The 68,904-nt window shown below is 42.5% G+C and overlaps 4 protein-coding genes across 6 annotated transcripts; 2 read left to right on the forward strand and 2 right to left on the reverse strand.

Annotated features, from left to right (window-relative positions):
* Positions 1–12,400: 12,400 nt before the first annotated feature.
* On the reverse strand, positions 12,401–19,469 carry acsl5 (acyl-CoA synthetase long chain family member 5; the record flags this gene model as incomplete). The annotated part of the gene is made up of 20 exons (XM_079292683.1): positions 12,401–12,535; positions 13,544–13,615; positions 13,922–14,023; positions 14,113–14,256; positions 14,441–14,557; positions 15,130–15,218; positions 15,569–15,641; positions 16,157–16,252; positions 16,344–16,478; positions 16,714–16,848; positions 16,932–17,009; positions 17,094–17,167; positions 17,460–17,511; positions 17,599–17,631; positions 17,735–17,913; positions 18,247–18,346; positions 18,426–18,527; positions 18,623–18,687; positions 19,101–19,212; positions 19,314–19,469. 20 exons carry the CDS (start codon positions 19,467–19,469, stop codon positions 12,401–12,403), a joined length of 2,049 nt encoding a protein of 682 aa, XP_079148809.1.
* Positions 19,470–23,526: 4,057 nt separating this feature from the next.
* Positions 23,527–31,626, forward strand: gucy2g (guanylate cyclase 2g; the record flags this gene model as incomplete). The annotated part of the gene is made up of 22 exons (XM_079292684.1): positions 23,527–23,880; positions 24,729–25,077; positions 25,198–25,322; positions 25,496–25,678; positions 25,758–25,902; positions 26,151–26,286; positions 26,397–26,500; positions 26,650–26,816; positions 26,918–27,052; positions 27,147–27,230; positions 27,781–27,885; positions 28,223–28,291; positions 28,396–28,564; positions 28,658–28,813; positions 29,012–29,189; positions 29,613–29,753; positions 29,851–30,043; positions 30,364–30,538; positions 30,843–30,941; positions 31,128–31,219; positions 31,303–31,407; positions 31,546–31,626. The coding sequence occupies 22 exons, from the start codon at positions 23,527–23,529 to the stop codon at positions 31,624–31,626; spliced, it is 3,345 nt and encodes a 1,114-aa protein (XP_079148810.1).
* Positions 31,627–32,279: 653 nt separating this feature from the next.
* Positions 32,280–36,111, reverse strand: tectb (tectorin beta; the record flags this gene model as incomplete). The annotated part of the gene is made up of 10 exons (XM_079292761.1): positions 32,280–32,344; positions 32,664–32,696; positions 32,964–33,042; positions 33,950–34,112; positions 34,217–34,300; positions 34,417–34,520; positions 34,690–34,792; positions 34,871–35,022; positions 35,386–35,576; positions 36,045–36,111. 10 exons carry the CDS (start codon positions 36,109–36,111, stop codon positions 32,280–32,282), a joined length of 1,041 nt encoding a protein of 346 aa, XP_079148887.1.
* A 10,821-nt stretch (positions 36,112–46,932) lies between these two features.
* LOC306794629 (plexin domain-containing protein 1-like) lies at positions 46,933–60,417 on the forward strand. Of its 3 annotated transcripts, none has more exons than XM_079292755.1 (13): positions 46,933–47,488; positions 53,512–53,672; positions 56,104–56,238; positions 56,334–56,403; positions 56,721–56,843; positions 56,934–57,052; positions 57,140–57,230; positions 57,313–57,408; positions 57,499–57,580; positions 57,662–57,722; positions 57,810–57,933; positions 59,247–59,407; positions 59,624–60,417. In XM_079292755.1, exons 1-13 carry the CDS (start codon positions 47,413–47,415, stop codon positions 59,747–59,749), a joined length of 1,425 nt encoding a protein of 474 aa, XP_079148881.1. In that variant the 5' UTR covers positions 46,933–47,412; the 3' UTR covers positions 59,750–60,417. The 3 variants fall into 3 exon arrangements, with proteins under 3 accessions (XP_079148881.1, XP_079148882.1, XP_079148883.1); XM_079292756.1 differs by having other exon boundaries at positions 57,316–57,408; XM_079292757.1 differs by lacking the exon at positions 57,313–57,408.
* The last annotated feature ends 8,487 nt before the right edge of the window (positions 60,418–68,904 follow it).

The raw sequence follows: 68,904 nt of genomic DNA on the forward strand, positions 1-68,904 counted from the left end.
TGCTTTTCTTTTTTGCAAATTTGCATCTCGACATGTTGTAAGACAGAAAAATACTATAAAATATATTGTAATAATAATGGTATAAAATAGTGTAAAATAGCATATTAACACTTTGGGTAGATTCCAGTTGGAATATTATTAGAGTATATGGACCTACTATAGAAGATACAACAGCCCAGGTATAATGATACAACAATATAACCACAACTGACAGTATAACAAGCTTAAAGAAATAGTAAATAAAGAGGAATAAGTAGAAAGAGATTGCTGGAATTGCCAATATATGAATATGGGGAGCACTGGCACTTTTTCTTCCACTTCAGACACCGGGTATCCGAATCGGTATCGGGAAGGAAAAAATAAAATAGGAACATCTCTAATTACTTCACATAACAGTCCATTGTCAGTGTATGTGCACTGTAAGCTTCAGGTTTCCACATCATTGCTGCATACCGGACCACAGCTGGGTTACAAACGGAAGATCCTGCTCGTCTTTAGTTTCGTAATTTAACTTAGTTAATTCAAGTTGAGCACAAAGAGCTGACACAACAATAAGACAAATACATTTTAAACTTGTTAGTTTATCATGTTCACAACCATCTGGCTTTACAATAAATCAATCATCTTATTTACCACGAGGTTTCTTTCGTGTTCAATCCAACGTGTTCAATCCAACGTGTTTGACGGGCCCAACATGACTCTACAGTTAGCGGCTTGTGTCTGCTTGTCTGAGGGGGTGTTATCAGCGCCAAACACTCCATTATCACCGCTCGTAGAAGGCAAACTCTGATAGAGGATAAACGTCCTGTTTCCAAATCTCAAGATAACATCTTAATTTGAGTTGATTGTATTCGTGTGAAAGTGTTTGTTTTCTCCGTTTCGGTTTGTGTCCACTATCTTGACACACGCCACTGACCTGCAGTACTTACTGATTGTGTTCATTCTGGAGGGTTGATTGTGTGTGTGTGTGTGTGTGTGTGTGTGTGTGTATGTGTGTGTGTGTGTGTGAGAGAGAGGTGTGGCTCTGCACTGAAGCCTGTGATTTGTGCGTGAGTGTTTCTGGGAGAGAACGCTAGCCGCGGGTTTGCAGTGACATAGATGCTGATGTGAGCTAATGAGCCGCTTGCTGCGATATGACGGAAGACGACCAAACTTGTTCTCTTGTTATCCTTTAATCACCGTTCTGTGACGTCCTTTAGATTCCTGTAATGACTACTTTGTCACGCTGCGATCAGATGTACAGCGGGGCCTGCTTCAGTGTCTAATCGTTCCTCAAAATGCTAAACCCCAAATGTACAGGTGTGAACTTGTTGTGCATGTAGATCTTGAAATCCACAGCTATAAAATTTGACAAAGAAGCAGAGTAAGAGCAAATACTGTGGCAGTTTTAAGGTTAGATTTATAGTTTGTAAAAGACAAGATGGAGAAGCAACAATTTGTGTTTTTCTGTCAGCAACTTCTCTGGTTTCCTGACGTCTAGGAATGTCAATCCAGCCTCCTGATAAGATCAGTGTGTCACGTCAACGATGCCAAGAAAAACAAACTCCATTCTTTTCCTTTATCGAGTGTATGTCCTTCCTGTAATCTGCGTTTCTTTTCTTCCCTATATCAAATTCGATCCTGTCGTCTTGCCACTTCTCCTCCCTCCTTCTCCTTCTTGTCCTCCTCCTCTCCCTCCTTCCTCCACCTCTCCCTCCCTCCCCTCCTCTTCTCTCAAAGAAAACAGCAGCTACAATTCAGACAAACTCGAATGTCCAAATATGTAACCCAACTGTAACCAAATCAAACTACATCAGTGGTGCTCTCTGCATATTAATGATACCTTTGGATTTAAATCTTGACGACGACCAGCCAGGAGGAAATGAGTCCGAGTGGAAATCGATGTATCCCCATGGAAACAAACAAAATGTGACTTTTGCCATGACAACCACGTGAGAATTCTGTTTGGAGAACCAATCAGAGCATTGGAAAGTAAGCATTATGTCACAATCAATCAGTACATTTACTGAAGTCCTGAACATGTTTGAGGTATTTTTACTTTACTTGAGTATTTACACTACAATTCAGAGGGAAATACTGTACTTTTTACTTCACTACATTTATTTGACAATTCAGTTAAAGTTGCTGTGAGGAACTTTTAAGCGGTTATGAAACGGTCTCAATGTAACGCTGATCCTCTATGATCTTCATAAGTAGAGGAGACCATCAGAGAGAAGATGGTCTTTTTCTATACATGCAGTTCTTCTTAAAGCTCGTCATCGGTGCCACCGGGTCGGATTCTGGTGAAACCGACACCACGCTGCTGGAGACCCAGGACGTATTGCTGGACCCGCTGGAGGGAAGGAAGGCACGGAAGAACCAGAACCAGGACTGAGCGGGGCAGACTGTCAGAACCCTGCTGCAGTAGAATGAGAGGTTTCCTAAAGGGAGGCTGGTGCTCAGAAACACTACCGCCTTTCTCCACAGGAACCGCCAAAAACAACACAAAATGAAAGTTCCTCGCAGTAAGTTTAACGTCTTAAGTTACTTCCCAGATTCAGATCAAATATACAAAAAGACAGGTTGAAATTGAGGTTTTGACATTAAGCTCTAACAAATACTGCAACATATCCTAACACTAACTATAAGGGATGGCATGAACCTCCATCTGCAGTGCATGTAGATATATTAAGCTGTCAAATGTGGGAGGAATCCTTTAAAAAATAAAGAAGAAGGACAAACATATTCATCCTTTATATCTAACGTTTCCACCTGAGTGGAGTTTTATCCTTTTTAACTGACCAATCAGACGAGTGTTTTTCTGCAACACCCCAGATGAACACAAGTTAAGTGTCAGATGAAAAAGTTTAACTCACCCTCATAAAGTTAAAGAGGCTCATTTACAAAGAAGAGAATGAATCATTCACACACACACACACACACACACACACACACACACACGACTATTGAGAAAGAGCAGACACACAAACACCAGTCACAAAGAGATGGACTTTCCAACCTCCCTTGATTTACAATCCGTCTTTGTCTCTCAGGACACTCACACAATGCTAATGGCAGCAAAAAGGCCACGGTTCCACGCCTAAAATGGTCTCATCGCCAACCGCAGTGACAGCAGCAGAGCTGGAAAGTTGGATCCAGACTCACTTTCTATACCAGCGAGCCGCTTTCACAGCTGCAACATCGAGACCACTACGAGACAAATACAGGATGATTGAACCGTCTTTATGGCCGGATAACGTCACTTTATTCAACGGGGCCTTTATGATTTCAGTGTTATTAATGCTGTTGGTCTTGATGAACTGATGTTTGATTTCAAATCATTAGTTAAACATGAAATGTTGTCTAATCTGTTAATGGTGGCGGGCAACAAAGATGTTTTACGTCAGATATTAACCTTATTATCCTATTGAGAACGCGTCATATAACACTAACACTAGTTAATAGCATTGCCATTTAAATCATTTTAAACAATAAACACAAATAAAATCACATTAACAAAACTATTAAAACTGTAACTGGCAATGTCTGTCAGTTATTAAAACAATTATGCAAATAAAAACTTTAATAAATAAAAAAAATTTAATATCAGCTCGTATCGACCAGCTGATGCAGCAGATATGAACAGTTCCTGCATCTCTTTGCATCAAAATAAAACTAAAGAAAATGTGAACTGTAAAAGGTGGATGAACCCATTCATGGGAACGTTGACTCGGTGTTCCTGCTGACCCATTCATAAAGATGTGACAGAAGCACATAATACACCTCCTCATACTGTAAGACACCCTGGTGTCAGTCAGCGCTACGACCCCATGATTCCCAGTGGTTACTGCTCACACACTGGCTCTTTTTCATTCATTCATCCTTCTGTCAATGTGCAGACGCTCTTTTGTCAGTCATGGTGCTGCAAACCCACCGTGTCATTTCCCTCTAGTGTACGATTCAATGCAGACCAAGAAGCCTCCTTCTTTCAACAATATCTCCAATACAGCGTTGGATTCCTGAGATGCTGCTGCAGCATCATTTTATACTTTCATGCATAAAAGATATTCCTTCAAACCTTCACAATTAAAGCACCTTTTTAGCATCTAAATTGCGCCATCATATCCAAACCATATCAGCTGACCCACCTGGAGCTTTGCCTACACAAACATGATTGCTGTTGCTACATCTCATTGTCTTTCTGACCTTTGGCATCATAAATTCAAAATACAGTTGAGAGGTTTCGACACACTTCAAGGTTTGGATATCTGTTTTAGGCTCACATTAGGCCATCACAGCATGTTAATAGTTATTAATGCAGAATGCAGATGTGTACTTTTTTTAAACATTTGTTTGAAACCTTCCTCATGTTTTCAATGTTTAACAGCTAAAGTCGGGTTTTGTGCAGCCAACAAATGGAATAAACTGGGTTAATCATTACCGTCTGGTTTTTATCAGCACGTTCATAACTAATCCACATTTTTATTAGTGCCTGTAGAGTTAAAATGTTTGTGTTATGGTGACAGTTTGTTATTTATGTGAAATTAGTCATCAAATGTCTAAACTTCACGATTTATTTGAATGTGAATAGTGAAAGGATTTGTTTAAGCTTCTTGGTTTAAGTTTGCGAGTAACAACGCAGAACAATAAAACCAATATATTTCCTCCTGTCACCATCAAAAAACAAATGTGTAAATGTGTTTCAGCTGCTACTTATTAAGACGTGTAAATGAGAGTGTTTGTTTCGATGTCTGGTCACACTTTGCACGGGAGGGTGTTAAAATCAAGCGTCTCCAGGAAGTTACGTTCATGGACAAAACAAATATGTTTTTGGGGGAAAGGTATTGTGGACCTGACTACATATTTCATGAAGAGGTTATGTTGTAAATTAACGAAGATTGTTGAGACAGAAAGTATCAGGAAATGATTTCAGTTATATCTGATCTTGCAATAGAGCATCTGCTCATATAGAATTATTAAACCTTGTTTGACTTGCAGTGACTTATTCAAGGTGCTAAATTCTAAATTCAGAGCATGTGATTGAGGGATTGCCTCCATACGGCTCTCAACATGGCGACCAGCGCTCACATGCACTAACATGCAATAAAGCAAGGGTTTACAACACACATGGTGACTTCATTCTCAGGAAGACGTTACTCCACTATATCTTCACATAGCTAATATTTGTTTGCTGCTATATTAATGCTCTGAATATCAGAGTCAGCGGCTTTAACATGAAAGCGAAACCAGGATCTTTCCATAACTTCAACCAAAGGGCTTTTGCTGCCGAAGCCGAACCTCAGACGAGACTCAGGATGCGAAAACCTCGGCCTCTGGTGTCAAAAATCCATCACTTTGAATCTTCCAACAAGACTTTCTGAGCATAATCCAAGCAGCGATTACACTCGTCATGGCAGCGTAAACGGGAAAACTATTTGATGATGAATAACAGTCATTTCTAGGAGAGAGGGTGCATGAGTCCAAACACTCAATATATAGCTGTGCTGCTAATCTTTCAGCAATTTCACAGTCCCCCCCCAAAAAAAGGCTGCAGATGGAGAGATTAGTAAATAGAGACTTTATATACTGGCATCTTTCCTTGTATCTTGTCAATAGCTGCCATTCAGTCATCACAGGCGCTGGTCTGTCTCACCACGGCCGACTGTGTATCTGGCTCAGCTAGTCACAGGCCAGCACACACACACACACACACACACACACACACATACGAATACATGCTAATGCTACTAACCCAACATATCTCCAAGCCACCACAGTATGTGAAATACCTAGAAGCGATTCTGCACTCGCACCTTTCGACGTGTGTTTACCAAACAGCAGCTTCATCCTCTCCACAAACAAACACTGTGACTTGACATTACCTCACCACAACTGAGGTCATGTTTGCTCATCCCATTACAATGCTCTTCACTGAGCGCCCGTGTGGGTGAATCAGTAAGCTCACTGCCCTCCATGCAGCGTGCTGACTCAGCTGAACCGGACTGTTCCCCATTACAATGAGAGAGACTATGAAAAGGCTCATGTCGTATGAATTAATACACCGACTAGGCTAAACCTTTTGGTGTTCTCGTGACCTTTCGTGGTTGTTATTCATCGTTATTGTACAGGATTGACTATGAGCACAGTTTGGTGTACAGTAGAGATGCACATCACCGACAGAAGCAGATCAGGAGTAGGACTGACATTAAAGTGTTTGACGAGTGCAAAAGAAAATGGCGATTATTGTTAGTTGTTGGGATGACAATACTCGTCAATGGGGCTGTAAACAATGTGAGAAACACGGGTACTTGATTGACGCCTGAGAACCTCTGAAAGCTTCAATTACGAAAATTTTGGGGGGTCTCTAAAATCAAAGGGTAATAATTTGTCACTTGCAATTCTCATTAAAAATGTCTTTTAAAAGCGTACTAATGTCCAGTATTCACCAATGAAAATTCCCTTCATTATTCCTTCCAAACTCTTTGGAAAACACTTTGCCTCTTTATATCACCTGCAGGCTCCAGGTGGAGTGACCTTGTGTTTGAAACAGGACATAGGTGGAGCCTCCACGTGTTTGCCCTGCCACAATAAACCTGCTGCACACTCACGGCGTCCTGACAACAGCCACTTATTACTACCAGCACTGAGAAACCTCCCATTTCCCACTACAATCTGTGGTCAAACATTAATGGACAGATGGAAAGAAACCACAGACAGACATGCTGAAAAACACGCAGATCAACAGACAGTATTGGCTCAAATAAACACTTTTAAACAACATTGATCCGTGCAGTAAGTATTTAAATATATTTTATGAACGTAAAACCTGAATTTTCCCTGAAAAAGTGCCCCCCTCATCAACAAAAGGCTCACAAAGAATTGGAAGCAGAGCGCGTTAAGCCCTCCATGATGCTGGTAACAGGTCATTGTTGGAACCCTTCCAAGCATTTCCCGGTTTCATTTCACCACTCAGCTCCAAGAAGATTCCCCTCATGAAGTCTTCTCCCAACACATTAAATCAACATTAAATTCACTACATTGACACTGGAGAGATGACAAAACAAACTACTCATGTTCAGATCTGAATATTGGCAACAATCTTCTGTGGTTGCTCCTTAATTTATGTCTGTCGGTTCACAAGTTATATTCTCTTGTGAACTAACTGCCAGTAAGTCGTGTATCAACACCAGAATATTGTTTATGCTTTATTTTAAATGGTGTGGAAATGAAGCAGTGCAAAATCAGGATGCAGAACTTTTTTTTTCTTCTCAATCTTCCTGTTTTTGTGCAGAAGGCCAACATGGTTCAAGGTTTAATTTATTCCCCATGAAGCAATGCAGAGTACAAAGAACAAGATATCAATTCTCGGGAAGATGCAGCCAACTGTGACTTTAACTGGACAGGGTTATGTTTTAAGAGTGATGATTAGACAAAACCCCAAGTGGTTCTGCTGACGCTGACGGCAAAAACTGCAAGCTAACAAATATTTTGGGTAATTATTTAAGTTCTGGGAAAGGTAAGACATACAGTGGACCTGAGAAAAGACAAGAAAAGGCGTCCATATCACTCATTACAAGCGATATCACACAAATATGAAGTAATTAAACCACCATATCAATGGTTCTGCATGTTTTAGCCCCTTTATTACAAATCACATACTTTAAATCTAAACTAATGTTTGTGGAAGCTATGCCTACTGTTTTGAAAATGTTGACGTATTTTACAGGTTCAGGAAGCCATCGTTTTCCATTCATGTCTGTACAATATGAAAATTACAGTGTAGACTAAATAATAAATAATTGAATGCAGATGTTTTAAAGTGCAACTTATGGTGATTTTTATTAATTTATTTATTTGAATGTGAAATAATTTATAATAATGTTAAAAATCATTGTTTGGACTTTCAAATTTACAATAATCGAACACCAAGAAAACCACATTTGCGAAGGTGGAATCAGTAATATTGGGCATTTCTTTTATTAAAAATGACTTCAAGGATTAATCAAATTTTCTAATTTGTTGCCTGCATTGACTTATCAATTAATCAACTGATCATCTCTGAATGCCAGTCAATGGTCAATGTACCACACATCTGAGGCAACTTTCAGTCTGCTTTTTGATTGTAATACCATACAGCAAAGAATGGAAACCAACCGATGGAAGCCTGAAATAAATGAATTAGTTTGTGTCAAAAAGCTCATCTTCAACCTCTGAATATCAGGCTCCAATTATGTAACTTTAATGCAGACTTGATGAATCATGCAACTCAAGTTTCAACATTTCATAGAATAGAAAAGACAGAAATTAAATCATAAAAAAATGAAATGCTGTTCAAAAATTGTGCACGTGAATTATAAACACATGACATGTAGTTAAGGGGCTATAACGAGGTCAATGACATATCGTCTATCTTTACTATAGTATAGACTCTATACACACTCGCATGAATATAATATGTGTGTGTGTGTGCGTGTGTGTGTGTGTGTATATAGATATATTGAATGGATCAAGTCAAAACACAGGCAGCCTTCCGTAACAGATAGAGGATGGCACTATTGTCAAAGTAAACGGCTCATATTTGCTACTGTTCAGTTACAATGAAATACTTTGCTAGATTTTTGACTGTTTCTCCGCTTTTACTCCGCAGAGGAAAATAAAACTTAAAGTCAGGAACTTGGAGGAAACAAACGTTTGAGTTACACAAACCAAACAAACGACAACAAACCAAACCGGGACATTAATCCTGACATCAACATGGAGAACTGTCATTTTCAGCAGCACGCACGAGTCAAAGACCCGCTTACCTGCTCCTCGCGGTCACCTGTGGCGGAAGAAGCCATGTTGAAGAAGCTGCTCCGGTTTCACAGGTAAGTTAGTTTGGGATCACAGGAGTTGAGGAGGGACCTGCCAAATCCTCCCACCGATTGTAAAACGATTTAAACGCATAAGAGGAGGAGGTGACGTTCGCGTGCAAGCTCCTCTCTCTCTCGTGGGCTCGTGCCCTTCAGGGTTTCCCGGAAGAAGCCCGTGCAGAGACCGCGCGGAGGCTCGGCTTGTCCCGGTGTAAACTCCAGGTGAAGCGGTTCAGAATCCAGCTGCAGCCCGGAGAGACTCTCTGGGACACCCGTGAGAGAAGTTAACACAAGGGGGCAGCGTTGATCACATGAGCGTCACACAGATATAGTTGGTACAGTGGTGGTGTTACTAACAACATTTACATTAGACTTAGACAATTGTTACAATTACACCACTACTGACCCGTTGTTAAGCCCCGCCCCTCCCGCTGCATGGAGCACACACTGTCACCAACTGCACTCCTGCATAAATATACATTTTTTGGGAAAAGCAAAAAAAGCGATTGCTCGGAGAATCAGACAGGGTCTGTGATATATATTTGAAGGATATATCAGGATGTCAAAGTGATTCAGCAGCAGAAACAGGTTATATTATATGTCTGAAATAATTTGTGTAATTTAAAACAAAATATAAACTTTTTTAAGAAAAAAATGATTTAACAATTTTATTTTTTCACAATTATATTTTCACAAGCAGGAAATATCTGTCCAGTAGTTATGTTTCATGGTTAGATGTGCCCGGGCGTCGGCCATGTCTCTGTCAGTCGAGGGTCTGTGGACCATCATTGCTCCATTTGGACCATCGGGAATGAGAGTTCAAGTCTTTCCTCGTCGTCGTCTGTTATTGGTCCACGTCCACTTCTGGTGTCACATGAGTGGTTGTAGGAACCTCTCACTGCGTCTCCAGTTGTTCCCAGGTCCTCATGTGACTTGTCTGGGCTGCCTAGTTGGGACATGGCGTGTGCGGCCTGCTGCATGAAGTTGGTCGACGGAGGAGATCGTGCTCGTGAGGTTGCTGGCAGGAGTGCTGGTTAGAGATGGGTCGAAGTCAGGCTGTCTTGGTGTGGGTGGGCCCTGCTGTGCTGCTGGACCGGGTGCTGGACCGGGGCCACATATAAGCGTGCTGCTTATCAGGCTGGGATCATCTGGGGCCAGACAACTATCTCCAGGCCAGACATCGGCAGTCCTACTGATTGGGGGTGGACACAGAAAGGAGAGAAATGGCAGGTTTGTTGGTCGACGTTCCCCCCCTGTAAGAAAAGTTGCCATGGGAGGTGCAAGTGCTTTCAGTTGGGACTTCCATGTACTGCAGCTGCATATGTGAGCAGTAGCAGTTGGAAGATGAATGTGCCCGATGACCGTACCTTTGTGCGGAGTTACTGCAGACATTCAGATCGAAATGATACCCCCTGAACAGTGACATTGACATGAATGCACCTAAATGTGGCGGTACATATTAGTTTGAGGCTAAGTCCTCAAACTACGTATGGATTTTGTTCATATTACGGTGTATTTCCGTTACCAGTACAATGTTTAGTACATTTAACAGTGACAAACTGATTTTTTTACGAATAATAAATTCAAAACATACGAGGTTGCCTGTTAAATGTATAATGCATTATATCTCCATTGGCAGCACAGTGGTCCGTACATTTAACAGTAACCAAATGTATTTTTTAAAAGAAATAAATGCAAAAATTACGGTATGGATTCTTTTTCATATCACGGTGTATTTCCGTTATCAGTACAATGTGTAGTACATTTAACAGTGACAAAATGTATTTTATACAAGAAATACATGCATAAATTATTGTTTTGGCTGATATATATATATATACGGTGTTTCACTGTCAGATAAACTGAATAACCGATTTACAATTTACGGTCTCTTACTGTTGTGATTTAACAATTTTTCACCGTAAAATTCACTGACCTTTCTTACAGTGTATACATACATGAAGTACAAGTGTGTTTACAGGGGTGTTAGGTGTGAGAACAATGTTTATCTTTTAGCCATGATTTAATACCTATTAAAAACATTACAATTATGTTGCATTTTCAACTCAGTTGGTAGACAGTTCCATAGTTTTTCTCCTTTTAACAGAGAAGACTGATTGTCCAAATGAGGTTTTGCGTAATGCAATGCGACAGTTCCCGTTTACTGAGACCCGTGTGTTCACTCTGGTGTGTTCACACTGTGCTGCTGTCGTGTAACAAATGCATTAAGCAGGGAAGGAGCATGACCATGTAAGCATTTAAAAATAAGCATTAGGTTGGAATAACCTATGAAACCTTCAAAGCTGAACACATTGTTTTTCTAAGATCTGACAATGGTGCCACCTCATTGGAGTAGTAGTGCTCGTGCTCACCTGTATTGACTTCTCCTGACGAGAACACGCAGCTAGGGGGGGGGGGGGAACAATCTTTTTGGCCCCACACTGAATCTATTTGAGGGCGCTGATTGGCTAAATTGTATGTCACTCATTTATATCTTTAATGAGCAATTAAACTGCTTCATAGACCCGCCGCTTTTGGGCAAAAACGATTTGGCCCCCCCAGCTGAGACATGTCGTGCGGAGAGGACGAGGCGGAGAGGACTGAGGGGATTTTTTTTTGTGGCTCAAGATGGGGCCAGGCCCCATGGCCCTCTATTGGCCAGCCGCCACTGCATGGTTCTAGTCATCTCTTTCGACAACAAACAGCTGAATACTGCAGCATCAGCACCTGTTGTGTGTGTTACATGAGGGCAGCGATTCATTTAGTTTATTAGGATCCCCGTTGGCTACATGATTGCAGAAGGGGGTTCTTCCTCGGGTCCACAAAACTCTCAAGACTTAAGTGACAACACAACCACTACAATTCACACATTTATATTATAGAATAAACTGATCCACACTGACAGATGCTCCACAGCCGTAAGAACCAACATACAACACATTTGTATTGGGTTTGAAACTTAGACGAGTCTTTTAAACTCCTCAATTTTTTTTTATTAACATTTTAAATCAAATGTTAGTTTTGTACACAAAAAAGCAGAAACTGTTTCATAATATTTCCATAGATGCTCAGCTCAAAGTAAGCCTGCTTACATGAGACCCAGAATAGCTGCAATAACATTTCGTCGCCATGTCTAGTGTATGGTCCATTTTATTTGTGTTATTTTAACCTTCCTTATAGCCCTGAAATGTTTATCCTGGTTCAATCATTCACAAACACTTTGTAACTTTGTTTTGAAGAGAGCTGTATGAATAAAGTTAATTATTTTTATTATAATAAATAAACAACTCGCCAACTGGAGGAAGAGAGCGTCCAGCCAACAACTAAGAAAGGATTCACTCTGGCTGCAGCCAACGAGTCTGTCCAGCTAAACCCCCAGAATGCACTGCAACATTTGTTCTGCACAAAGATGTGTTTTACAGAATCTTTGTTTTAGATGACTAAAGCAAACACACACAGCAGAACTAAACTGTTGTTGTGGGTGTTTAGAAAGGCTGATGCACAAGCGGTGAATTGTTTCAATCAAAGACTGAAAAAACAAAGAAGATGGTGTGATTTCATTCCATTTATTAGACGTTAGCGTACAGTGTGTCGATCTGTGGCTGGAAGAGAGTTTTGAGCTCGGCCCTCTTGGCCTTCAGAGTTGGAGTCAACAGGCCGTTCTCGACGGTGAACTGCTCCGGGTGGAGGTACAGGTCTTTCACCTGCATCAGGGAGGAAGAGGAGGAAAGTGCAGATGCTTAAAAAGTTTGATTGATTCATCCCTAGAATCATTGAGTGAAAGTGCTTTTTAAGTTTTTGGGGAACTGAATGCATCCATTTTGACACAGAATGACAATTCTCTGGTTTGTGTTAAGTCTGCCGTCCCTTTTATACGACATATTTTATGTTGTTTCACCTTTTATGTGACGCTTGTGCGAAACATTTACGCTGCCATCTTGTATAAGGGATTCAAAATCTCAATGGGATTGTCTTTGCTAAATAAAGGTTAAATTAAAAAAATAAAAATAAATGTAAAAGGAGGGAGGCAGAGAGTGAGAGAGGGAGGGAGGCAAGCAAGCCTGCCTCCCTCCCTCCCTCAGCTTGATTGCATGCCTGCCTCCCTCCCTGCCTTCCGCCATCCCTGCCTTGCAGAGAGGGGGGAGGCAAGCAAGCCGAGAGGGAGACAAGCAAGCACCGAGTGAGGGAGGCATGCAAGCAAGCAGGGAGGCAAGCAAGCAAAGAGGGAGGCAAAGAGGGAGGGAGGCAAGCAAAGAGGGAGGGAGGGAGGCAGGCAAGGAAAGAGGAAGGCAGGCAGGCAAAGAGGGAGGGAGGCAGGCAGGGAGGGAAGGAGGGAGGCAAGCAAGCAAAGAGGGAGGCAGGCAGGCAAGGAAAGAGGTCTGACTTTATTTAGAAGTTGTTGCACCCAGTTTAAACTACTGGAGAGAGAGCGTAGAGAGGAAATGAGCAGAGCGTCTGACGTCTGCATGGTCTTGATGCAACTTCAGGACATTTCTTTGAACAGAACCTGCTCATTTTGACCACCAGAGGGTGAACACGAGTCAGGTTTAGTGAAACGTGAAGCAGCAGAGATGTTGATAAATCTCCCACATTTTCAGTTAAGTGTTGAGTTACGACTTATTTCTACGAATTACTCTGACTTGATGAATTTATTAAATTGGAATAAGAAGTTTGCATACACATCATTTGGGGAAATCACAAGGAGTGTTTACCTGCTCAAATGACTTGAGTCCTGCTTCTCTGCCCAGTTTGGTCATGTCTGAAAGAATGGCGCTCTTCATTTCCTGTGAACAAAATAGGTCAGTTATTAAAACATGAAATATAAATATACATTCACAAACTACCCAGACATTTTTGTATTTAAAGTGCATTAATTCTATTTAGACGTTTATTTTGTTCTTCTACATTTTGAATGAAAGACTTTCTCTGGTATTTAGACACTAATATTCTTACTGAATAAAAGAGCCAAGTACTTCTTCCACCGCTGCACACTGAACTATATTAAATAGACTCCAGATTATCTGTCTACAGTTGGTTTGTTTTCTACATGTCCTGCAGACAGGTGTGAGGCGACCAGACAGAAACCGTACTTTGTTTTTGCAGAGTTCTTCAATCGAGCCTTGGCACCCAAGACTTTTTGCTAAACCCGGCAGGACTTCTGGGTCCGGGACCACGATGGCGATCAGGCAGGACTGCAAACAGAGGTAAGCAGTTTGGTTATCAGAGGGTGTGTGTGTGTGTGTGTGTGCGCTGACTGTATATGCACAGACGCTGGTTTTACCTGCAGACTGTCTCCGTGCACGAATACTTGGGCCACAGGTCCACTGCGTATATATACATTCTCAATCTTCTCCGGGGCTATGTACTCCCCCTGAGCCAGCTTGAAGATATTCTTCTTCCGGTCGATAATCTTCAAGACTCCATTCTAGTCACAAAACAGTCGGATATGAGAAATCAGTTTCTCAAAAGGTTTATAAGTTATGGAACTCTTTCATGCCACCAGAATGCCCTTTCTTAAAAAAAATATACAATCTGCAAAACCCAAACACTATACATCTGGTTCTTGATGGCTTGTGGTTCTACTTATTCATTATCAGGGTTGTTCGTACCGGAAGCCATTTTCCGATATCCCCAGTGTGGAGCCAACCGCCTTCATCCAAGGTCTCTGCAGTTCTCTTTGGGTCTTTCAAGTACCCCTTGAACACATTTCTGCCCTGGATACAGACCTGGAAAAGAGCGAGAAACGATAGAACTAAAAATACGTTTTATTTAAAAGTCTTAACATTACATATTCCTGAAGCTTTTATAAGTGGGCAAGTACAATCTACGAGTCTGATCCGTCATAAACAATAAACTGAACAGTAAATATGACAGTTTAGATTAAATCCTTTAGGTTCATTCCAGAACAGGTTTAATGTGCGATAAGTGGCTTCGCTGTTCACTAAACGCAGCAATACACAATGTTAAAATTAAAAAAACAATTTTTAAAAAATAAAATAAATAAATAAAAACTTCAGAACTTGCCTGAGAATCACATTCGAAGATATTTGTCTGAACATAAACTGCTGCATTGCAGACACACTGCTAATTGGCGATTCGGCACACTTGAATGGTGCCATTTTGCCAAAATGTAAACAATAATAGGTTAAAAAATAAAAACATGGCTCAAGTTATAGCCCACAGCATGAACTGAATCCATGTTAACGGTATACTTCCCGTTTACTAATTATGGGAATGGTAGTTCTAATGTTAACTTCAAGCAGAAAATCCCGGTCATCAACCTCTTCCATCATCTTACCTCTCCTTCTCCGTTTGAAGCAAAGTAGTTCATGTCTTCAACATCCACCAACTTCACGACATTACAAGGCAGCGGCACCCCAACGTGTCCTGATGGTAGAAGATCACGTCAATGAATTCTTGCTTATTAATACACCAAAATGAATTTGATCACATACATAGTTTGTGAAAAGCCGACATTAAAACTAATATGAAGGTAATGTGATTTATATGCAGTGAAAGAGGAAGAATTTTAATCTCCTAAAATACCACTCTACAAGTACTCTATTACAAGTAGAAGTTCTGCATTTAAAATGTTACTGTTGGGTTGTTGAAAAGTATATTTTGTATGCAAGATCTTAATTTGTAAAGCAACTATTCTGTTGTGGAGTAAAAAGTAGAAATACTTCTACTCCATATTAAAGTAGTAAACGTGGGACAGGTGAGGTTGAGCTGTGTACCTGAGGCGGCGTCTCCTGGCATTGTGAAGGTGCAGCCGGCTGTGCACTCTGTCTGACCGTACGCCTCAAAGATCTAAGAGTCAGAGCACTCAACTGTGAAATCATTTACAATAAAGCCAACTTACACCCCAGAACATATGGCATTGAATTTAGTTATTTTATAGAGGTCATTTTAAAGAGATGTCCATGTTTCAAGGAGAAAAAAAAAAAAAAAAAAGTCTTAAACTGACATCTTTAAACAGATTTCCTGAAATATAATAATCTGATAAAATAACTATCCCCAGAAGGGAAATGTTGCAGCAGCACAAGGACATAAATACAGATAAGTAGAGAAAAGTCGAAAGAAAACTAGAAGTAAAAATAGAAACTTTACAAGAGCAAATAAAAGCCAAAACTACAGGGCAAGAGTGATGCTAGTTAAGGTACAGATAGATATCTCTCTCATTCATTCATGATAGATAGATAGATATATAAAGTAAATGATGTAATAAAATCAGTCCCAGACGTGACTGGAGGTCCAGTAAAATTGATCCTCTAATAACATCTGTATGTTAAATCTTTACCTAATTACCTGGATAGTTTTATTACCTGGCAGCCCAGAGTAGCCCGGAGGAAGTTGAGCACGGAGGGAGATATGGGAGCTGCTCCCGTCACCATCACCCTCACTCGTCCTCCCAGAGACTCCTGCAGTCAACGTTACCATTGAAGCAACGGTTACACTGGCTTTGTTTCTACGCCACATAATCTGTTTGTATGAGCAGAGGCGGCGCTGTACCTGCACTTTGTGGAAGATGAGTGTGTCCCATATGCTGTCTTTCCTGATGACGCCCTCCTTCACCTCAGCAAACTTCCTGGCCACGGCAAAGTTCAGCAGCCACTTCTTGAAAGACGACTTGGCTCCACTCTGAACCTGGTGACGGAAGTTTGATTACAGCATTTAAAATGAGAAACTAGAAATGTTTAAAAGCAGAATGAGAGGAAAGCGGGCTGCTGTATCCGACACAAATCACCAGCAATGACATGTAGTGAAGTGAGTAAAAAGTACAATATTATCCTCTGAAATGTAGTGGAGTAAAAGTAAGGTGGCATGAGAAGAAAATACTCGAGTACATGTTGGTTTCATTCCACCACTGTGAATCACTGACTTTGTCGTAGACGCGGTTGAGAAGTCGAGGCACGACGGGGAAAATGGTGGGCTGCAGGGTTTTCATGTCGTCCGGCAGCAGTCGGATGTCTCCCTGGAAGAATCCCACTTTAGCGCCAACACCGTACATCACCGTCTACAAAAAACAGACAGGCGGTCATCACGTCTTAAGTCTCATCTACAGACACTGTAAACGGGCTTAAGTGGTCAGAGTCTCACCTGTACGACCCTCTCGAACATGTGTGCTAAAGGCAGGAATGAAATGCTGACATCCTGGGTGGATGGAGAAACGGACGCCTGAGGGACGGAGAGGCTCCGTTAGCAACATGTGCTGTCAAAAATATTTCACTTAAAATGACATCTAATGGTTCTTAAACTCACCTCAAAGGTTCTGATGACGCCTGCAGCGTTTGAAACGACGTTCTCGTGAGTCAACATCACTCCCTTGGGATTTCCTGACAAGGAAGTGAAATATTTTACCCTTTGAGACATTTTATTTCAGGCAACACTATTGGAACCACACAAGTAGTCGTTTGTAACAATGGCGTAGATTTTGGAGTTTTAACATTTTCCCGGCTCAGTCAGGCATCAGCTTAGCGTGGCTCAAAATGAACTCAACCGTAGCCGTTCTTGCTCATTCTGCGTCGTCTCATGTAAGATTCAAACATCATGGAGGGACACGATCGGTCTCCCTTTTCTTTACGATTCATTAGATCAAACCCTGCTGTTGGAACAGAAAATGATCACCTGTTGTGCCGCTGGTGAAGCAAATAATACTGAGGTCCTCTGGCTTTGGTGGCTGTTGAGGACATGAAATCAGCACATCAGAGCCGCTTATTTAATCTCATAGAAATGGATTTCATGAATATATCAGAAGGAAACTTACAATTGGCTGTTCCAGGTTACTCTGCCCCAGAGCCTGGAGAACAAAAAACATGTTTTTAATCATGTCTGCTTCTTCTGACCATGTCACATGTGCAGACGCTAAAACAATTGAAGCCAAGATAAAAAGCATGAGTTACCTCCACGTCCCGCATCAATACAACGTCCACCCCACACTTGGTACCCCGCTCCACCAGCTCAGAGTCGAAAGGGTCCATGATGACGATGGTTTTGAGGACCGGTGTCTGGCCCGTCTCCCGGGTCTGCAGCAGTGTTTCTGCTTTTCTTTGATTGTCACAAAGCACCGTGGAGATATCCGCTGAAAGAAAAGAAAACTTTAAAAACTGTATTGACAGTATAATAATAATAATAATAATAATAATAATAATAATAGCAAAAGTTCACACAAGTGCTGGTATGAGGCAAGCACTCGATCACATTGAATTTGTTAATACTAATGATGTAGTTTTAGTAAGACAGAGTACAAAACGCTCTTTGTCTCGTGATACATTATCCAGAGGTGGTCACATAAGCAAAAAGAAGCGCCGCAGACTGAAGGAGCCGTTGTGGTAAATCAGTGAGAAGAGATTAAGAGGAAACTCAACACAGACCCCTGGGGATCATTAAGAGTGCAGGAAAAAGCTCCAATTACCTTGGTCGATAATGAACACGAGAGCTTCAGGTCCCAGGGTGTCGTACAGGGGGACGGCTACCATGGAGTAGGTGTAGCAGGCCAGTTCACCAATAATCCACTGCCAGGAGGAGAGAACGAGAGTTTACGGTTTGTTGTTCAAACTTAAGACACCCTGTTATCCCTTCAGCCACACTCACCTCAGGTCTATTCTGAGCAAAGATGCCGATAAAAGTGTCCGAGTTCGGCTTCAAACCCTTGTGAAGAAGCCCTGAACCCAGGTGCTCCGCTCTGTCAGAAACCTACAGGAAGTGAATTTAAAAAAAGGTCAGCTGGAGTGCACAGAAGTTCATCTTTACCGTGTTTCTTTTCCCCCCTATTAATCTTGACGTTTCACCTGCTGGTACTTCAGCCACCGGTACGGCATTCCTGGTTTTCTGTAGCCCAAGCATGGTCCGTTTCCTGCAAGTGACAACATTAAACTAAATGTTTTTTTTCTAAATCAAATGGTGAAACTCCAGCTTTCTTTTTATATACCAATCTCATGTCTGTGCATTGGATATGAAGCTACAGCCAGGAGACAGTTAGCTGATCTTCTCATCTAACTCGCAGCAAGAAAGTGAATAAACAAACGAGTTGAACTTATTTGACGACACCGGTTAACCAATTTGTGTTTCACATAAAGGAAGGGGACTTCAGTCGTTTAACACTGCGAGTGGAGTCAGCAATTCTGGATAAAATTGGTGATGGGACTAGAATTGCAGACTGCACCTTTCATGTCTTATTCGTGACCTCAATAAAGGACTAAAACGCACCATTAACAATCATAAGTTTCGGTGGAGTCATCGATAACAGCCAGTAAAGAAAGTAATCACCTGAAACTCTCAGACCCCTCTGGAAGACCTCATAGATGGTCGTGGCGTCATCGTAGTAATACGACATCAGGTTGTTGTTGTCCTCGAGCAACGCGGTCTTCCTCGCTCCATCCTGTGGACATCAAGCAGAATCAACATGAGAACTATTGTTCAGTACCTCTGTGGTATACAACGACTGATGAATATGTAACCGGACAGCTCGGCACTCTTCACCTTGATGCCCAGAGTTTGACTGTTGAGGTCGACGGCGGTGCGGAGGGGATTGGGCCGCGTGTTCAGGTACAACAAGGTGGCAGCTGCCACTGCAAACAGGGTGAAGATGGCCGGGAGAGGAAGAGGAGAGAACAGAAACTCGAGGAGGGCGTCCATGGTGCAAGGTCTGCTGGGATGCAGACAACCGCCGTGTTAAAATATTTAGCCATCTTGCACTTTGACATTTAAACAAAGTTCACTCCAAACCGTGGCCATATTTTAGATATAAGGTCCTTTGATTCAATTCTGAGCTTTGACGCCGCTCTTGGTTTAAGCTGCATTCCAAATCATACTTATATATTTCTACTTTTAGTACATGAGCAGGTCTTACAAGGTGCATAGCGTTGCATGCAGATTGGAACACAGTCTGTCATCTTAACATGGCACCTTGCACTTTCTTGCTCATATCTGCTACGCTAAAAGGATTGTGGTTCAGAAAAGGCAGTGAAGCATGCTGGCTTGCAAACTGCAAAAGTCAACTGGATGCATTCGATTAGAACATCCGGTATTTGACATACTGTGTATTCGGACATACTAAATCTTTCCTTGGCGACCTTAAGAGTATAGTAGTATGGTATTGGAATGCAAAGTGTCTCAACTCGAGGTCAAAGTCAATATGACTTGTGCAACAGTTATTGATGATCACTCCAGATAGAGTCCAACCCATAAACACTCAAGACACACACACAACACAAAAGACTGATGACTCACAGTGAGGTACGCAGCGCATCAATTAAAACACCTGTATCGACATTCCTCGTATCTACACACTGTTAAACTGATGCCGCATGAGATTAGAAACGTGTCACAAATGCAGCTTTCTTTAAATCTTCTTAAGCATATTCAGTTGTCTTGACCTTTGAGACCGATTGTCTCATGTGTCATAATTGTTAACGACACTGAGGTAAGGGCTAATTATTTTATGAGAACATATCAAAAGTCTAATTAGGAACAAGCACATTTTATGGCATTTGAGTAACAGCATTTAAAGGCAACGCAATAAGCTTATCTCAGTGTGAAAAATGGATGACCCTCACATTTTAGTATCGGTTTATTTTTGTTTCCATTGCCGAGCAACATTAGATTTGGCTTATTTCATCTCTTGTTGTATCTATAATAATAAATAAATTATTAATTGTTGCTTTTACTGTTCTTGAGGAAGACTTTGTGGAAGCTAATTTGGGATCCAAAAAAAAACCTTTAACCAGGTAGTCCCATTGGGATTAAAAATCTGTTTTGCAAGATGTAAGTAACAATACTACACAACATTAAGGAGCAGTTTTTGTTTTTTATGCTTATGTGTTGCTAAGAAGACACCCCAGAAGATGGGTCACTCAGGTATAGTTCCATCATTGTTCAAAGTCAAGGAATAACTTTATGATGTTAGTTGTAATGAATAAATATATTTTAAAATCAAGTACATTTCTCTGCATTTATAGTTTTCTATCGTACCGAACCCAACCGTGAATTTTGTGAACCGTTACACCCCTACTCATTTGATAAATCCATTATCTGTGATTTCAATGGCCGATGCCACAGCTCTCCTACCTGCTGTCGGTCCTCTGAAGTGTTCCAGTCTGCTCCTAGTTGACGGGCGTTTGTGCGCAGCTGATCTACTTCCTCTCGTCTGAAAGGCGATTCACAAGAGTGAGAACTCAAAAACAACCTTTGCTCTTCACTCCCACTGATAAAGAAACATGAGCACAGACTTCTACACTCTTCCAATGTTCAACGCCGTGATATTACTGTTGTGTATTTTGCAATTTATTATGCTGGTTATTTCAAAAACAATCACCTCTACCAACAAATACAATTTCAGTCCAGATAGAGAACCACTTCTATCCGAGACATTGTTTAGAGGCCAAGATGCTGCAGTAGATTAAAGGTCAACACTCTTCTCTGCAGTTTGTGTTCAAAGTTCTCACATTTCAACAACAAGACATCAAACCTGACAAATTCATTTTGAAATAAGAAACTTTTACAGTAAGTTAACCAACACGTGGAGTGTCATACAATGCGTTTCAGGTCAAGTTGTATCTAGATTCCTCAAATGCTACAGAAATGAATTTAGCCTCATTCATATATAAACGTGTTGGACAAACCAATAGAAAAGGTGAACGAGCGTGGATGTGGATTTTTCAGATAAGTTTGAGGAGCGACTGTGGTTTGCATGTTCCACATTTGATCATAAGTGAGTCATGCAGTGTGGGACTCGCACTGGTCTGGGTCATTACTCGGTCTGGGTTTAGGCGGTCTTGACTAAAACACTGCCACAAACTGCAGCCTCCAAAATGACCAAAAGTCATTTAAACAACACCTCTCTTAAACACTTACACCAAAAAACTGAACATTACAAACATAATGATCACAATGATTACAAACCTTGATGAATAATCAGTCTCTACTTTTCCTGAAAAGTTACATGAGACTGATAGAAGAGCAGAAGACTGGCCTCTAACAGACCAGTTTAACATCTTTCAGAAAGCAAAGTTCTGTAGACTTAACACTGAACATTAATTAACTTGAATAAAAACACCAGGTCAGAAACATATCAGTTATGAGTTACTTGATGCGTCACACTGAAGTAGACAGATAAGCTGGAATTGCACCTCGCATTCGATCACACCGATTAAAGTGAGACAATGCATGCAACATTTACTCGACAGCAGCCACAGTGAAGACGTTACAAAATAATGGTAATTGCTAAAATCATAAAGAAGTTCAAAAAGACAAATATATCTAGTTTGTATGCTGCATTCAGCTGCTCATGAATTTAACTTTTCATTTGCAAGAGGAGGATTTAATCCTTTAAAAACCTGAGTTGTTGAAATCTAATTATCCAAACAGACATTTAACGTAATGTCAAGATGCATAAATTACTTTTCTGCACTTCAAGCTTTCTGTATTCACTTAGCAAACACACGTCTAACACGACCTCTTGAGAGAGTTACTTGATTAATTTCTGTTGGCCAGTGAGCTGACGGTAAAGGTTCATTAGGAGAAGCTTTGAGAGGTTACCTGGTGGGATTAGCAGAGGTGGTTTGAGGCAGAGCTGAGCAGGGATCTCCTCCGGGGAAGGGAGAGGGGAAATAAAGAAAGAAGCTGAACTCAGCAACACCATTAATGCACACACAATCTGCCCACCTGTGATCATTAGCACCTTAAACTGCACACAGGTGTGTGAACTTCTCTCCGCCACCAAGCAAGGCTCAACCTGCCTCATCTGGTTTCTGCAGAAAACACTCCCAGGAGGTGTGCAACTCAGTTCTCACTTTGGATTTAGCTGTCTTTTGAGTTGTCCTAAATCAAATGAGTCCATTCTCAGAATAAAATCTGTTCTACACGTGCATGCAGTGGACATGTGTCCCTGTTAGAGAAAGAAAGAAATCATGATGAACTTTGACACTGGATTTATGAGCGATAACTAAAGGCAAACTTGTTGTGGTACCTTTGGAGTTTACTGATTTATGATTGATCAAACCATTTAGAATTTTTTTTTTATTGTACTTTTTATTGTAAGCACTTAACAAGACTAATCTAATCATCAAGTCCTCCATGATCGCTTAAAAGAAGCCGAATTAATTCAAAGGGCATGATCTTCCCAATGTTGGGGGCATTGTGTTTCTCTAGATATGAACTAACATTGTAAGTGATCGCTAAGGGCTATCTTTGAGGTTCATAATGCAAAAGAACGAAGAGAGGACATCTGAAATGCTGAGTTTTGGAGGTATCAGCCGTAGATGTCTGCCTCTTCTCCAATATAACAGGCTTGGCTTAAAGGCACATTTGAAAAACTGAACAGCGATGTCTCTTTCCAGACATCATGACTGAAGATAATCCACAGACCTTGTTGTGAGCAGGTTTATATAACACGACGGGGCGACTCACACCAAAATAATCTAAAAATATGTGTTTTTGATTTGGCGGGTGAACTTTCCCTTTAAGAGGATATTGAGCTGGGATCATATGCTCAAGCATGGGGCCTTTTATGTGACAGAAGAACACACTCTAATGAAGAGAACAAAATAAATAATGATGGACTTAATGCCTCTTTGTACCTCCCACTTTCCTCCACATATTTACATGTTCTCCTCCCTAACCAACTCGTCCAGCATCACCAGGGAAGTCGGGTATTTAAACCCTGTGACATGAAGCAACTAATAAGACGAGAGTGATGTGGAGGGCGGCGTATTCTCCTGTCATGAGGCTCACGTTGGTGCTTCATTTCACACTGTCTGCTGCAGCTGTCACCGGTAACGACACCAATGGGTCTTTCAAGCTGATCATCGGCTTCCAGGCTCCCTGGAATATGTCCCTGCCCTTCAGCGCCCCACGGCTGGGCTCGGCCATCCAGATAGCAGTGGAGAAGGTGAACACCAATCCCTCCTTCCTGGGGAACTACAGTCTGGAGTTTGTGTACCTGGATACTGACTGTAACCCCAAAATTTCCCTGGGAGGATTCATTCACCAGGTGTGGAAAGAAAATGTGTCCGCGCTGTTTGGTCCAGCATGTCCTGAAGAAGCCGAGGTATGATTCATGTGACGTGGAAATTGATAGTTCCTGCATCAGATTTGTGTGACTAAGTAGCCTACATTTACTCAAGTACTGTACTGAAGTACAATTTTGATATACTTGAACCCGGTAGTCTGAAAGGTTTAGCCAATGCTGAAGTGCTTTAAACTTGCATTCTCTCTAATGGACATCAGGGGGCGACTCGTTGCAAAAAGAAGTCTGATTGTATAGAAGTCTTCTCACTTGATTTATTCCCTCAGTAAACATTGTGAACATGAGTTTATGGTCTCAATCGCTAGTTTCAAGTCTTCTTCAATACAGCATGATGTTCATTTAGTAAATGATGGTCCATTTAGAGTCAAATAGACCATAAAGAGTTTTATGCTTTAGGGCGGGGCTACACGGTGATTGACAGGTCGCTACCACGGCATTGTCCGTGTTTACGTCTTTACCTTTAACTTGAACCCTTTCACAGTGTGTTTTCAGTTCATTTTAACATTTTTGGTCGTCTAAAAAATGTCTCATTCAATGTTCGGTTGTACTGAGCTTTAGCGGTCTGCCTCCGAATATGGAATATGTAAGGCGGCACATTTTCATCATTCTAACTCTGTGAAGGATCATTTTGACCAAACCAGAGTTGGTGATTGTGGGAACAGTGGGAAGACAAGAGAGTTCTGGTTTTGGAGTTTTATTTTGTGTCTGTCGAGTTTAAATGAAGTGTGTTTTACGATGAGTTAACAAGATAATAACGCCCGTCTTATTTCAGTGAACGAAAGGAACCTGAAATAAAATTTCGTGATCAAATAGTTCCCTTTGAATATCGATCGGTATTTTTCCGATTTTACATTATTTCTGCCTTCAAGGTCACCGGTCTCATTGCGTCAACGTGGAACATCCCCATGTTCGGCTTCGTGGGACAATCCTCCAAAATGGACAACAAGGCCGTCTACGATTCACACATCAATGTTGTGCCCCCTCTTAAAAGAAGCTCGGAGGTCCTGGTGAAGACCCTGGAGTTCTTCGGATGGAGTCACGTAGGGATGATCGGAGGCGGATTGGATTCAAACACTTGGGACAAAGTTGACGCTCTGTGGAAAACCATTGAGAATCCGCTGAGAGACAACTTTAAACTGGCTGCCGCGCTGAAGTTTGACACCAGCGATCCTCAGCTGGTTTATCGAAATGTAAAGTTCATCGCGACAGTCGCCAGAGGTGAGCGGGAACGTTGTTTCTGGCTCTTTAAAACCACACATAACCACATGTTTACCTGTGATCTGGTTACTAAATGTGTCCGGTTGACCCTCCGCCCCAACCCCCCCCCCCCCCCCCCAGTGATTGTGGTGCTGACAAACTCCATGGACTCCATGGCTCTGTTGCTGGAGGCTGAGCGACAGGGTCTGATGAATGGCGACTATGTGTTCTTCCTGGTGCAGCATTTTGAGGTCAGTGGAAGTGTGGTAAGTAAAACTTTACATACAACAGTAACATCCATTTTCCGTTTAGGTAAGTTGTAGCTGCACCATTACGTAGAATCCAAACTCTATGGACTAAGAAATGAACTAATGATCTTCCATACCTCTTCACTAAGGTGTTTCTCATGTGTATCGTATCAATCTTTTCCCCGGCGCAGGATAATATGTGGAAATATGCCCTGAACAGCAGGAGTAACAAAGATGCCATAAGAGCTTTTGAAATGGCCTTCATCATCGGCCAGAAAACCTACGAAGGCTACGAGTATTATGACTTCTTTGAGCAAGTTTTTGAAAAACTAAAAGAACACCCGTTTAAGAGCAACATGACATCTGAAAGAGAGGTAAGCATCCAACGCTTTCCCTTTTATTCTGCGAAGAAGTAGAATCACAGATACAATGGTTTTATTTCTGTTGTTTCAGGTTAGCCCGTACTCTGCTTACCTGCACGACGCCGTGCTTCTTTATGCGATGGCACTGAAGGAAGTCCTCAAGGAAGGCAAAGACCCTCACGATGGACGGCAGCTGCTGCAGAGACTAAGAAATAGAAACAACATTCGATTTAATGGTTGGTAGCTGTTTTAATAAATATATCCTGCAACGCCAAGTATGCAAAATACCCAGGTTTTGTACTCTTAAACAGTGGCGGAAGAAGAATTCACACCTTTTACTTAAATCTACTGCGAGGAACTTTCACTTTGTGTTGATTATGGCGGTCCCTGTGAACAAAAGCGTTCGTGTTTCCGAGCACCAGAGTCCCTTTAGAAAACCTCTCATTTTAATCTTCCATCCATCCGTCTATGATTATCATTGCAGGTGCCTCCGGACTAGTCCACTTTGACAAAACAGGGGAGAGAAACTTGGACTATTCCATTTATGACCTGCAGCATGAAGGACAGGTCACCAAGTTTGAAGCCATCCTCCATTTTGACAGTCACACCAACTCTGTCCGGTAAAATATGTATTTATACATATATAAATATACTATCAAACAATCGATCTTTGTTTTTGTTTTTCTAACAAACACATTTTGGGAAATTACACCAAAAAATGTCGTTTCAGACCAACGTCTATGTTTGCTTCTGTGGTTTGGCCGAGAGGAAGACCTCCGTCTGATAAACCAGAATGTGGCTTCAACAATGAACTCTGTGATTGGTTCCTTAATGGTAAAAGTAACACTTGCAAAATAGCCCTAAAGAAACCACCAATTAAACCGTTTACCTCAGTTTTTTATGTTTCCTTTTCGACCACTCATAAAGTAAACCGTACACCCAGGCTGGGCTAACCACGTTCATGGTTTACTGTCTTGACGCAGACATCGCCCTGCTGGCTCTGCTCGTGACCTTGCCCGTCATCGGCATGCTGGCTGTTCTGTGCATCGGGGTCCTCATCCTGCAGAAGTTCAGACTCCAGACGAGGCTCGACGACTCCAACTGGTGGCTGATCAGCTACAGCGACATCACCATCATCAGGGAGCACCCAGTACGAGCACTTCAACACAGACGAAGAACAAACATGTACGAGTGCGTTTGCTTGCCTGGTTTAGTGTTCTCAGGGTTGTTCATTGTGTGTTTCCCCTTCAGGGGTTTCAGGGTGTGTCTCTGAGCAACACAGCCAGTCGGACCAGCGGCTCACAGTCGAACTCCTCCACTGCCAGCTATGGCCTGAAGGACAAGACGGGCCGAGAACGCTTCTACACCACCATAGGTCTCTACCAGGTACCGGTTTAACGTGAGCCGTTAACGCAGCAATTACAGATGCATATGCCAAAATATGTGCTTTTTCTCTAACATATGATGTGATTCCTTAAAGGGAAATAAAGTGGCCATCAATTACCTCAAGGACCACATTGGCAGTAATTACCAGAAACCTTCAATCATCGCAGAGTTCAGTGTGGTAAAGTTCTTCACGTTGTTCTACATCAAACATACTTTTTTCTCTCCAATTGTGTTTATTCATTTCCAGTTTTCAAAGCACATAACCTTTTTGTGTTTTACAAAGAAAAGAGCGATAAGGACAAAACATGGATACATGAAAACAAACACACAAAATAAAATAAAGAAGTTAGTTGGATGATTTAGGACAGAGTATATGGCATCGCAATATTTTACATGGCAATATTATATTGACACACGGACGGCAAGTATTGATCTTATTTTATATAAACTATTAATATTACACATAAAAATGAAGTTTTTCCGGTGTGGTCATGGGGAAATCAAAAGGATTGGACTAGACTGTAATACAGTAAACAGTTCAGTATGTCAGATGCAAAAACACATGAATGTTTTCACCAGTCTGTGTGCTTCTTCGACAAAAAACATTTTGCTGCAATAAAAATAACTGAAGTGAGATGAACTGTGCCTTTAAGACATATCGGTGACTAACTGAAGCGCTCGTTGAATTTCCTTTTGCGTGACTAACCATCTTAAACTCTTTAAGACAGATGAAAGAGATGAAACATGAGAACTTGGTGCAATTCTTTGGTGTTTGCATCCAGCCACCCAATGTCTGTCTGGTGATCCAGTACTGCACCAAAGGCAGTCTGAAGGTTAGTGTACTGCCTCTACTACATACACAGACAATCACCTTGTTTTTTAATACTCCAGCTCTTTATGTGTGTATTGTGTTACATGTATCCTTTATAGTTTGGAGTATTATACACAAATCCTTTCCTACAATTAACAATTCATGTCTGGCAGTTTTAGTGTGAAACGGAAGCTCGTTGTGTGTAACATTGGGTTTAAAATAACCATATTTCATGTTGAGTAAATAATCGGACAGTAATGTAACAAAGTAACACCAGTGGGTCAAACACCTTTGGTTCTGTGTAACTCACACTCACCCCAGTGTGTATTAGATGTTTAACTTGAAGATATTTTCTGCAGGATGTTCTGAAGTCAGATATTGACCTGGACTCCATGTTTAAGCTGTCCTTTGCGTATGATATAGTGAATGTGAGTCAATTCATTTAAACAGCATGTTATTGTTAAAACAATTTTTTTTGACATGACATTTACAGGACAATCCATGTTTCGAACCTGTGTCTTCTGTGTTTTAGGGAATGGAGTTCATCCACAAAAGTAACCTGAGATTTCACGGGACCCTGAAGCCCAGTACGTGTCTGGTGGACAGCCGGCTCCAGATTAAACTCTCTGGCTTCGGCCTGTGGGAGTTTAAATATGGGAGCAGTAACAAGATGGTCCCACTGGAGAACCCTATTCATTCAGGTCAGTGGATGCACTCGAATGCTGAGTTATGACATTTTGAATATATTTATTACAGCATGAAGGAGAAATAACACGAGGGGTGACTTGTTGTAGGGATGTACTGGACGGCCCCCGAGCTCCTGAGACAAGTCGGTCTCCAGGTCTACGGGACGCCAAAAGCGGACGTCTACAGCTTCGCCATCATCATGTGGGAACTCATGTACAACGCAAAGTCTGGCCCGTACCATGAGATCAACCTGGGGCCCAAAGGTTCACACGCCTATTTTCTTTAGCCACAAATTAATTTACATACTGGCAAAGGCTGAACATGTTAAAGAAAACCCAAAGCAATCAATAGAATAGTTTTCAAGACATTTCAATTTAGTCGGTGGACGTCGGCTTAAAGGACCTCAGACCCAAATTCCAACACTACGATGATTCCCGCTTCTTGCTTCATGTTTTCTCCAGAGATTATCATCCGGTTGCAGACGCCTTTCCAACGGGAGCCGCTCCGACCGGCGCTGTCGGAGGAGCTCTGTGATGGAAACATCAACTCACTGATGAAGGCCTGCTGGAATGAAACCCCAGACCACCGACCGCCGTTTGCAGCCATACTGAGACAGCTGAAGAACACCACCCCAGAAAGGTAAGGCCTCTGACGTTTTTCTGTTTCTTTACCCACATTGCTGTGAGAAAATAAATTGTCCTTCCTGACTCTAATTCGGGCCTGCAGGCTTAGAGAGCGCATACTTTCGCCTGGGCTAAAAATCCTCAAAAATGTGTTATATGCAATAAAATAAATGTAGTGACTGGATACATGTGCCACATTTTCAATCAATTTACTGCAGTAGTTGAGGAAGTAATAGCTAAAATGGTCAAAAATGCTCATATTCTTATGCTAAGTTAGTTTTTTGGATTCTGGATCGGCGCCGAAAACTATTCACTTGTTGGTTCCGCCACAAAATACTTTTTCGAGTGAAAATTTGGGACATCCTGTTGTCTAACAAACAAACTACCTCAAACAGAAAACTCCTTAATAAGCTAGTGATCATGATTTTCTGTACTGTAGTCATACAAATATACTGGATAATATGGTGGCAAAGCTGGAGAAATATGCAAACCACTTGGAGGAGGTGGTGGAGGAGCGGACCAACCAGCTCACAGCGGAGAAGACCCGCGCAGACAAGCTTCTCTCCAGCATGTTACCAAGGTACTAGATGGAACCGCATCCAAAAGTGATGAAACCGTTCAAATCGTCCATGACCGCGTCCCTCACCTTGTCGGTGCCGGTGCTTCATTGGCCGCAGGTACATCGCGGATCAGCTGATGGCGGGGGCGTCCGTGGAGCCTCAGAGTCACGAAGCGGTGACCATCTTCTTCTCCGACATCGTGGGCTTCACGTCCATGTGCTCCGTCAGCTCGGCGATGGAGGTGGTGACGTTCCTCAACGAGCTCTACAGCCTCTTCGACGACATTGTCAAGATGTACGATGTCTATAAAGTGAGTCACACACACACACACACACACGAGTTTAGGGTGCGTTCAATAAAACAAAATGTTCGTGAATTGTATTGTAAATAATCAGTAATCACTCTCATATACAGTATGTGCAGTAAATATGAGGGTATAGCCAGCAGCTGGTTAGCTTAGCTTAGCACAACGACTGGAAACGGGGGGAAACAGCTAGCTTAGCTTAGCATAAAGACTGGAAATGGATCAGAAAATCTGCTATTGCTTGCAAACTGATTCTTTCGCAGAGAAAAAACATTGTTACTTTAAAATGTGTCAGTAAAACTGAATCATCTTTGCATCTTCACTAGGTGGAAACAATCGGTGATGCGTACATGGTAGCCAGTGGTCTTCCCATCAGCAACGGCTTCCAGCACGCTCTGGAGATATGTACAATGGCTCTGCATTTTCTAAGTGCCATCAAGGTCTTCAGAATACACCACATGCCTACTGAGAGTCTTGCAATCCGCATCGGGATACACTCTGGTTTGCTTTTTCATTATACTTTGTTTTTGCTGCCTTTTTATTCTTTTGAATGTGTCCACATTTGTTCATATTCTTGCACATTAAATATTCAGAAGAAACCAGAAACATATTAAATATTATATAAAGGGAGTACAAGCTGCCCACAGTATGCAGGATTTATATCTCTATTCATGGTTTCTTATAGAGTTTCTGGTCCTTTGCATCATTAAGACTTCATGGTGTGCAACTTTGTTGAAGTTTGCACATGAAACAATTTGACTTTTGATAAGCGTGAATCCAAAACAGTTTGTTGTGGGTTTTGTAGGTCCAGTGGTTGCTGGAGTGGTTGGCACCACGATGCCTCGCTACTGTCTCTTTGGTGACACGGTGAACACGGCCTCTCGCATGGAGAGCAACAGCTCACGTGAGTAAACTGAAGAGAACGGTCACGCCTTTGCAGAGGCTGATCATTCGAGACCATCAGTATTGCAACCTACTGGATAAGAAGATAGATATAGTTTTCTTTTTTTTTGTGTCATGCAATAACATTGGATGGATTCTCGTGAAATTTTGTGCAGACATTGATGTGGAATCCTCTGACTTCTAACAGCTTTGAAGATTCACATATCTCAGAGCACTGCTGACATTCTGGTCCAGGCTGGTTCGTTTGAGATGGAGGAAAGAGGGGAAGTCGAAATTAAGGTGACTTTAAGAGTCTGTTTTAGCTTTTCTCCAATAAGATGTACAACCTTTGTTTCTCACATGTGTGTGTGTGTCCATGACAGGGAAAAGGGTCTCTGAAGACCTACTGGCTGCTGAGCAAACAGGGATTTAGTCCTCTTATTGCTCGCAGCCCTCCACCATCTGAGAGTCGCAAACTACAAAAAGGGGTACAGTTAACACACATCGCAGTCCTTCTGCTTGAGAAACACAGCAAGCATCGACAAGTCTAGACCAGTCAGTAAATGTAGTATTTTATGTAAAGCAGTTTTGTATTTTCACCTGTGTTTGTGATATCTCTGCTCAAGAAACTGAGGATGCCCAGAGCTGCTGAGAAAAGCGCCCAGACGACCCTGAACAAAGCTATGATGACTGCAGTGCACATTTAAAGAGCCACTGGATATCCTGATGACGATTTTGGATGAAGGGATATCTGGCAAGGACAATTCGGAAGGTCTCAAAGAATGCAAAGGGACTTGTAAAGAGGATAATAATATTAGCCTTTATTTATAGAGCACTTTTTATACAAGAGATGTTGCTAAAAATAATGTCTCACTTCAAACAAGCAAAAATAGACTCAAAAACATCTGAAACTGAGAGTTAAAAAAACAACAACATACAAGCAAACGCTTAAAGTCTTCTTATAAGATATAATTCAATCAGATGAAACAGTGTTGGATTCAATCAACATCATTTTGTAACCATTACGATTTATCAATTGGCTCTATTGTTACACATTCACAATTAGTTCTGGGTAGTATTATTGGAAGATATTAAATATTAAAGTGTGTGTTTATTGTGTTGCTTTCATGTTGAGAGTCTGAGTTTTATTTCTGGATTAAATAAAAACTGTTTATTTCTGTTTGTGCATAATTAAAAACAGGGGCAAAAATGTCAACTCATCTTTATTGGAGAAAGCAGTAACGTGACATTTGAAAAGATTATCCAAAGCGTCAATAAATGTCCTAATTACATATAATATCTGTGAGAAAGGTATAAATTCTTTTGATTGTGGGGTGACATGAAGTTTTTACGACATTCTTCATCCATTTACTAAATCACAGCATGTGTTTATGAGCACGACCAGCAGGATGAATAGTGACGTGCCTGTGGTGAAAAAGGAAAAGAAAACACAGATCAGATCAAAGAAAAGAAAAGCAACAGGATTAGCTGAGCCGTAGCTTTCACTTTTTTCAGTCCAAATTTAGAAATGTTTTGATTTTAGACCAACAAATAAATAAATCAAGTGTTTTCCCACCAGAATTAGACTCCTGGAAGTGAAGTAAACGCTTAAAACAGCATTAATTTCATAAAAATATACAGTGATTGACTGAATAAATGAAATATCTGTATTTTTTAAATCCTGCCACGGCTCTGAACATTAAACACTTCAATCACAGATATCAGTGCATCTCATTTTGTTTACCTGTCATGTGTCCATTATTGGAGGAATCAAAACCTGTCCAGAGATAAAGACATCATAATACAAAATAAAAGCGTATACAGCAAAGACAAATAACAACAAACTAAAACAAAATGTTTGAATTCAACAGCCAGCTATTGGAGGCTTTTAATTTGAAAGAGGGGGAATAACAAAGCTTCCTTCAAAACTTCTCATGTATCGTCTGATGTATGTGCAGCATTTTATAATTTATTAAAGCACGTCTAGAGAGGATGTTTAATATTGTGAGACGTTCAAAACCCGTCGGCATTTATAGAACTGTACCTTTAATGTGAAACTCAGCAGTGAGGATCCCCCCACTTGGTTCTACCTCTGATGACATACTTCTGAAGGAACAGGGGCCCTTAAGGAAAGAGACACGGAGGAAACATGAGTCTCTTTTCGTCAAATAAAACGAAAGAATAACTATTCATGAAAATATATTCATTAATTTCCAGCTCCGACTTCTGATGTCCGAGGGTAATGGAACGAAGCATAACACCAAAACATGTGAAAATACACCACTATGAGTAAAAGTCCTGCATTAAAAATTCTACTTAAAAAAAAAAGTATTCCTCAAACGGTCACTATATCCTGACAGAGGTACTTGAGGCCGATAATCTGTGAAAAAAATCAGGTGATGTAGGTGCACAATATCGGGGTTGGGTCCCTCCAAAGGGTCACTAGATAAATCAGAGGGGTCGTGAGATGATTAATGGGAGAGAAAATAATTCAAAATACATACAAAGCTACATAAATCTATATATTCATTCTCATTCTTGTAAAATATTGCGTAATTGTACCTTTTCTTAAGCTTAAAAATCTTAAATGTGGATGGGAAATCACGAGGTCACTTTCTAAAAACTCATGAGACAAAAACGTTTTGGACCACTGGTTTAACCTTTGACGATTAACTTGATTTTTAAAAGTTATCATATGTTTTTTATGGAAAACATTTAGCAAGCACAGTTAATATTGTCATGGATTATGTCTCATTTGTACGTTGCTGTGGACGAAATTGTTGTAGTAAAAAGTACAATATTTTCCTCTGAAATGAGTAAAAGTATTAAGTAACAGAAAATGGAAATACTCAAGTAAAGTACCTTAAACTTGTACTTAAGTACAGTACTTGACTAAATGTACTTTTCTCTGGACACTGCTCATAACAACACATACTGTACGTTGTATTTCTAAAGGGCAGAAGTTGGATTGTAATTGGAATAGATCAATAAAGTTTCACAGTGCTTTAACGTTTGAAGTGTTGTACTCACTGGCTGACAGTTGAGTCTCTCTCCGTCACAGACCTGGACCTCACAGTGAAGCCAGACAGTTGAAACCTTCTCCAGCCACTGGAAGCGGAAAGAGTTGAACTTGAAGGTGGAGTGGCTGTCTTTGGCGTTCTCAAAAATAGTCACAGTCTTGTCGGAGGAGCAGCTGTTGGAAGAAAAAGACTGTTTTACCTCCTGTAGCGTTATCCATTCAAACATAGTGAAGTATTATTAAGTACAAAACGATGCCTCTGTTGTTTTACTTTGTACCTCTTAATGATGAGACTCCACCTCTTCTTGTCTGTTGAGTACGGAGTAGGAGTGGCCCAGCAGTTGTTTATTACAACTTTAAATCTGAGAGGTGACAACAAAAAGGCGGGTTAGAAATCGAGCGGCATCTACTCTGTATGGGAATGTGCTTAACATACCAACATAATCTTTAAGCGTTTAAGGGAAAAGTGTTGATAAACCTGTTACTTAGGCCTTTTGCCTCGATGCCGATGAAAACTTCAGCGCCGATCTCAGAAGTGTCGATCACATACGGGGAGTCCTTGGCGTTCAGGTACTTTGAATTCTACAAAATACATTTATACTTTTATCTGTAACAAGACGGACTAAAAATAACTTCTACCATTGTTTTTCCAGACAGCTATTCTGCACAGGATTCATTAAACTACACAACTAAACAAACACGACATTAAACACGTTGCCTCCAGACACTGAATCTGTGAGCGGCTACTCACCGTGAACACATTCATAGACAACTGTGATCTAAAAGTGCCTAAACTCCCGTTGTTGACATAAACTGTAGCCACTCTGGAAAAAGCAGAGGGTTTAGTAAAAACGCTGCAAGTCATTGGGTCAGAATGCACTTATCTTCCACGCGGTAGCTGCGGTCGCCTCGCGTCTCACGTCGATGCTTACCTTTGGCTGAACACGGCGTTGTTGAGCAGGTACGCTGCTCGGTACACGCAGCTGAAGGTGTAGTTGACCGGCTGGTTTCTGACTGTGAGCGACGTGTCGTTGGACACGATGGAGTTGGAGAAGATGTACTTGGGGTCTTTGCCGGCCACGTACTGTCAGAAGGAATATGAATAAAATGAGACGTTTGCTTTCCGTAATTGTTTAATTGACTCGATCTGAGACAGACACTTAAGTGCATTGAAATGGCTAAATGTCTTAAAGGGCCGGGACACCCAAAATAACTTGCATTTATATCCACACAGTTTTGGGTTTGGAGATATCGACCTTGTGATCAATTTTCCTCGTAACTACATTTACCAATGAAACAGTCTACACACGTCTATATTCGGTTTTTTTTTATTGTTTGTTTTAGTTTCTTGTAATTGTCATTTTTCTCCTCTTCCATATATTGAAAACAAATGAAACAAAACCTCCTCCTCTCCACGGCTGCATACTGTGGTTATTGTGTCCCTCACCTCAGACTGGGTGCCGCAGTACGAGTGGTTTTTGGGTGTCAGGTCCGGGATGCTGAAGCGGTAGAAGCCTGGGCTGTGGATTCCAGAGTAACAGACTCCGCCCAGCGACAGCTGCTCGATCTCCCAGCCGTAAGGACACTCTGGGACGTTGGCAATGATGGCGTTGGGGAAACATGACACCATAACGTAGTCTGAAATAAGGCACAATCAGAGAAACAAACTTCTTCACTCCAAACACTTCTACATTGACGCTTGTTTTGGATTAAGGAGACATTTTGTACATGCACGCTTGAAACTCCTGGATGCTGTTTATCTCTTCACACTAACATTTATTACTGGAGACAATTATAATACTCATCAATGTGAACTGTATGTTAAGGTTAGGTGGCTTTTTCTCTCTGTAAGGGGTGATAGACACAAGGTTTCATTGATTTATAAGTCTCTTAATGTTTTCTATTTACTCCCTTACATTGCTGCGTTGTTGTCTTTTAACATGGGCCCATATTGAACACGCTCTAATTTTTCTAATACTAATAGAGGGTCTACAGATAGAAGGTGCCGTACTCTAACGTCCTCAAAGACAAATTTGTGGATATTTTGTGAGGGTAACATGACACAAGCACATAAGTACCAACTGATCTGTACCACAGTGGTGTTACCTGCTTTTTGGGGAGAGCATGTCCATGCAACAGGCAAAAACATTAATAAGGCACCGACAGAAGCCATACTGTGATGCTGCAGAGAGATTAAAGAAGTTAGCAATGAGAGAATATTCAACATATAAAGATATAAATCTGTAATTGGAAAAACAAAGACTCACCTGTAGAGCAAAAGAAGCACTTAAATAGTCTGATGTCAGAGGATCATCATGGCTCTACAACACGCTACCAGCACGAGTGACTGTAACTAACATCTTGACAACTTGAGGCGGCATTTTATACCGTTACAGGTGAAGCTAACCATCTTCCCTCCCCCACCTTTTCTCCCCCGTCTCCACTTCTCCCCCATGGCAGGTTTAAGAGCTCTATTGTGTCTCTGCGCACAAAAAGCTCTCTGTGCTGCTCGGACATTCACTTTCAAATGACCAGCGTCTCACGGGTTTACCGCTCAGAAAGGTGCTCAAAGTCACCTTTTCCGGAGACTGGAAATTTCTCAATTTTATCCAGTTATTACCAAACAGTTATCACTTGTAGGAGGACAATTTATGTATTCCATATTTACCAAGCATCATCATGACGGCAGAGGAAGAAAACTTCACAACTGTAAGCTCAATATCGAGCTCACATTGTGTAAGACTAGCTAAAGACTGTTCCAATAGATTTGGAGCCTCTTTTCATCGTTTCATCGCTTGTTTCATTCCCACAGTGTCAAAATGCTGAAGGAACTAATATGGACATAATGTGTAAGATATGGAGCCATCTAGTGGTGAGGTTGCAGATTGCAACTAACTGAAACTGCCGTGTGCCAAGCTCGTAGAGAACTACGGTGGCCGACACAAAAACACACACACAAAACAAAAAAGAGAAAACAGAGCCGGTGTTTGGTTTGTCCGTTCTGGGCTACTGTAGAAACACGGCTGACACCGCGTGGAGGACCCGCTGCTAATGTAGATATAAACGGCTCAGTCGAAGGTACCAGAAGTACAATGATTCTTATTTTCTGGTGATTACACTTAATAATATTATATTCCATTTCTGGCAAATATCGCCACTAAATGCTACACACTGTCCCTTTAAAGCAGAAGTTTTGGGGAATAACGTTATTCACTTTCTGGCGGAGAGTTAAATGGATAAAACTCTCATCTCTGTACTTTAAATGTGAAGCTACAGCTGGTTAGCTTAGCAAAATACAGAGGGAAATAGCTATCCTTATAAGAGCACTGCGTCACATAATATATGTTATTTGTTTAAAACAAGACAAAAAAACGAAAGTGTAAAGAGTTTGCTATTTTATGGGATTTATTTCTTGGCTTTTTTTACACTTCAGTTTTCGTAAGATCGTAACAACGAGACATTTTGTGTTTATTACTGAGCTTTAAAGGCCCTGGTCGGTGGATTTTGTTACTTTTTGACAGAGCCAGGCAAGCTCTTTACATGTGTCTTACATTTGATAATGTATAGATGTTTTTTGAGGTAGACGGAGAACCAGACGGCACTGTTCCTTCTTTTTTACCTCTTGGCCGAAGAGGAAGAAACGAAACAGAATACCATTTAAGAAGCTAAATAGTGCAAACAGACATGCATGGGTACCTTGAAAAAGTGATGGCAGCTCAGATAAGAGCGGGCATTCACCAGTAACTAGTGTTCTGGAGATGATAAGCCTTTGTTTTGCAGCATTCAGTAATATAAGGTTTCTCACAGTCTCATGCGATTAGATATCGTCTTTGTCTCGCCAGTCTTTCGTATGTGTGTGAAACGTGTGTTGTCGTTGGCCTGTTTACATCATTTTTATTGGTTGATATCATGCTGCCTAAAGCATTTTAAACTGACAGCTTCACATGTTTTATTATCTGTTCAAAATCAACTTTTTTAAAGAACATAAAATGGTCAATGCTCAAAAGGAAAGGAAAAGCTAGATGTGCCTTCACTGCACCAATAAATCCAGAAATCTTAGTTTTTAACATGCACTTCCATTCAAACACCGCCTTTGCAAAGACTTAATGATGAGAGCTGTAAAACGATAGCAAAGAGGTGAGACACTAACGTCCTTCACGGAACAATTCAAGTCAACCAGCAATTGAAGAGGGCAAACTGCAGACGATTAGCATTTGAATGGAGCGACGGGGGAATTTGTGAGGAAGATACCGATCTGAGAACGGGTCAGGAGACAGCTAGCGTTACAACATCTGGTGATGCTAACAATCGGGAGCCGCAAAACTCCACAATGTTATGCAACCGCATCCGGCGATCCAAGAAACGTGCTCAGTGTGTCCACTTTAAGCTTTAAAATCTTCTGAGTGTGAACCATTAACTTACATTTAAACCTGAAAGGTGTCTGTAACTGGTTTGTTGTTGCTTCTTCATTCAAAACATTATTGATGAGGAGCTTTAAAATGAAGTGAGAGCAGTAACATTATCTTTTTTGAAATGACACAAATCGTTGCATTTGGAAAATGTTTATTTCTATTCTATGAATTGAAAGGGAGCACACATGTATAGATATAATCAAAGATCACTGAATGCATGAGGAAGACACTGGATGACGTTGTTGAGCGACATACAGTAGTGCTTTTGTCCAAATGTACAAAACGAAATAATAAAGTAAAATCATCCTTGCTGTGAGACTCTAATAATAACATGTAGCATTACAACATATTTGAAAATAAGTACAAATTATACAATCATATCCAAAATATGCACAGAATAAATAGCTTGAATGTGGAGGCTGGCATCAAGATTTGGGCGCCTGGCAGCTCCAACTTGTTCGTTCTGGCTGGTAAATAAAATCTCTCCTGAAAGACAAACAAACTGAGGTAAGAACATGTAGACGCTGTTTATTATCCACAAATTAACACAATACATTAAACATTGTAAAACATTAAAACGATGTTACTGAGATGCTACAGAGGGTTTGAGGAGTTATTTAAAGTTTAGTTTGATGAAACAGGAGAGTGACCTGGTCCTCTGAATATCCCTCATCACATCAGGTTCATTCGCATAAATATGTACACAAATAAATCAACACAGTTATATATATATAGCGGTATATGATACATGTGCCAATGCCCGTCAAATAAAATGTTGGAAAGTCACTGCTCATTAAAATTCACAAAACAATGTTTCTCCACAGATTTAACAGCATCTTGTTTTTTTTGGCTTTCTGAGCTGTTCCTGGAGCTGTTTTACCGACATGCCTAATTGGTTTTAATGTGTTCCAACTGTGAGTAGCTCCTCTGTTTTCTTTGTGCAATGCAATGTGGGACAACAGTGCACACCAAGAGCAGACACACACAAAGATAAAGGGTTTTAAAGTGTGCGTATGAATACATATATCAGTATATTGTGGTTCATTTCTGCTGTATTTGATATACAGACAGGACAGGCAGGGTAAAGCGAGAGGGGACAACATGCAGCAAAGGGTCCTGGGCCGGACACGGACCACCTTGTGAGCCACTTGGACGCCACAGCTGGTGGTATTTTTAGATAAAAACTTAATTCGCTTGACTTACTCTCTCCGGTGTGATGCACCGTTTTCTCGACACAGTAGCCCCTCATCACACGGACAAATCTGGTTTATGCTGAATGCCAGGCCACCATCAGGAACGTAGCAGCTCTCGCCGCGGATCAGACGCCTCTTGCACACCTGCTCACCGTGGTGCCGCGCGCAGCACATGGATGCCCCACAGTCCCTGTCCACCTTACATCTGGCACCTGGATGGAGAAAAACAACGGTTATTTAAGGGTCCAGTTGTATTTAAACTCCAAACTGACGAACGCACACGCTCTTTAATGTTTTAGACGAACAGGGTTTCAATGTGCCCTCTTACCCTCTTGTCCGTTGGGGATGCTGCGGTGGCACTTCCCAAACATGCAGCTGAGTCCGCGGACACACTGAGAGTCCCTCCGACAGTAGTGGCCCTCCCCTCGCAGAGGAACACACAGGCCGAAGTGTCGATCACAGGAGAAGCCTCGTCCACAGGCCCTGTCATGGTCGCAGGCAGCCTGGGGAGAAAAAAACGGGGGATGTTAAAAGGCTTTCCTTAAAACTTGTAAAAAAATCAAGAACATGAATTCACGTATGTGAAGACTAAAGTCTTGTGCAAAAGCATTAACAGCATGTTTTTGCATATAAGTAGCAAGAAGTGGCACTGATTCTTCTTTTTCGCTGACCTTACAGAATAAATATTCCATGACACAAACACAGAACTGCCTTTTATCGGTATGATTGAATACAAGAGAAGCTGTATAACCACGCACATATCCAGTATCTTACCGTGGTTGCTTTGGCTGCAGGGGCGCCTTCTCTAAGTGCCTTGGCTCCTTCTTTGGGAGGGCTGTGAGGCAGGTTGAGCATCCAGGCCCATATACGAGCTTCAGTCAAGTCGAAGCAGAGACAAAGGCAGAGCATCCAGAGATTGACGAACATTTCCACCAACCAATCAATGAATACAAAAAATACAAAAACTAAGAGCAAGAGAGACTGGCAATGTTTAACTGGAGACAGGCTGACTCAAAAGTAAAAGAATAGATGAGTCACTTGTTTTCGACTCCACGCCAAATAAAAATCCAAAGCTGAAAGTCCTAGTACATGTGAGGAGAATCAGGGGTTCATGCAGTGACAGTGGCTGCCTCCTCTTCCAGCGAGACTTTATAGGTCACCAAGTCTCACTCCCCCTCTGCCGGGCTGTTTGTCCAAGCAACAGGGCAGGAGGAGACAATTAGTGGTTCATGGATTAACTAAATTGCCTTCAGCCAGAAAATAGTGGCGAAATGACCAGTCGTAGGAGAAAGGGAGAGAGGGGAGATGGGGGGGGGGTGGATGGACGTGATGGGCTGACAGCAGCTTCACACAATGGAGCCAAGAAGAGCACCTCTGTGTGGTTATCTCTGCCAGACAAACAAACGACGAGGACAAAGGCAGTCACAAATGCGCGACATGTTTCACTACTCACTGAGTGACAGGTAAAGCCACTGTGGGCCTCGCCCCCCCCCCCCCCCCCCCCCCCCCCCCACAAAACACTGGGCAAACACTCGTGGCCCCGACCTCCACTGCCCCGTTGGCCTCTACCCTATCCCACTTCAGACCCCACGCTGAGAGCAATTTGCAGACGACCCCATGATCTCATTAAATGTAATTACCATCAGCCATTAGTTCTGGGGCGGGAGAGGGGGAGTGAGTGGAGGGGAGACAAGTCGCTTGAGGGAAACAAACAGATTCATTTTTGCACTTTTTGTTTTCTTTTTACTCGTCAAAAAGAATTCATACCAACTATAAACCACTGCAGGATAAAAAGAATGTTCCTGGTGATGTCTTGAAGTGAAAGCTTGGAAGAATTCTGTACATCTTGAAAATAAAGGAGAACATAAAGAACATATACCGTTCCAGTGAAATGCTTCAGACACATCATCATGGAGTGAAAGTTGTTTCTCTACGTGCAAACAACGTGTTCGTCTTCCACTCACGATGGGTTTCTTTCAAACTGTGAATGACCTTCTTCCTGCCTGAAATCCATCTGCTATACACATTTCTCTCACAACAAGTGGGTGTAATTTATGACATCCTTCACAGCTGTGCGTATACCTGACAAGAGAGAAGAATGAAAATAAATCAGGACTGCCTGGCCGGGTTGTGTTTGAAGGCTTATGAGACACAAAGACGCAGAAAGACTACGAGACAATGAGCATTGAGGCTAATGTTGGTCCGAACACCACCTGTCCGTCTACCTAACAGCCATGTTTGTTTCCCCAAAACAATTAAAAAATATATATACTTAAACTGCCTTTTCTCTGCAGCTCTGTCCCAACAGCAGCTTCTTACTGCTATAATAATATCTTATGTGACAGATTTCACCCTCATTTCTCACATTTGCCGCCACAAAAATGATTCAGCTTTAGTTGAAATGGCTTCTTTTAATAAGCTCATCTTCATCAACTGTTTCCAAAACATCTCTTTAACCAGAACAGAACAGAACAGAACAGAACGATCTTCCAGCAGATCAGGACTCCTCTTGAGCTCCATCAGCAGAAATAGGATATATACAATGTTTTTACTCAGGAGGGCTAAAAGAATGACCAAGAATAACGGGACATTAATTATTGTCCAGCTAGGACCGATTACCAACTCTGAGACACTCGATAAAGACAGGCACAGGTCTATGAGTCTGTTTTAAGTATTTAGAAAAGAAAACATTGAGAACCTGCATATCGTCTGTCTGGTTCTACAGAAGGACTTTTATGTTTCAGCTTTTCCCCCAAGCGCTGCTATCTGAGAATGTTTTAAAAACTATATTATGCATGCATTGATTCATGCAGGTACTTATAATACACACCGTGTTGGACAAAAAGTTCCAGAACACACTTCAGATGGAGTTTGGATAAACCAGACAAAGAATCTACAATATGTCATGGAGCTGAAAACATCTGTAGAAAACATCAGCCTGTAGAAATCAATACCGAAGCTTTCATTGACCGTGAGTGTTGACAAGAAGTCTGTTCAAAACCTATTTGGCCAAACATTAACCACGAGAACCCGATTACTGAACTTGAATTGAGAAGTACCAACACAGTTAAAGAGGAAGTGATATGACTAGTTTTTATATTTTGGTGACGTGACCTGCCGTTGAGCGAGGCAGAAATCACACATTACACCGTCTCTGTGAAAATGCATTTTTGTTGACTACAAGGGATTTTTGCTGTTTGGAGCGGAAACTTCTGGCTGAAAACTAAGCTGGTGTGCAGCATTTGAGTTCCAAAGTAATCTACCAGGACTGTAGGTTTGCACAAAAACTGGATGATTATTCAGTACATCTCGTTCAGGTGGGACCACACGCCTCCAGGCCACCAGTAGACCCAGTACCTGGCTGAATGGTCTTCCTCAAGTAACGGTGATCACACTGGAGGTGTTCATTCGCTTTGGGAAAAGTCAGAGGTGACGAGTAGGCTGTAGGATGTAGAAGGACTGCATTGTCTGTAATCATAACTTCTGTTTGACTTTTACTTAGCATTAGCATTCATTGTTTCATTAGCATTCAGTATTCTGGCTCAGACTTACAGTGGATGCCTGGATAATTGCAAGTCATTTACACCGCAGATTGGTTACGTAGATACCGCAGAGTCTGCACTTATCTCAGCTCCAGGTAGTTGAGTCCTTATCAGAACAAGCTAACACAGACTAATGATGTAATTGGCGGTCAATCAGTAGGCACAATAGCGGCAACTGGGTCAATTAGCAATATGTAAATCGGTTTTGGATTGTGATTATGTGAACGACGGATTCTGGTTCATGTGTGTTGAGCTCTTAGTGGTGCTGTAAGGGATGTATAAATATAAGAATTAAAAAATATTGGGGGGGAAATGCATTTATGTCAACTTCATCGTGTCCGAGTCACAGAGAGTTTCAATGTTTGCAGATTAATCGTCAGTCAGACTGAAAATACTTTGCAACTTTTCCTGTGTTTTGCAACTTATGAGCTGAAAATGTTAAGTCATTCACTTATAAATAAATTCACCTCCCTAACTAAGGAGTAACAGGAGTTTTGGATCTTTTTTTTTTCCTGAGATTCCCAGCACAACTCCCTCTCCTTATCACGCTCCTCCAAACACGTATTCTTGTTCTACATTGGTACTTACAGAAAGATATCCCTTCTGTTATTTACCCAATGCCCAAAGCAGATAACTGTCTCCAAAAACTCCTTAACATGCCCCTCCCCCCCCTCCGTGTTAATGACTCTGCTAATGACGTTCGTAATGAATGCCACAATCAACATTGCCGTGGCTCTTGCAATTAGAGGCTAACAAAAACAACGGGCAGGGTGATGTTTGTCCATTGTAATGGACCTCGACCCCCCCACCGGGAGCTCTGAATGGTGGAGGGCACGAGGACTCTGCCTTCCCACCGCAAAGAAAACACATTCAGTGCAGGACTGGATGGACGACTGTCAATCAGTGAGAGTGTATTCAGAGTACGAGAGAACAATGAGGTCAATGTTTTGTTTCTTCAAGATTCAAAATTTCAGAATTACTCGAGGTGTGCAACTGGGAAGAAAACTGACACGAATTGCAATTTTATTCAAAAGGAGATTGAAAAGATGTGTGTCATAGATTGCAGGCTGGTCTCAACCAGTATTAGAAACTATAACTACAAAACAATCATGCTTTGTAATTCGTAGATATCCAACAAAATAATTTTGCAAACTTATCCACGGTCGGATGAGTCCAACAAACACGGATCTCTCATCCAGGAGAACGCTGCTCGTTCCCCGCGTGAAAGAAGAAGTCAACGTGGATTTATTCGTCACGTAACTTGTGTACTTCAGTATCGGCCCTTTTAGTAGTTTCCTCTGAAGACGGAAGTTTGTTTTGTGTGACGAGCAGAAATTGACACATGTTGCTGGACTTTTGTAGGAAAACAAACAAAAATTGATCAATAACTTTTTGTAAGCTATCATGCGATCATGCAAGGATTCATTGTAGGGGGAGGGGAGACGCGATATTTTGGCACATTTTTTGACAGCTTGGGTAATCAGCTTGCTGTTGTTTTCAAAAAACTCTTTATCAGAGGCCTGTTCAATTACACACGAGTGACAAATTGAAATAGTCTTCAACTGGTTTTAGTTTAAGATTAGAGTGAATGTGCACGATGCAACACAATTTCATAATCGGTTGTTTCTGGCTCCTTTGTCAGCATGCAGGAGGTGTGAATGTTGGATCGTCGGTTTCGGAAAGTTACAGAAATGGTCAAAAAAACACCTGTAATCCGACGTCAGGAAGGTGTGCGGAGGCAGTTCAGCTGTTCGACCAGCCGCCAAGCAGTCCTGATGGAGTTTACTGTTAATGTCCTAGTGCAAGCACCCAGTGTTCTGACATGCACTTCCACTTCCTTAAATCTAAATTGAAGTCACATTTTAAACGAGGTGATAAATGCCTCTCGCTGTTACTGGGCAGACATTCCACACCGTCCACATTCAGGTCACAAGTTCGCTCCTCGTGAAGTGAGGGTGAAAATGCAGTAAATGTTACACAAACAAAACATTTCAAACTTGTATCTTACAGAAAACTGGATTACTGTCTTTGTTACTTTATTCACATTGACGGTGATGAAAGAGTTAAGCTCCCATACTCTTAAAATACTCATCTTAAAAGTGAGTTATCTTTATTGTTGGTGAGACGGATGTTAACTCAGGTAAAGTTATGGTCTTTGTAAGTTGGTCTTTGCTGCTTTAGGAAAGATCTGTCATGAAAACAAGATGGTAAAACAGTTTTAGGAAGAAAACAGTGGGTAAAAGTAAAGGGATGACTTACAACAAAGGTCTTGAATCTGATGTATTTTAAATTGGACGAGTACACTGTGTGCCCAGCCCAAACATTCACCGGGAACCCACTGTACTGGCTTGTCAGCTCCCAATAGTGCCAGTGGGCCTGCCTCGCTGATTCCTAACCGACCCCACATCTGTCCTTCATTAGAATTTAAACACGGTGACAGTAATCCTTTTAAGACGCATTTTGACATAGGAGAAAAATGAATGGCGATATAAAATGTGATCATTGTTTTGGGTCCATAGGCAACATAGATACACTTACCTCATCATTACATACAACCGCAAATAAAGCCAACCCGTCGCCAGATGTTTGAGCCTCATTTCTGGTAAGGTTTAAATAATGGTCCCGAAAAGCTGTTTTCAATTGGAACAAGACAGAAGAGTGAGTCTGCCTCTCTAATGGGAAACAGCCCTCTGTCCTCTTTGTGCCAGGTTTAAAAAAAAAAATAGAACAAATAAGGGCAGGATGAGAAACTGGAGCAAGGGTCGCTGGTGGCCAATAATCACAAATCAGGTCATTCCTCATTATTAGGATTCTGAATTCACTATAAACAAAGAAAGCAACCTGTCAAGAATACAGGGTCTGAGTGGAGAACATACTTGCTTGTCTTTTCATCACGGTCCGTGTGGGACTGTGAAACCCCCGGTACTTGTATCTGTCCTGGAATTAATATTCTGATGCCATGACTTCATTTTTTGACTTCAAGAATTTGACGAGGCCTGTTTCTTCTCTGCAGAGCACCACGGGACGTCCTGCTGTCTCCCACCTGTCCACATGCATAGAAGCTCAACTCCTACTGAGAATATGGAGGCGGCTCAGAACACATTTCATAGATGCTTGGTGTGAATATTAATACTAGAGGTGTAACGGTACATTAGAGTTTAGGAGTCATGGTTCTGTACCAGTTTTGTACGCCGGCGGGAAAACAAGCCTTATAATACAACTACACCAACTAGCGGCGTACAGCTGAAGGTGTCCAGGTGGAATTTGTGCTTGTGAACTTTGGTTCCACATTTCGTACTATTCATTTTATTATTATACATCTCTACATTGCTGGGCAGCGTTGAGGTTCTCTTATTCTTTGCTGTCGGTGTTCTGGACCTTTAAATCCGTCCTGCTTCTGATTCTTAATAAAGAGGCCGCTTCTTACTTACTGATGAGCAGCGACGGACGACAATCACAGTCACAACACGTTTACTCCTGATGTTCCTGAAAAACATGTCAGATTAAAGCAGAATCTATTTATTTAATGTATTTGAACAAGAACAACTTATATAACTGTATCATTAAATGTTTCTTTTTACATTTAACATGACCCGCTGTAATAAGCTCTTGTAAAAGAAAATCAAATGAATATACAATTTTGCATTAATCCACGTAATATTTCTTCAAACAAACAACAGGGAATGATTGATCCAAATGTCAACAACGTCACATTTCTTTTGGTTCAACGTGCGTCCACATGAGGGAGACACTCCTCCCAACTCCAACCCCCTTTTTGGAGTTTAGAAGGAATGAAAAAATGTAGAAATACCGGTACATCAATATTTTCCTCTTTTGTGGAGGACGTACAAAAATCCAGAGCTCTGTTAGAGAGAGAAACAGAGAGACCCACGCAAGAGAAGAGACAGACGGACAGAAAGGGGGAAGTGAAGACTTAATTCAAGAAGGAAAAATAACAAAATTGTGCAAAAGAAAGAGAGAAGGGGAAACACCTCACTCTGCAACACGTGAGCTGTTTGTCAACTCCTTTCCTGACAGGGCCCTGTTCTGCCAGATGTTACTCTGAAGGGCAAAATAAGGACGTGAAGCAGAGACGAGAGACAGAGGAGGGAGAGAAAAGCAGGAAACCTTGGCTGAGGTGAGGAAAAAAGCAGTTGTGTGGGAGAACAGAGGCGAAGAGACAGCGACCAAAAGGCAAGGGAGTGGAGGAGTGAGGCGCCCCGTTCCTTTCAGCAAAGTGAGGGGGGGGGGGTAAAAGAAGAAGAAGAAGAAGAAGAAGAGAGGAGTGATAACGAGTCGGGGAAGGAGGGAGAAGAGTTGGCTGGACATGGGGCTTTGTGCCGTTCTCCTCATCTGTCTCTCCCAGGCTGAGCTGGGGAGAGTCTGGGCTCACGAGCATGAAGGTAAGCCCCCCGTTCTCAGGTATTCATCTTCCAATATCAACACCGTTTTGTCTGCATGTCTTCAGAGCGGACTGTCAAAACAGCTTCTAATATTCAGGTTAAAAGAAATATTAATACGAACAGAATTCTGGCCACTAACTCTGGCACCAGGCAGGCTTTAACAAATGTTTTTGGGCCATTTCAGTTATAGGTGGATTTGCGTATGTGTGAAGCTAACAGGTCCCATGCCATTTATCTCTGTCAGTCACAGGAAGCACATGAAAGACTGGGTGTGTGTGTGTGTGTGTGTGTGTGTGTGTGTAGGTGTGTGTGTGTGTGTGTGTGTGTGTGTGTGTGAAGGTCTGGATTTTCTTGGGATGCCAGAACCAGTGTTTCCAATTTGAAAACATCTGGTGCTCACTTGCTTGAAAAATAGGAATCATGTAATCGGAAATCCTGCGCTTCAGCAGATAAATGTTTGAGCTTAACCAGTCATTTAAATTATGACTTTCGTAATTCCAGCAGGCACTTCATAGAAGTAGAAAAAGTCAATGAGAGCAGCAGCTGAACCTAGATGGCATAGATTTGGAAAGTTTATTGCTTTTCTATGTTGCTTTATCTCATCTCAAATTATGTTTAATGATAATGTGCTTGTTCTGTGCATCACCTGCATATGTGTGCGGCCTCACTATGTGTGTGTGTGTGTGTGTGTGTGCATGGCTGTATGAGTGTATGCGCATGTATGTATTTTTGTTCTCCTTGGAGATACATTATTTTTAGCCAGCCCCCGTTCCTCCGCTGCTGCTCCTCCTCCGACAATCAGCGGTGCTCCACTTTCCCTGGTCTATCATGTGGTCCCAGTTCCTCTGATCAGGGGCCTCGCTCTGCAGAGGACAAGCCGACACACTGTGCAGAGAGACCAGAGACTCAGATCCCCGCCCTAACATAAGACAACCGAAAGTCTGTCCATGCTCATCTTTATCAATAAAAACACACTAAAACCAAGGATCCAGTTCAAGTTGTCAGCCTCACCCCTGAACAGCAGGTGTCTCTATTTTGGGCTCATTTTCCCACAGCCTCATAACTTCATCGAAGCGCTTGCTCGCACCAGAAACTAGAGCAGGTCTTCGCTAAATTGGCGGTGCTGTGGTGACTACGCTCCCAACCACTTGGATTGAAGGGGACGTATTTGTACCGTCCACTCCGGTGTCAGGGCTCTGACTGAGGGCCACTTCATAGTCCAGCGGTTTCACATAAAATATCTATCTCTGCTCTCTGAGAAAGGTCAGCAGAGGAGGTCAGCAGTCAAGACTGTCTGCAACTGACCAACAGCACAAATTTCATGAAATGTTGCCGTTATAAAAGCTGGTGGGACCAGGCCTCTACATACGTCTGCTGCATGTTGGATGTGTTTGTCGTAATATGTATTTATTGTGTCATTCATGTGCAAACACAGGTTGGCAGTTGAGCAAAAAAGCTCTGTGAGAGGCTGCACTAAGGAACAGTGGTGCGTTGAGCTGAATGCTAATGTCAGCATGCTAACATGCTAGCAATGACAATGCTAGCATAGTGATTTATAGCAAGTATCATGCATTTACCAAATAGCACCAAACACAACAAGTACAGCTCAGGCTGGATGAAAGTCAGGGTTATTATAATCCATCCAGAGGGGAACATGAATGTCTGAACCACATTTCATGGCCGTCTCCAACAGTTATTGAGACGTTTCACTCAAAACCACAAATGTCAACCTGCTGGCGGAGCAGTAGAAGGAAAGTCGAGGGATCACCAGTCATTAGGATAATATATTGTAAAATAATATACTTGAGACATTTCAGTTTGAACTGAAGTGGTGTAGAGTGAATCCACACCACTACTCAAAGTTATTTTTCCCACTCAGATCTTCTGTTACTCAGGGGGGTAGCTAGGAAATCGGTCACACCTCCCAGTGCAGGTGTCATGACCCGCTGTGTGAACAGGTCAGCAGGTCACCAAAATCCCTTTTCACTCAGTGGAGCTTAGTCAGCATGTCTGAGTATATGTTAATGGAATAATTTATAACATGGATGTATAATATCATCCGTTCCGGCATGATGATGAAACAAAAGAGTCGAGGAGATCGCTGACTTTTAACTGTTTTATCAGGCATCATAAAATGCACAAGTCATTTGACACGGATTTATAGGGACAGTGCCCTTTAAATCACAGCAAGATGTCAACATGGTGACCTCTCAAGCGGTAAGAATAACATGAAGACAACTTGATCCACATCGATACGTTCTGGCTTCAGTCTGATGCAGATGTGAATAGGTTTCAAACTGGATGACATCTATACAAGACAACTGATCTAAATCTGACAGGCTGCAGTGATCAATCGTCACGGTGGTCTCATCTGACACAGCGCACAACGCGGGACGGTTACGGGGTGGAGACTTTGTTTGTATGGTGAGGTTCAATCGTGTCTCCTCTGCTGTGTTTGGACGGGTATACAATGCTTCACTCTCGTCAGCGTATCCGTCTCTGGAGCAAAGATGTTGGCCTTCTGCTCTCTTTTGTTGGGCTTGCGGATAATTTTCTTTTCCTGTCCAGGACTAAGTGCATGCCTTTGTGCCCTCAGTGTATCCCCCAATGTGCTCGCACTACAAAGTGTTGAGCATTTGAAAAGAAAGAGATTATTTTCAGAGGACATTTATTTTTTTCACCTCTGGACTTCATCCAGCCGAACAGATTGAAAGACCATTAAGCTTTTGTCTCAGTTGGGGAAATGTGGCTTTTTCATCTGGTCTGTGTTGTCCAGTGTCTGTCTAGCCTTCAAAAGCTGCTTTTCAAACAGTAAAAATGTAACCTATTAAGTTTCTTTGGTGTAAAAACAAGTGATGTAAGAACACCACAGCGCTACTGCAGGTTTCTGGAAAAAGACAAAGAGAGCAAGAGATCAGGGGAACGGGAGGAAGGCGCGTGGGAGACAATAAAGGCATGAATGAACACAATGTGTATATCTATAGCACACTGTATATGGCTCACAATGATGTGGCCTCGTTTGATGCGACACCCACTAGATTTATCAGGTTGTTGCTGCAATGCAGGCGCAGATGTAGTGGATACCGCCTCAAAAGAGGCTGATGTACATCTGTTAATGATTCAAAATAAACCTGCAGGATTAGAGGCTTGATTCTCACTCAGGTCAACACAGGTGGCACTGCAAGATATGTTGGATTAATAAACAGCCGTAAATTTGAAATCGACTAAATTTGGAGGACTGTGAGAATAATTTCCATGCATTATATATTGTAATACAGGGGGCATCATGGTTTATGGTTACCATTAAACCACCCGCTCTTCTCCAGAACATGTGTCACTTTAGTCGTTGGATTTCTGGTCCCCGTTTCAAATTCACCAGAATGTTTTCTTCTGCTTCTTCTGCTCCAGTTTGCACATTCCCAATGCAGGTTCCACACACACACACACACACACACACACACACACACACACACACACTCACACACGTGTCTGCCAGACCTGACGCTATGGAGGTCACTTAACTCAAGTCCTTAATAAGCATCCTATTTTTAGTTGTTAGAAGTCCATCCAGGCCCACATGCAGACAGTTAAACAAGGTTAGAGATGTTCCCGGAAAAGAAGCTCAATATTTGCGAAGTGAAAAAATGAATGCACAATCATATACAGGTCGGCTGCATTTCTAAAAGGACTTGACGTACATTCTGTAATAACTAATGCATAGTCCCTGATCTGCCACTTCCAGCCTTCCTCCCCCTCATAGCTCTTCCTCATCCTTAGCTGATTAGTGATGATGATGATAAGTGATGCCAATATGACCCAATTAGGAGCCTCTTGTTCTGAAGACGTGGAAACGGCTTCCTCTGCACCTTAATCAAACAAGATTCCTCATTAGAGCCGTCCCCCCTGAGTGTGTGATAACCCCTCGGTGTTTCTTTTCTCTTGTCCCATTTTGTTTCTCAAGTCTCTTTTCGTCATTGTGTTTTACACATCTGATAGTAAATTCACTTCATTTATCCGAGCACCCCACTTAGGTAAAGCTTTCAGTGAGCTTCACGATTACGATTCGGAAGATAAAATCTGACAGTATTGCAAAGAACCATGAAACCAGAACTTCAAACGTTTGCACGGATTAAACAAACAGGACATCATGTGTTCATCTGTGAGCTTTAGGGTGGATGGTACGCAGATTCCATTACTTGTGACGGAGCCAGACGAACCGTTTCCCCCGTTGCCGGTCTTTATGCTAAGCTAAGCTAACCGGCTGCAGCTTCTCATTCACGTACAAACTTGATCCATGCTGAGTACTTCTCATCTAACTCTCTGCATGAAAGCGAATCAGCATATTTCCCAGAATGTTGCACTACTCTAACTAACTACTAACATATCATCTGCTTCATCCAACAAATATCAAAATGAGACCAAATGCCAAATATCCAATAAGTTGCGGTACTATGTTAACGGCATCTCACTCTCTCTTAAGCACAGAGAGAACAATAAACAGGTACTTTTGACAACTTCTGTCAAAGGTTTGTAGTCACCCAAACATCTAACCCTGAAGTGATTGTTAAACATCTCATTCCAAAACAATGGGCTTTACTCTGCTGCTGCAACAGACTCCACTCTCCTGGGAGGACTTTCCACCAGATGTGAAACCTGGCTGCAGGGATTTTCTCCCAGAGCATCACCCAGAGGTCGGCCAGTTAACTTCTTTCTCACCAATCTGAGATAACCATTTCTGCATAGAGCTGGCTTTGTGTATCGTCATCAACAGGCAACGGCCTTCCCAAACTATTGCCACACAGCTGGAATCAAACTGTCGTCTAAATTATCAATGAATGCCGGAGCGTTACGATGTTAACTGGAACAAACAGACTAAGAACCAAGAAGAACAGCTGCAGACCAAAACTACTAAAAAGTATGTCGATCGGACCCGGGGTGTGCACATACAGTGGTGATGGTCATATGTTGTAAACACCGTTTAAAAGGAAAGAGGCTGAGAGTGGGGTCTGAACCTCAGGCTGGCTCTTGTTCTTCTCAAGATGTTCATAGACATGCGGTTATACTTAACAGCTCAGATCAGACAAATCTAGACAACAAGCTGGATTTAACCTTCAACTTCTTCTCCGCTGGGAAAACAGTCGGAGACCTTCACACGGAATTCTGCTGATCTCACAACTCTGTCTGAAAATGTCCAGAGGACAGCGAGTCGTGGATCGGTTCAACTTTAAGTTTAAAGAAAGAACGAAAGAAACGTCCCAAATGTGAAAGAAATACGAATATCAATCTGTGATCCGTTGAGCCGATGACAAGAAACCCAAACAAATGCAGGTGGTCAGACTAAACACGCAGGAATAATTGGCCAATAAAGAATGCTGGTGCCAAATAAAGGTTGTATCATGCTTCACTATTAGTTAATAAATAAAAAGGAATGATATCTTAAGGCTCTTGATTATTAAGTTAATAAATCAAATATACACAATGATTAATACAAAAATTTACATATCTGTGGTCCAGCCAAAATGCCACTTTTATGACGTTCAAAATGTAGGAATTAGAAAGAGGTCATGGCACTATGTCTTTATGACAGAAAAGAAACCAGATGGGTTTCTGAGTTTTGTTCTGTCTCCGTGTGATTTATTGCTCCAACCGTGAATTATATTTTCTGTGTTAATGATCCAAATCATGGCAACAATAATGAGCAGATGTGAACGCAGAGTTTAATTTAGTTCCAGTTGCTTTTAAAAGACATTTTACCAGATAATTACGGAGCTCTTTTCACACATTTTGGGGTCGGGGACAGAATTCGATGATCATGTTTCCTCAAAAGTCTGGAATCTAAAATGTAGTAATGGAACTGACAAGAGTGTTTCCATTTGAAGGTCAATAACAGGTGAAGAATGACTACAGCGTGAAGAAAAACATGGCAGAGTTCAAGAGGCAGCTGTTCCTTCATGGATTAAATCCTCCTGGATGTCTCTGTGTGTGGCCCTCGTGTGTGTTAACTGTTCCATGTCTTGTTCTAGATGCACTGAGTGGGACTCTTCTGCAGACGGATGTGGATCTGTCCGGTTCCCACAGAACCAGGAGGGACCAGCAGACCCCACACAAACACAGAGAATCCCGCAACACCGGAGGAAGAGGACTTGATGTCAGCACCCTGCCTGACAACACGACCCACATCGTGGTGAGATACAAATAATTGATCCTTTGCTAAGTCCATTTTTGCTCGGACAATAATAAAAAAAAAAGAATCAACATCACGCTGTATTGAAGAAGACTTTAAACTGGAGATTCAGACCATAAACCCATGTTTACAATGTTTACTGAGGTAATAAATCAAGAGAGAAGTAGAGTCATTTTCTTATAGACTTCTATACAATCAGACATATTGTTGCCCCCCTGCTGGCCATTAGAAATAATGCAAGTTCAAGGCACTTTGGTTATGGCTACACTTTTCAAAACAGCTCTACAGGCTGTTATAAGTTAACTTTCAGACATAAGAGCTCTTCAAATTGCATATTGTTATGAAAAAGATGTTGTTAACTGCTGGTTAATATCAGGTTCAAATTAGAAAACAGCATGGAGTTATTTGCATGCATTGTAGAACCTTTAATCTGACTGTGGGGTCATAATATTTACACTCTGCTAGACTGGAGACGCTTTGAGTGGAGGTTAATGTTGTTGTGTCAGGTGAACCTGTCCTCTGCCAATTTCCACTCATTACCTTTGGCATCTGTGTGTGTTTGTTTGAGTGTTTATGATGTCACAGACTCTTCTTTCACTTGAATCAGCCTCAGTCAAATTCAACCCAAATAAATTGTGTTGTACCTTTTTTCTTTCTTTTTTTTATTAATTTCCTTTTTGCTCCAATTCAAATTGAAAACAGACGAGAGCCTCGTCCTGCCAACTTACAGTGTTTGTTTGAGTGCGAGTATACGTGCGCGTGTGCATGTGAGTGTGCATGTGAATGACTCACTTGGAAAAGATCACATGGAGCCCTGTTGTACTGCTGCTGCTGTGGGGGGGGGGTCTGATCCCAGTTTCCAAAACACTTCACCAATTGGGAACCTCTTCAATAAATCAGTCAGCTGTGAGGGAAAAGTATAAGATAGTTCACTTCTCCTCACCTAGAAATCCCCCCCCCCCCCCCCCCCCCCCCCCACTAGCAAACATGTGGTGGAGATGGGAGGAAATACAAGTGGGTCACTTGCTGTATGTGGAGCAGCCGGAGAGGCAGTGAGAGCGCTGCATTTAACTGCTCCACTTTCTGAGCCCGCACTAAACCCCACAACCATTGCTCTCTGTCACCCTGAACTGTGGCATACATTAATAATGCCATCGAGAGCGGAGGTCTGTGCCGAGTCAAAGCACAGAGTGTAAACAGCTCCCTCAAGTGGAACTGTTTGGGCAGAAAGAGAGGAGATGAATCCCAGATGTCTGGTAAGGTGGTTTCCAAACAACCCCTCAACACACAACATCTCGTTTGATTGGGTGTATGAAGTGTCCAAAATTAACTTTTTCACTCATCGGCCAAGGGGACTGTTGGATGATGGAAATCCCCCGAGCACATTCTTTATAAATAATAAATCGCCTTTTTGTGGCACATATACATTCATTTCAGTACATTTCATTGAGATTATAAGGAAATATGTTGAATAGAAACTTAAGAGAGGCCAAAGCAAAGCTTGAAGCAGGATTATTTTAATATATTGATCAACAGATAATCAATTCAAGCCTGTATACAAATCAAGAAGTCTTGATCTCAAAATTCTACTGAAGTATTTGCTGTTAAATGTACGGAAAATCGACCCGCATTTGGTGCTTGGTGGGTGTTGATTTTGGACCCTGGTTGTATGTTTTTTGATTTGTGAGAAGATTAATCAGAGGATGATTTTTCACAAGAAGAAAAGCAAAAAGTAGAGAAAGTCTCCAAAAAGTACATGATGTTGTGTAGCAGAGATTATGTTTCTTACCTCACCAATCCTTAGATTCATGCAGCGATTATTTTAAGGATGAACCCCAGGTTGGAAACCGCATGTCCTCATGTGGCATCGTCCCTAATCCTGAAAAAAACCACACAAAACACATAAATAAATGTTCTTTTTGTCACGGTATTAGTGGTGTAAATCAATGGTTTTCAGGCTGATGATTAAGGAGGCCAACTATGAATGACTTCTTCTGACGAGATGTGTATGAAATATAATTTAGGCCTACAACTAAAAATGTATTTCTCTATGGATTAATCGGCAGATGTTGATCGACTAATGGATTAATTCAATTAGCAGCTCTAATATAGTTTGAATGTTGTATCTCCAATATGCAATTTAAAGACTCGTGTGGTACAAAAATACAACATTCAGTTCTGAAAATAACTTAAATTTGAATCACAATCAAAAAACCAGAAAGATGATTTGTAATTTGATATGTTCCTCACATCATTCAGCCCTAACTGGTACCAACAATCATTTAAGAACTTTTTTGGCAAAACGATATGAATTGTGGAATAGTGACGTTATTATATGATGCAAGTCAATGGCTGTCAACCCCATTTTAAATAACCTCAGCATGAATACTGTCTTACGACAACTGTTTCTAATGCCTCTTTCTATGAGGAGGACTCCCAGCAGTACTACACATGGCAGAGTTTTGCTCCGACAGACAGACGGACGGAGGACAAGTGGGTAGACCTGAACACCCAGAGCCAATTCCAGATCCACTACATACTGTCCAATGCACACCAGAAGGCAGCGGTTAGACTCACACACACACACACACACACACACACACACATACACAGAGTCTGATTTAGCAGCCAGCCTTGTCTGACATGTTTTCTTTTCCACAGAGGGTGGCGCTTTCGTTTGATTTCCCTTTTTATGGACACTCCTTGAGACAAATTATCATCGCGACTGGTGGTGAGTTTTCTCTTTACATTACTTGATATCACCGCAGAACTCGTCTACTTTGCTCTTCCAATCTAGAGACTGAAGGTCTACCAGTGTGCTGAAGGACTTAGTCCTCCAACCCTGGGAAAATATTCTGGCTTGATGTTCAATGTTGTTCTTGATACTCTGCTACAAACACATTTTGGTCATCAGACCCGAAAAAGCATTTAGGTTTAAAAAAGAAAGAAAGAAAGAAACTACATGCAACACGCATTTGAAAAAAAGCAGACATAGTTTGTGAGTACAAATATGCAACACAACTTCTAACATCTGCACGTGCCCCTTAGGGTTCATCTTCATGGGTGACGTTACTCATCGGATGCTAACTGCCACACAGTACATCGCTCCCCTCATGGCCAACTTCAACCCCAGCTTCTCCCAAAACTCAACAGTGAGGTACTCGGACAACGGTGAGTGGGAGCTCCTCCTGATGAAGTGTGTAATGTTTGGGAGCTCCTGGTTGTTCTCTGAGCAGCCTCTGTGTCTCCCGCTCTGCTCAGGTAACCTGTTTGTGGTGCAGTGGGACAAAGTGCACCTGAAGGACCGAGAGGCTGAAGGACCTTTTACTTTCCAGGCGGTCCTCGGCAGAAATGGAACCATTGTTTTCAACTACAGAGATGTAAGTTGTGGATTTCAACAGTTTTCTTCACCATCTGTACACTGTTTCAGCTGTTAAAACAGACGCTGATGGTGTTTTCTTTTTCAGGTCCCCATACCAGTGGAGCAAATTAATTCCACCGAGCATCCCGTGAAAGTGGGACTGTCTGATGCTTTTCTGGCACGCCAACCCTCCTTAGGTGAGTCTTTATTCAACACAACTGTCTTTAAAATGTCTTAAAAATCTTGCAAACACACGAACATTTTGTATTTGTCTTGAAGAAGCGAATCAACGTACCATCTTTGAGTATCACCGTGTTGAGATTGACATCACAAAGATTGTTAACAGATCTTCCTTTGAGTTAACGCCTCTGCCGAGTAAGTATCCTCACAAGCCAGCCTTTACATGAGAGCCTCGCCTCGTTAGTCACCTCTCTAACTCCAGGACTGTGTATTTGATTCCTCCAGCTTGTCTTCAACACACTTCCTGTGATCTCTGCCTAGCATCCAACCTGACAACTAACTGTGGCTGGTGCAACACGCTTCAACGGTAGGGTCAGATTCTGACAGGTGTATCGTGCGATGAGGCCGCAGAGAGCCTGGCTCTTCTCACTTTTGCTCTGAGTTTCAGATGTTCTGACGGTATCGACCGGCATAGACAAGACTGGTTAGATTACAACTGTACTGAAGAGGTGAGATTCATTTTTCCGATTCATACAACAGAGAAATGAGCAGCCGGTTCGTTCGCTCTTGAGTCACTGCTGTGGTCATTCACTCAGGCAAAAGGCACATGTGAGGACTACAACCCCGTACTACCTGAGGGATCTATGAGCTCCTTCAACCTGTCCTCTCCAGGTCCAACGCCTTCTTCAGCAGCGAACAAAGACCAGCCGGTCACTACAGGTAAACGTCTCCGAGGGGTAAACAGACAGTGAGATATGTCGGTAAAGGTTCATCTCAATCATCCTGCTGGTTCAAAGTCTGGAGAAAGACGAAGCCAAATGACCGGACTGTTGTTTTACAAAGATGTGTGACTTGGATTCAGCTTTCTCCAGAGACAACACTTATCTGAGTCTGTCAGGATCAGAGCCAGAAGCCCTGGACTTTTATCGTTGTTGTATCTGGAGTTTACACAGTCACAGGCATCCAATGTCGAACATACAGATTAGAAAATAACAACTTAAGAAGTAGAACATTTAATTATGTGACCAAAATATAATTTTTTTAGAAAGCAGACAAGGTCTGATAAAGTTTATAAAAGCCTAAAGACGAAACAACATCTTTAAAGACAATGTTTTTCGCTGCACTTACAGTAAAGAATAATTCCTTTGGTCTTATTTTCGTTGTTTTGGCTACAATTCCTTACACTGATAATCACTTTGTGCTCATCCAGTTAATTACTGAGGTGTGAGAATGTGATAACCTCACTAAAAGATTCAGACGGGGCACGAAACACAAATAGTCAGACAAATCAGAAGGGTTTTAAAGAAATGTCCAGGTTACTCACGTTATTCGGTAGAGAAAGCAAAGAAACAGCATAATTATCACCCAAACCGTCGGTTGTAAACATCCGTCACAGTTTATAGACCTACTTCCTGGTTCAGCTTTGACCTATCACACTTGATTTAGTTGTAAATCACAGGTTTCCTTTGCACTGAGGGGTTATTTCAGAGAGTTTTACCTCTAAATAATCGATCTTTTGGCTACACTGTTGGACGGTTTCCAACCCGCCTGATTGTCTGACTGCTTGTTTTTTGCCATGTTAGACGTTATAGTGATCCCCATGTTCCCAGATCACAGCAACTATTTTAATACAATTGTATTTCTATCTATAGGAAATGGCTACAACTATGAATAGGCTCCATGTTGTAATAAACCGTAATTATCCTTTTAACCGTCTCAGTGATTTTACCACAAGATGGTTGTTTTGGGGCTTTAATAGTCAATTTATTGGTTGACTGACTGTGTTGCTGTAAAACAGTTTGTGAAAGTTTTACTATGTACACAAATAATGCAACACAGACAATAGACCCCCCCCCCCCCCCCCCTTTGAATAAACTATGCTGTGCTGTGTAGTGCTGTATGAGTGCTGTATAAATAATGTAGTGTATCTTAAAAATACGTTTCATCAATGCCTCTCAGGTTACGGTCAGCTCACTTCCACATGCAGACTTGCTTTAACGATAACAAACAACCTCTGTTTTCCTTCCTTTCAGACATACAGACGAGTCCACCGAACCAGAACGGGATGCCGGCCAACATGCCCATCATAGCCGGTGTAGTGGCTGCACTGGTTCTGCTTGTAGTGCTGACCTTACTGGCCGTCTACTACATCAACACACACCCCACAGTCGCTCCACCGTTCTACTTCATGCAGGTGAGAAAAACAATATCCAAACGTTGGTTCTGTCGAGCGAACAGTTCATTCTTCTGTTTAAAGATATATCCCACACGTGCACTCATGTTTGATGGAATGTAAGTACATTTCATGCTAATTTGAAGTGTATTTTAATTTCTTTTCACTTCTACCTCACTACATTTCAAAGGAAAATATTGTACAGCTTCAGTTACCAGTTACTTTTGTTGTTTGTAGCGTCGCACCAACAACTACTGGCCCTCCATGAAGTTCCACAACCAGGGCTGTCAGTCCAGTTACGCCGAGGTCGAGCTTGGGGGCCACGAAAAGGAAGGCTTCATGGAGGCCGAGCAGTGCTCCTAAGACTCCTGGACTGGCAGGACTGGGAGAGAAGAAGAAAAGGACACCATCTAGAGGACGGCACAGGCATTACAAGTGGAGGAACACGGAGGATCAGGGCGACACTGGGTGTCTCCACTCCAACCTTGGCGGCTGGACAGTGTTTACTGTCCCTGCTCTTGTAGCTCTTCCCAGCTTTCTCCGTGTCTTTTGCTCTTTGCCATCACACAGAGGATCTGACATTTTATACACGGCTTGGAGGGTCTGAGAGGAAGCCGACGACAAAAATGATGAGATGCAAATGTGTAACTGTACAAAACAAAACGCAAGCGGATGTCAGGGAATGACTCGAACTAGCCTTCATACTGCAAACCAACATACAGCTCAACGTAACAATGTGTTTCTATTCTGTTTATGGAGTTATTTTTCTTTCATGAAACTTCTACGCGACCATTGATTGGTTCATAAAATGTTATATTTCTGTGGAATTCACTATAACAGATATTTAGCAATGTAACTGACAGTGATTATAATGATCATCTTGAACTTCTCTCGAGAAAAGTTGCTTAGATTCATTTTTAGAGATGTGAAGTTATGACTGTTTTTCTTTTAACCTTTCTGTTTAAATGTATTCTAATAAAAGCTGGTGGTGAGTGTTGAAAATAAAATGGTGCAGACCACATTGGCCAATATTTAGAGCAGGAATATCAAAGTTACTGAGACAAATGTGGAGAGGACGATGGTCACTGTCATCGGTTAACATACTGTTTAGTTTCTCTAAAAGCTCTCACTCATTAAAAAGTGACGTAAAGATACTAACAAAGTAATCTACATTGTTTTCGCATGCAATAAACTCAACGTCCAGGCACAAGTGAGGTAATGACGCATAGACATAATGCATGTAAACAAACAGCCCTGACATGCAGTGTAATATCCTTATTTTGTGATACATGATGCCTAATTAAATGCAATGAAATGTGGTTTTGTTGACCGTTTAGTGATGGAGCAAATGAGGCACAAGAGAGCACAACAGGGAAAAATAACTTGGATAATGCCTTTTTTTATCCAAATAGTGTCACGTGCAACTTGAAGGTACTGAGTGTAGATACAAAACGCCGAGTTCAGGAGCCAAAAAGAGGTAGACTTTAATAAGATATCCCACAGAGGGAAAACACAGGAACAGACGTGTCAAGAAAACATGAGGCTCGAACGAAGGGCAAGGTACAGACACGCCTTAAATACACTTGAGGCAATTACACAGGTGAACCCACTTAAGGTGAGCCAAGTCCAATCAGTCCACTGGGGGTGTTAAGGCGCACTCTGCCACCATCTGCTGGATGTCCTGGGGTCCTACGGCGCAGTCCTGACAGTACCCCCCACCCGACGGCCACCTCCAGGTGGGCCAGGCTGGAGAGGGTGTGCACGGTGAAAGGCACGGATGAGGGCAGGATCCAGGACGTGCCGTGAGGGCACCCATGAGCGTTCCTCTGGGCCGTAGCCCTCCCAGTCAATCAGGTACTGAAGGCCTCGCCCCCTCCGCCGGGAATCCAGCAGCCTCCGGACGGTGTAGACAGGGCCACCAGCGACGACCCGCGGAGGCGGCGGCAGTGGGGCAGGCCTGGACAAGGGCGAGGAGAAGAGAGGTTTCAGCAAAGAGACATGAAACACTGGTCTCACCCGGAGAGTCCTAGGAAGTCTGAGTTTGTAAGCCACCGGGTTGATCCTCCTCTCCACAGGAAACGGGCCGATGAACCGGGGAGTGAATTTGGAGTCCGTGCGCAGAGGCAGGTTCTTGGTGGAGAGCCATACTCTCTGTCCAGGGCGGAATGTCGGGGCGCGCCGTCTCCTGCGATTGGCCTGGATCCGATGGGTTTCGGTGGCGCGTGTAAGCGCAGCACGGGCCTTCTTCCAGGCCTGGCGGCATCTGGCCACCGCAGCATCCGCAGAGGGGACCGCTGACTCGGACTGCTGAGAGGGAAAAAATGGCGGGACATATCCGTACTGAACCTCAAAAGGCGACATACCGGTGGAGGACCCACTCAGTTGGTTGTGGGCGATCTCAGCCCACACCAGCTTTCGACTCCAGGCACCCGGATTGGATGATACCATGCAGCGTAGGTATTTCTCCAGCTCCTGGTTCACGCGTTCCGTCTGTCCATTACTCTCCGGATGGTAGCCTGATGAAAGACTGACAGACGTTTCAAACAAGGACCAAAATGCACTCCAGTACTTGGACATGAATTGGGGCCCTCTATCGGAGACAATGTCACTAGGGATGCCATGGTGACGCACCACCTCTCGGACCACCAAATCAGCGGTTTCCTTCGCAGACGGCAGCTTAGGTAGTGGGACAAAGTGGCTTGCTTTGGAAAAACGGTCCACAATTACAAAAATCACTGTGTTACCGTCAGAAGATGGTAGGCCAGTGATGAAGTCCATTGAGATGTGGGACCATGGCCGATAAGGAACCGGCAGGGGGTGGAGCAGGCCCGCCGGGGCTTGGTTTCCTGACTTCTGTGTAGCACAAACAGAACATGCGTGAACATACTCCTCAATGTCAGTTCTCATGCGTGGCCACCAAAAGCGGCGGCTGACTAGCTCCCTCGTGCGGGCAGCCCCAGGATGGCCCGTCACTGGTGAGTCATGCCCCCATTGTAGAACTTCAGAGCGGGCGTTGAGCGGGACATACAGACGGCCCGGGGGTACTCCACTAGGACCTGGATCCTCCTCTTGCGCACGCAGGACGGCGTCCTCCAGGGCAAGCGTCACCTGTCCCACCACGCAGCTGGGGGGAATGATGCACTCAGGGACAGGGTCAGTAACGTTGGCGTCATACTGGCGCGATAAGGCATCAGCCTTGGCATTCTTGGTGCCGGGGCGAAACGTGATGATAAACCTGAATCTGGTGAAAAACAGGGCCCACCTGGCTTGTCGGGGGTTCAGGCGCTTGGCCTCACGGATGTACTGGAGGTTCTTATGATCCGTGATGACTGTGAATGGGTGGCGCGCTCCTTCCAGCCAGTGTCTCCATTCTTCAAGTGCCCTTAGGATGGCCAACAGCTCCCTGTCACCGGCGTCATAGTTCCTCTCAGCGTCACTAAGCTTGCGAGAGAAAAAGGCACATGGGTGCGTCTTGTTGTCCATACCTGATTTCTGGGACAGCACAGCCCCAACACCAGACCTGGACGCATCCACCTCCAACACAAACGGAAGGGCAGGGTCCGGGTGCCTCAGCAGTGGGGCTGACGTGAACTGAGCCTTGAGATGCTCGAACGCCGCTTGCGCCTCCGGGGTCCATCTGAGTTTGGTTGGGGCTCCCCGGGCCACTGCTGTGATAGGTGCTACTATGGAGCTGAAGCCTCGAATGAAACGGCGATAAAAGTTAGCAAACCCCACAAAACGCTGTACCTGCTTGAGAGTGGCGGGAACCGGCCAGTCCAGTACAGCCTGCACCCTGGATTCGTCCATGATTACTCCATCGGGGGAGATGACATACCCCAAAAAGGAGGTGCGGGTAACGTGGAACTCACACTTCTCCAGTTTGACGAAGAGCTGGTTGTCCAGCAACCGCTGGAGGACCTGCCGGACGTGCTGGCGATGTTCTGTGAGGGACTTGGAAAAAATTAGCACATCATCGAGGTAAACGAACACACTGCGGTTGAGGAACTCCCTGAGCACTTCATTTACAAAGGCTTGGAACACAGCAGGAGCATTGGTCAGACCAAATGGCATTACCCGGTATTCATAATGTCCACTGGGGGTGCTAAAAGCAGTCTTCCACTCATCATTCTCACTGATGCGGACCAGATGGTAAGCATTCCGCAGGTCTAGTTTAGTGAACACTGTAGCTCCTCCAAGAAGATCAAAAGCGGAAGACATGAGTGGCAACGGATATTTGTTCTTTACTGTGATGTTGTTCAGTGCTCGGTAATCTATGCATGGTCGTAGACCACCATCTTTCTTGGGTACAAAAAAGAATCCTGCTGACACTGGTGAAGTTGAAGGTGTAATAAGCCCGTTCTTAAGAGACTCGCTAATGTAGTCCTCCATGGCCTGAGTCTCGGGCCTGGAGAGAGGGTATAGTCGTCCCCGGGGGGGAATAGTGTTAGGCAACAGGTCAATGGCACAGTCAAAAGGTCTGTGAGGAGGAAGTGCTGTAGCTCTAGTCTTACTAAATACTTCAGCTAGGTCATGATACTCTGCAGGGACTGAAGAGAGCTCAGAGGATGAACAGGCAACAGAACACTTCATCACAGGTGTAACATGTTTGGCTGAGATACACTCTGGGCTCCATGATAACAATTCGCCAGTGGACCAGTTGAACTGGGGATTGTGTTTCTGAAGCCAGGGAAACCCTAGTACTACTCTATCATGTTGGGATTGGACTAAAGCCAAAGAAACAGTCTCTGTATGTGACCCAATCTGCAGTAGTAAGGGGTGTGTCATGAAGTCAATTTTACCGGAGCCTAGGGGTCGTCCGTCGAGCGCCTGGATTCTCACCGGATTGGGAAGGGCCTTGGTAGGTAGACCGAGGCGTGTGGCCAGAGCAGAGTCCATCAGGTTTTCCTCTGAGCCTGAATCGATCAGCACCGTGATAGGGATGTTCTCCGGGTTCTCTGGGGTCCAGGTGAGTCGAGCCCTCAGGCAGAGGCGCTTAACTGGGTTGGGGTACTGAGATTGGACAAAATTGCTCACTACGCTGTCCCCTCCTCCTAATGAGCATCCTCGTTTCCCTGCCGCTGGGGACATTGGTCCCGGTAATGTCCAGCTCCTCCACAGTAAAGGCAGCATCTCTCTCTGCGGCGTCGCTCTCGTTCTGCAGGTGTAATGCGGTACCTGCCTACCTCCATTGCCTCCGCTTGAGCGGGCTGAGCAGTGGGGCCCGACGCGCCCAGTGGTGAATGCGCTTGGGGAGGTGCCGAATTGGGAAGCCTGCGCTCACGCCTCCTTTCGCGTATGCGCTGATCGAGGCAGATAGAGGTGGTTATGAGCTCATCTACAGTGACCCCCCACTCCCGACTAGCCAAATCATCTTTGACCGCCTCCGACAGGCCATTGTAAAAAGTGGTCAAAAGTGCTTCATTGTTCCATTTGCACTCAGCTGCCAAGGTGCGGAATTCTATGGCATATTCAGACACAGGTCTAGCTCCTTGGCGGAGCGAGCTGATGCGGCGTGCTGCTTCTCTGCCACTCACTGGGTGGTTAAAAACCTGGCGTAGTGTCTTGGAGAACTCTACTGCATTAGCACAAAGTGGGGAATTTGCCTCCCATAGGGCAGTAGCCCATACTAGAGCTCTACTGGTTAGCAGCGAAATCATAAAAGCGACCTTAGCTTTTTCTGAGGGGAACTGATCAGGCTGCATGACAAAACACAGGTCACACTGTGTCAAAAATCCCTGACAGGTCTCTGGAGTGCCGGCATACCGCTCTGGTTTCTGTAGGAACGTCTTGGCAGCCGGGGGGTTCGGCTGGTGCATTTGCTGGGTTATCCAGGCTTGGATCTGCTGGATCGAGGTTCCCTGGGATTCCACAGCGCCGAGCACCTGGGCTAGGCTGACGTCTCCTCCTTCGGCGCCTGTTACACTCATGTTGGTGGTTCGAGCCTACTGTCACGTGCAACTTGAAGGTACTGAGTGTAGATACAAAACGCCGAGTTCAGGAGCCAAAAAGAGGTAGACTTTAATCAGATATCCCACAGAGGGAAAACACAGGAACAGACGTGTCAAGAAAACATGAGGCTCGAACGAAGGGCAAGGTACAGACACGCCTTAAATACACTTGAGGCAATTACACAGGTGAACCCACTTAAGGTGAGCCAAGTCCAATCAGTCCACTGGGGGTGTTAAGGCGCACTCTGCCACCATCTGCTGGATGTCCTGGGGTCCTACGGCGCAGTCCTGACAAATAGTAAATAGATTATACGGGATACAACTAATTAAACTCCATATATCTATATATAATCATTATAATTGAACAAGTATATTGTATACAAGAAAAAAACAAAGAGAGGAAAAAAGTGATACACCCAGACCTAACGTTAGTCACTATTAGGGATTGATCATAGACTGTATTTAAGAATATTATAAGGTATTGACGATAAACAAACAATACATAGTACTGACACACGGTGGAGCCATAAAACTACAGGAAAGTCAACACATCAACACAAATTGATCCCAAATCACGGAACGCTTTGTCCCACAGATGCCAACAAAAACTCAGCTATCTTATTTATCAGCAAGCTAAGACCGCGTTTGTCTCCTTAGTGTTTAAAACAGACATTGATATTATTACACACTCTGCACATTTCAGAAGCTAGTTACCTAACAAAGCTGTTAACGTTAGTTGCTCCCACCGTTAATTAACTAATTGGTCCTAATTCGAATGACCCCTGCTAGTGTGGCCACCAAAAACAGTCCCATCATCTATAACGCTAAATGACGAACAAAAGAATAATGTTAATTATGTAAATATGACATTTACTGATGGACGACACTAATTGGCCAACTGAAAAACTTTTAAAGTGGAAGTAGTGCAGGTGGAACATACCACTCTATGGGTGGGGGTGGGGGAGTCCGCAGTGATAGCAGAATATTTTAAACTAGAAAATGCATTTCCTGCTGAAAATGCGTTGGAATGCTGAAAGCTGAAATGAATCTCAAAAACATTGCTGAAAATAGATATCCCATTAATCCCTATATCCCTATAATTATCCAATTTTTAAAAAATTGCAAAAAGCTTAATAATTCAAAAAGTTGAAAGATTAGTGTGGGGTGTGGGGGAGAAGGGGAGAGGAGACAGAATCATAATGTTAGATGAACACAAACCGGTTATTAAATGACAGGCTCATCACAAGCATTTCAGTTAGGATTCATTCTGTAGGGCTTTTATTTTAAAATGGCGTGTGTGTGTGTGTGTGGGGGGGGGGTGGGGGAGGGGGGAAAGACCTCTAAAGATCCCTAAGACCTGAATGACTGTATGAGAGACACAGAGAGAGAGAGAGGGAGAGGAGTGTATGTGCACGTGTGTCTGTGAGTCTGTGTGTTTAGCAACATCATTGGCTTAATCGCGAACACCTGTGTGTCTGAAGCCATTAGTTGAACGGTTTCTGTAGCTTAAAAAATGGAGAAGCGGTGCGACGGAAGAAATAGAAGAAGTTGAATAAAGATTCGAATGCTTAACAGTAGTGATGGCGAGATGAAGCCTCATGAGGCATCGCAACACTTCAGCCAATTGGTTCGAGAAAGGGTTCATTACTCGAAGCTTCATGTGCACACGATACCACCTACTGGCCAAGTGTATAATCACAGGCAGCTGTATCTGAACCACATAATGTGATGCATTGAATTTTTGTGTCTGTTATGGCTGTTGGGAATGACGGAATTACAAAAATCTATGACCAAATCATTTCTGTACATAAATTATGACATATGTGCATAATAAAATATTTTTTTAATGTATTCTGTGTGTACATTTTCCCAAAATGGTAGTATCATATGATATGGCAGGTTGTGTAATGATGTTATTATGTCACTTTAGGAAAATGGCATGGGCTTAAGCAGGCAGAGGACAGTGAAAGTGCTTGTGGAACTAGGAAGAGGGGACTGAATATGCTTGTGTAACTTGGACAGTGATGTACAGGACACGGGACATTTTATTAATTTTTATTCAGAAATAACAGTTTCTCAACAGTGTTTGGTTTTAAACGATTCCTTTTTTTTGACACAACCTCTCCGGCCTTTGAAAACACCCTTTCACAGGGTACAGAAGATGCTGGCGTGCACAAAAACGCAAGAGCAAGTCTATATCCATTTGCATATAGGAATTTTTGCCTCTCCCAGTACTCCAGAGGGTTTTCCAGCCTGCTTATATTTGGCTCAGAAAGGTAGCGCTGGACCTCCACAGTGGCATCTGCTGTTACATTTTGAGTCTTCCGTGCCTCCATGACGCTGGTGTCTAAACGATGCCACAGTTTGCTACCTAAGAGGAAACCACAGATCATGTTACTAAGTGTTCTCATCGGAATAATCAATCTCAAAATGTAAAATAATAGATTACCTCCTGTGACATCATGAGAGGTGGAAGCCTGGGGGATTTCCTCTCTGCTTTGTTTTGACCGTATAATGGTGGCACACTCGGAGGTCAGTCGTTTTATTGCTTCGGTGGCTTTTGTTTGGCTGAAAAATCCTATTACTTTAAATCGGGATCCAGTTTGGACACAAATGCCCTGAATCCAACATCATCCACAATACTGAAGGGCTGTGTGTCCTTCACTATCATGGAGACGAGGGCTTCATCCAGCTCTTGTTTTCTGGTGGCTGGTTAAAAGAGAATAAATACAGTGTCTGTTACCTGTCTTTATTTGCACAATAAACAAAAGTGAACAGGGAAAAATTGTGATGGTGCATTTGTAATATTGTAATGACTTACAATGGCTAGGTGAAGCTCCAGTTTCCTCCTTATTCTCATGCAAGGCACGGTAATGCCTTAGCATGGATGAGGTGTTGTTATTGTACCCCAACTCCTTGGAGCACAATAAACAACTCACCTTTGAATAAAATAAGAAACTGTGAAAAATACAGTTCTTGATAAGCAAACCTAATGTGTCTGAAATAGAGTTAGATTTAGCTTACCTTATTAGGAGTTATCAAATCAAAGTGTTCCCACACAGGAGAAATCCTCCTCTTCCTAGCTGGCTCCATCTTATCACCTATCCTTCTCTCCTCACTCTCCTCACTCTCCAAACTATCTCTCTCTAAACTCTCCAAACTATATAAACGCGATCCAAACTATCTCTCTCTAAACTCTCCAAACTATCCAAACTCACAACTCTCCACCAACAACCCACATTTTGAATGGAGCCTGAGGGGTTTATATTGCTGTCAAACCTCTCGGCAAAATCTGAACCACTTCCCGAAGCAGTCACGTGGTACAGCCGGGCAGCGAGGCTTCGGACGTCATCATTTCTGGCTCCTCCCCTAAATGAAGCAAGCCTCGATACGCCCTTCAAGGAAACGCCCCCTCCATTACTCGACACACGCTTCGAAGCGTCGGCACATCTCGTAACATCACTACTTAACAGCATTCCAACAATGATTGTAAAAAAAAATATATATATACATATATATATATATATATATATATATATATATATATATATATATATATATATATATAGA

The sequence above is a fragment of the Melanostigma gelatinosum genome, assembly GCF_949748355.1.
Source record: "Melanostigma gelatinosum genome assembly, chromosome: 21".
In the NCBI taxonomy this organism is placed as follows: domain Eukaryota; kingdom Metazoa; phylum Chordata; class Actinopteri; order Perciformes; family Zoarcidae; genus Melanostigma; species Melanostigma gelatinosum.

Bases quoted from the DNA above. Each gene is read 5' to 3' on its own strand.
- LOC306794629 (XM_079292755.1), top strand. From the start codon at position 47,413: ATGGGGCTTTGTGCCGTTCTCCTCATCTGTCTCTCCCAGGCTGAGCTG. The intron at 57,723-57,809 runs GTGAGATTCATT...TCATTCACTCAG, and splicing joins ATTACAACTGTACTGAAGAG to GCAAAAGGCACATGTGAGGA. The intron at 59,408-59,623 runs GTGAGAAAAACA...TGTTGTTTGTAG, and splicing joins CACCGTTCTACTTCATGCAG to CGTCGCACCAACAACTACTG.